The 72,089-nt window shown below is 43.6% G+C and overlaps 2 protein-coding genes and 2 pseudogenes across 2 annotated transcripts; all 4 read right to left on the minus strand.

Moving 5' to 3' along the window:
• Positions 1-31,558: 31,558 nt before the first annotated feature.
• ugt5g2 (UDP glucuronosyltransferase 5 family, polypeptide G2) lies at positions 31,559-33,357 on the minus strand. Its single transcript, XM_041850171.1, has one exon. It carries the CDS (start codon positions 33,340-33,342, stop codon positions 31,726-31,728), a length of 1,617 nt encoding a protein of 538 aa, XP_041706105.1. The 5' UTR covers positions 33,343-33,357; the 3' UTR covers positions 31,559-31,725.
• A 1,561-nt stretch (positions 33,358-34,918) lies between these two features.
• Positions 34,919-38,115, minus strand: LOC121542221 (annotated as a pseudogene).
• A 7,704-nt stretch (positions 38,116-45,819) lies between these two features.
• On the minus strand, positions 45,820-48,596 carry LOC121541199 (protein PLANT CADMIUM RESISTANCE 4). The gene is made up of 4 exons (XM_041850173.2): positions 48,472-48,596; positions 46,903-47,014; positions 46,577-46,764; positions 45,820-46,441 (listed from the first exon to the last, which is right to left on the minus strand). The coding sequence occupies exons 2-4, from the start codon at positions 46,997-46,999 to the stop codon at positions 45,995-45,997; spliced, it is 732 nt and encodes a 243-aa protein (XP_041706107.1). The 5' UTR covers positions 47,000-47,014; positions 48,472-48,596; the 3' UTR covers positions 45,820-45,994.
• A 20,860-nt stretch (positions 48,597-69,456) lies between these two features.
• LOC121542164 lies at positions 69,457-70,407 on the minus strand (annotated as a pseudogene).
• Positions 70,408-72,089: the final 1,682 nt, after the last annotated feature.

Here is a 72,089-nt window from a genome sequence, read left to right on the forward strand (position 1 = left end):
TCTCTCTCTCTCTCTCGCTCTGTGCTGCGGTTGGTGGAGTAGAGATGGACAGGCAGACAGACTAACAGGGGAATCATGTTTACAGGGCTGAGTGTGCATCACATTACCAGGCTGGACCCCCCCTTGTCCCCCTTCATAACCACGCTCCATTGAGCCCAGTTTAGCACGCCACGCTCTGTGGAGACGAGCTGCAATCGGAAGTGATCTCCGTGTCTTCCTCATGGCTGCTCGTGTGTCTGTAACCTTGCTTAACAAAGGGGTACATGGCTTTAGTTTCGCTGAACGGCCCGGTCGCCTGAGAGAGCTTAACACGTCACTCTGCAGACTGACGACACTGGTTGTGTCTCAGGTCGGGATTTGGATACTGAAGTTGGTCTTTAGTAATTTTCTGCTTCTTGTCATTGGGGATTTGTGCTCTTGGGTAGCGTTTGATAGTGGAGATTAGATGTATTTGTTTCATGTTTGAGTGTCTCTGAGCTCTAGAACACAGTAGAACATGGAGGAGAGACAGGAACAGTGTTATAGGGCTGTAACGCAGGGTATAGCACGACAGTGATAGAATGATGAGAAGCACCATATGAGAGGTACAGTGTTGACATGAAAATAAATCCTTAGATCATATGTTTCTAAGGAAAGGCTTTGCATGAAAATGCAGGATTCATTTTCATTATTTGTTTTCTAATTTCTAGATTTGGATCGAATAAAGAGTAGTGAGGTAGATTTAGGTAGAATGTAGTTCTAGATGACAGGTTAGTGAAGGACATGGTGCAGATCTCTGATGTTAAGTGCTGTGGAGTGCAGAACCGCTCACTTGATGGTTGAATGCGTGGCTTCTTACAACACTAATGAAAAACAAGGAAGAAGGGATGAGGGGTCGTGGGTTGGGGTGGGGGGATGAAAAGCAAAAGGGGGGAAGGGTCATACTGACAGAAATGGACCAATAATGTGTGTTACTTTGTGTATACTTGTGTGTGCATTAGTGTGTTTGTTTTATTGTGTGTGTGCGTGGATTTGTGTGTGCGTTTGTGTGTGTGTGTTTTGCTCACGCCCGCCCACGGGGCAAGGGATGTTTGTGTGTGTGGTGTCAGTGTCGGCAGCACTGTGTGCCTTGTCAACGGCACTCAATAAAAGCCGATTATCCTCTCTTGTCGCTGTGCTTCCCTTTGTCCTCCTAACGACTGGCTTTTGACCTTCTCACCCTGCCTGCTGCCTGCTGGTGGGGGGGAGCCAGGACCAGCTGCCACCAGCAGCGGCCTCCCTCTCCTTGGCAGCAGTGTTACTCCAGCCCCCTGCTTTCTCCTGGCCTGCTGGGCCCTCAGGGTGGAGCAAGCTGTTGAGCCACCAGCCTCCCCCTGCTGTCACACCTGCCCTGCCTGGGGGAAGCAGCCCACTGAGCCCAGAGCCCTTCCCTCTGCCTCTCCTGCCTCCATCCCCTCTCTGAGTGCCTTGCCTGCGGTGCCCAGCATCCCACCACCTCCCTCATCCATCCATCTCGCTCCTGTCTTTCTCTCTCGTCCTCCATCTACTCATTCCAACTCATAAATGCTCTCTTTATTCCACCCTTTTTTAGCGCTTTGTTTGTCTATAGCCCTCATCCATCTCTTTCTATCCCCTTTCCTCTCTCATTGCTCTCCATTTTTCATCTTAGCTTGAAATTTCCCTCAGAGGGATGGATAATACATCTGATAGAAGCAAGGTACTGTCAGTCCATCCAAACACTCTATATTGTGTGTGTGGGTGTCTGTGTGTGTGTGATCAGCCATGAACTCCACTGACAATGTATGTAAATGCAGGATATCAGCAGATATCACCTGCTTTTTGTGTTTGAAGGCAAATATACTGTCATACTTACACGCCACTATTTCAAGAACACAGACAGTTGCATATCAGGAATGGAGTGGACCCCCACCCCTCATCACACACACAAACACATACACCCAGACACACGCACGTACACATGCACACGCGCGCAACCGCACACACACACACGCGCACACACACACACAAACACACACTCACACATACACATACACACGCACACACTCACACACGAGCACGTGCACGCACACACACACTCACACTCACACTTACACTCACACACATGCATACGCACACACTCACACGCAACGCACACACACACACCCTCATACTCACACACACACACACGCACACACTCACATGCACACACACTTGTTTCAGTCCTGTCTCCCTCTCCTCTCCTCTCCTCTCCTCTCCTCTCCTCTCCTCTCCTCTCCTCTCCTCTCCTCTCCTCTCCTTCTCTCTCTCCTCTCCTCTCCTCTCCTCTCCTCTCCTCTCCTCTCCTCTCCTCTCCTCTCCTCTCCTCTCCTCTCCTCTCCTCCCTCTCTCACACAAGCATGATGGATGGGTCTCAAACACACACTTTATGAGCTCTGGATTCATCTGGAGTCAGAGCACTCTGGTAGAGGGAGGGAAGTGCAGGGAGAGGGATGTAGCGGTAAATGGAGGGGTAAGGACTTAGGGAATGGCCTGAGAGATTAGTGGATTTAATGCAGAATCACAATTATGTAAAGTAAAGTTCACGAAAATGCAGAAAAATAAAACAAATACATTTTCACTTTATGTTGAATTTTGGCCTCATACATCAACAAGCTCCCACAGTCTCAGTGCAGCATCCGACGTTTGTCCTAAACGTCACATTTCGAAGGTTAAGTTTAGGCATTCATTCCGAATGGTTAAGGTAAGGGTTAAGGTTTGGGATAGGGTAAAAAAACAATAACCCAAAAACTGGGATTGAACACGCGACCCTCAGAGCCACTTCACAACACCCTAGCAGACCCCTAGTGGCTGGTTTGGAAGTCATCTCCCAACGTCCTGCTTACCTGGACGAATGTCAAATTTCTCAGTGGATCATGAGCGACTTGGCTGCATACATAAAAATGCTATCCTGAAGAGGCACTTAATATACTGAGACTAGCCGTTTTCCTGGTGTGTCAAAGGATGTGTGTAACATGTCCTGTTTGACTCCCCTCATTCTCTGAGCCAATGAACTTTACCAGAACAAAGTTTAATCTAGTCTCCGCCACACTAGGTCTCAGAGACGCGAACAGGCAATGAAACCTCAGTTACTGTTGGTTACAAAGGACCTGGGAGACCTGGGTCTTATAGTCCGCTGCTGATTCAACGCACGTGTGTGTTTGGGGGAGGAGTCTCTCCCACTCCCACTCTCCTTCCCCTCTCTCTCCTTCTCTTTCCTCTCCTCCTTTATTTCTCCCTCTCTCCCTCTCTCCTTCTCATAGCGATTAACGCCTGGAGGAAAAGACAATAAATGTAGGAGGTGCTGAATGAACGCCATTCATCATATTCATTTTCCTGTCGATACAATTATGAAAAGCCTCTGGCCTTTCTCTCTTTCTCTGGAACTCAATTCTGCTTTGGGAAAACACAATTAGTGTGGGAGGAGTGGGAGAGGGCTATCTCAAAATCCCCCGTCCTCTCCTCCACAACGATGTCCTGTTCTCCCTGTTCTCTCTCTCTCACTCTCTCTCTCGCTCTCTCTCACTTTCTCAGAAATGTGAATTTAGAAATTCCACATTGGTTGTAAATACCTTGTGTGGATATTGTCAGTGTGTATCTCTCCCACATTGTCCCAGCAGTGTCAGCCCCTCATCCTGTGGGTATGTGGAGCAGGAAAGCAGAGCACTGACCCAGACAAACTGACACCCACTGGTCTTCTGCAGTATTGCAGTAAGTGCTAGGGTTTCCTCTCCAAGGCATGTCAATATTAATTGAGTGTTATGTGGAGTTCTGTCTGTGTATCTCTGTCAGCTACTGCATCCTAGCTTGTCAATTAGTGTGTTTGTCAATGGGTCAGTAAATCTCTGAGCATCTAAGTGAATATCACCCAGTAATGGCCTGAGTGATCAATACCATCTTAATCCAACGAGAGAGAGAGTGAGAGCGAAGGAGAGAGAGTGAGATAGAGAGAGAGAAAGAGAGAGAGACAGAGAGAGAGAGAGAGAGAGAGAGAGAGGGGGGTCCAGTGGGCCAAAGTCCTGAACTCTGACCACAGATTATACTGTACCACCTGTTCATGCAGCTGAATGCACTTTACCAATGTATGATACAAGCTGTGTTATAGTTACTGTGAGATGCATCACATAGGAACATACTGAATGAATGAGAACTGTAGATGTGGGATGAGTAGCAATGAAAGGAAGGGAAAGGAATAAGAGGGTGAAGTAGATCAATGATATGGGGAATACTGGAAGTCCCTTTGCATTCCCTTTGCAAGCTAAATTATTCATCCCTCAGTTTATGCAGCGAGAGAGAGAGAACGAGAGAGAGAGAGAGAGAGAGAGAGTGAGAGAGAGAGAGATGGACAAAGGTGAGAATAAGAGAGAAGAGGAAAGATAGATGGTGGAGTGAGAGAGTGAGAAATGGACAGAGAGATGGGAAGAGGAGGAGGGTGGGTGGGGGCAAGCAATAAAAGAGGTGACTCCAGGCCCTCTAGCTGTCCTATTTAACATTTATTGATACACACCTTTAACTGGTTTCAATTGTACTTTCAGCAGCAATAAAGACCAAACGTTCCTTAAGCCTTTTTATCTTTCTCTCTCACGTTCACCCCTCCGCTGTCCCCAAGTCTTCCTCTCATCTCAGGTATTTCATGAGGTCCACACTCTGACTCTATACTTCAATATCATCTCCCTCCTCTGTCATAATGTTTCGCTCTTTCATACCATTATTAATAAAGGCAGAGATGGAGGGAAGGATGAAATAGAGAGATTGTAAAGAGTTGAAAAGACAGATGAGAAAAAGTATATCAAAATAGAGGGAGGATAAGATACAATACTGATACAGATGAGAACAGGAGAACAGATGGAAGGGATCTGTGAGGAGAGGGAGAGTGTGTGTGAGAGAGAGAGAGAGCGAGAGAGAAGAGGATGGATCCGAGGAAAGCGAAGTGAGGTGCTGTGTGGAGGCTTTGGGGGTGCTGGAGTGAGACAGTGTCCAGAGACAGGGCCAGTCGTCCTCTGTGGGTTCTTGCACCCCCCTCTCACCCCCGGCTGGGCAGGACTGATTGGTGTGAGGACTTCTGGGGGCTGGGGGTGGGCTGGGGGAGAGACAGCTGTCCCTGAGCTGGGGTGGCAGGGGATAACTCCCTCACTGTGACATGGCCACACCAGCTTCCCCTATTGGCCTGGAGCAGAACTGCACCATCCCCAGTCCTGCCCCGACCTCAGACCTGCCCCAACTCAAAAACTGCCCCAACCCCAGACCTGCCCCAACCCCAGAACTGCCCCAACCCCAGAACTGCCCCAACCCCAGACCTGCCCTAAACCCAGAACTGCCCCAACCCCAGACCTGTCCCAACTCAAGAACTGTCCCAACCCCAGACCTGAATGGAAAAGATCTGGGAGTAGGTTATCTCTTTTTGAAATGCTATTATGGAGACAGTATGGATTGTAGGTAGACATTCAGGTACATCTCAAACAAGGTGTTTAAATCAGAAGGCAATAAAATGAAAAGTAGTTTTACTGGTTGAAATCAAAGTATAAACAGATCTGTTGATGCGATGGTGTGTACCAAGTGAATCAATGCATGTAGTCACAAGTGTGAAAGGAAACAGAGCAAAACAGAAAGAAAGCCAAGTGTGTGTGTGCTATTTGTCGTGAGATTGTGTGTGTGTGTGTTTGGTAATTGGCTGAATATTGAAGATGGTTTTGGTGCCGCCCTCACTTACATGGCAATAAAGCCCACTAAAGCAGCATTATTAAGAAACACCCAGCTGAAAGGCACAGAGGGGCTGGGAAATAAAAAAGGAAGCACTGAAAAATATTAGACTTTTTCTTTTCTCTTTTTTTGTCTTTAAAAGTCCAAATGACCACTCAAATTGGGTAGTGCATCATTTTCTGTCAAGCTGTTGAAAGGGTGGTGGACAGCCCTAATTCATCATTTGGTGATTTAATAGCTCAGAAATATATTAAAATAATAAAAAGAAGGCTGAAATGCCCTGGATTTGCGGTGATAAATAGCCCTCCCTGTACTGATCGGATTAGGGGCGCTAACAGATATATTGCGGTCAGGATTCACGCAGGCACGTGCGATTGTTTTCCAATAAAAGTTGCATATTAAATTCCGACACAGAAGAGGAGGGGAGAGATCCCTCTATCTCTAAACCATCAAGAAAAAGAGAGGGAAGAAGAAGAAAATAGATTTGAAAAAAGAAAGAGGGAATCAGTCTTAAAAGTATGAATTGGTTATGTGAGTGTTACATACTTTTTCTCCACATCTTGTGCTCAAACACATACACACACACATACACACACACAGACACACACACACACACACACACACACTTGTGCGTAACGTGCTGTGTGGAGTCTCACTCCAGGGATAAGAAGACTCTAATTGTACACAGACTCATCAGAATGTGCTTAATTGTAATTAATTAGCTCATTTGTTTATGCAAATGTAGCAATTAAGTTATCTAGTTTACTAAACAGACATTGTCTAAATCAGTGAGGAATGTTATGAAACTGAAAGCAAATGCTGTTCTGGTAATTAAGTCCATTAGTCAAAAAGTGTAATTAACAGTTCCTAATTAGGAGAATCTTAATTTCTGAGAAGATCTGATATGTATGGACTTCTCAGTTGGAGGCAGACAGACAGAGAGACAGTAAAAATAGTTACAAAGAAATAGGGGAAAATGCTAATGTTTTCTATGACAAAACAAGGCATATTTTGTCTTTCATATTATTGTTGTTAATGGGAGATTAGTAGTATCAAATCAAATCAAACTTCATTATAGAGCACATTTCTTACAATGGATGCATTAACAAATACAATTATAAAAGGTGAGAATACAATAAATGTTCTAAATGAGACAAATTAAAATAGTAAAGCAATAACAGTGGACCTGAGAGACTAATGCAGCAGCATTAGTAGTATTAGTAGTATTAGTAGTAGTAGTAGTAGTAGCAGCAGCAGCAGTAGCAGCAGTAGTAGTAATAGTAGTAGTAGTAGTATTAGTAGTAGTAGTAGCGGTAGTAGTAGTAGCAGCAGCAGCAGTAGTAGTAGTAGTAGTAGTAGTAGTAGTAGTAGTAGTAGTAGTAGTAGTAGTAGTAGTAGTAGTAGCAGCAGCAGCAGTATTTGTATTTAATTTATTAGGGACCCCCATTAGCTGCTGCCAAGGCAAATATAAAATAGTACATCATGACATTATTACACCACTACCTATCTACAATACAAAATGTTTAATACCACCATACAACAATATCACAATGTGTGCGTATGCATGTCTATACCCTTGTGTGTGTCTCTTCACAGTCCCCGTTGTTCCATAAGGTGTATTTTTACCTGTTTTTAAAAATCTGATTGTACTACTTGCATCAGTCACCTGATGTGGAATAGAGTTCCATATAGTCATGGCTCTATGTAGTACTGTGCGCCTCCCATAGTCTGTTCTGGACTTGGGGACTGTGAAGAGACCTCTGGTGGCATGTCTTGGGGGGTATGCCTGGGTGTCTGAGCTGTGTGCCAGTCTTTCGAAAAGACAGCTCGGTACATTCAGCTTGTCGACACCTCTTACAAAAACAAGCAGTGATGAAGTCAATCTCTCTTCCACTCTGAGCCAGGAGAGACTGACATGCATGTCATTAATGTTAGCTCTCCGTGTACTTTTAAGGGCAAGCCGTGCTGCCCTGTTCTGAGCCAACTGCAATTTTCCCAAGTCCCTCTTTGTGGCACCTGACCACACTACTGAACAGTAGTCTAGGTGCGACAAAACTAGGGCCTGTAGGACCTGCTTTGTTGATAGTGTTGTTAAGAAGGCAGAGCAGCACTTTATTATGGACATACTTCTCCCCATTTTAGCTACTGTTGTATCAACATGCTTTGACCATGACAGTCTACTATCCAGGGTTACTCCAAGCAGTTTAGTCTCCTCAACTTGCTCAATTTCCACATCATTCATTACGAGATGTAGTTGAGGTTTAGGGTTTAGTGAATGATTTGACCCAAATACAATGCTTTTAGTTTTGGAAATATTCAGGACTAACTTATTCCTTGCCACCCATTCCGAAACTAACTGCAACTCTTTGTTAAGTGTTGCAGTTATTTCAGTTGCTGTAGTAGCTGACGTGTATAATGTTGAGTCATCCGCATACATAGACACACTAGCTTTACTCAAAGCCAGTGGCATGTCGTTATTAAAGATGGAAAAAAGCAAGGGGCCTAGACAGCTGCCCTGGGGAATTCCAGATTCTACCTGGATTATGTTTGAGAGGCTTCCATTAAAGAACACCCTCTGTGTTCTGTTAGACAAGTAACTCTTTATCCACATTATAGCAGGGGGTATTCTTAGGTAGCGGAATGACTTTTGCTTCCCTCCAAGCCTGGGCTCACACACATTCTAGTAGGCTTAAATTGAAAATATGGCAAATAGGAGTGGCAATATCGTCCGCTATTATCCTCACCATCCAAGTTGTCAGACCCCGGTGGCTTGTCATTGTTAATAGACAACAATAATTTGTTCACCTCTTCCACACTCACTTAACGGAATTCAAAATTACAATGCTTGTCTTTTATAATTTGGTCAGATATACTTGGATGTGTAGTGTCAGCAACTGTTGCTGGCATGTCATGCCTAAGTTTGCTAATCTTGCCAATGAAAAAATTATTAAAGTAGTGGGCAATATCAGTTGGTTTTGTGATGAATGAGCCAACTGATTCAATGAATGATGGAGCTGAGTTTGCCTTTTTTCCCAAAATGTCATTTAAGGTGCTCCAAAGCTTTTCACTATAATTCTATATTTTACATACACTTAGGTTCGAGTCATTAAAACTTGTTTTTCAACCACCACAAATTTCATGTTAACAAACTATAGTTTTGGCAAGTCAGTTAGGACATCTACTTTGTGCATGAAACAAGTAATTTTTCCAACAATTGTATACAGACAGATTATTTCACTTATAATTCACTGTATCACAATTCCAGTGGGTCAGAAGTTTACATACACTAAGTTGACTGTGCCTTTAAACAGCTTGGAAAATTCCAGAAAATGATGTAATGGCTTTAGAAGCTTTTGATATGCTAATTGACGTAATTTGAGTGAATTGGAGGTGTACCTGTGGATGTATTTCAAGGCCTACCTTCAAACACAGTGCCTCTTTCCTTGACATCATGAGAAAATGAAAAGAAATCAGCCAAGACCTCCGAAAAATAATTGTAGACCTCCACAAGTCTGGTTCATCCTTGGGAGCAATTTCCAAACGCCTGAAGGTACCACGTTCATCTGTACAAACAATAGTACGCAAGTATAAACACCATGGGACCACGCAGCCGTCATACCGCTCAGGAAGGAGACGCGTTGAACGTACTTTGGTGCGAAAAGTGCAAATCAATCCCAGAACAACAGCAAAGGAACTTGTGAAGATGCTGGAGGAAACAGGTACAAAAGTATCTATATCCACAGTAAAACAAGTTCTATATCGACATAACCTGAAAGGCCGCTCAGCAAGGAAGAAGCCACTGCTCCAAAACCGCCCAAAAAAAGCCAGACTACGGTTTGCAACTGCACATGGGGACAAAGATCATACTTTTTGGAGAAATGTCCTCTGGTCTGATGAAACAAAAATTGAACTGTTTGGCCATAATGACCATCGTTATATTTAGAGGAAAAAGGGGGTGCTTGCAAGCCGAAGAACACCATCCCAACCATGAAGCACGGGGGTGGCAGCATCATGCTGTGGGGGTGCTTTGCTGCAGGAGGGACTGGTGCACTTCACAAAATAGATGGCATCATGAGGAAGGAAAATTATGTGGATATATTGAAGCAACATCTCAAGACATCAGTCAGGAAGTTAAAGCTTGGTCGCAAATTGGTCTTCCAAATGTACAATGACCCCAAGCATACGTCCAAAGTTGTGGCAAAATGGTATAAGGACAACAAAGTCAAGGTATTGGAGTGGCCATCACAAAGCCCTGACCTCAATCCTATAGAACATTTGTGGGCAGAACTGAAAAAGCGTGTGCGAGCAAGGAGGCCTACAAACCTGACTCAGTTACACCAGCTCTGTCAGGAGGAATGGGCCAAAATTCACCCAACTTATTGTGGGAAGCTTGTGGAAGGCTACACGAAACGTTTGACCCAAGTTAAACAATTTAAAGGCTTTGCTAGCAAATACTAATTGAGTGTATGTAAACTTCTGACCCACTGGGAATGTGATGAAAGAAATAAAAGCTGAAATAAATCATTCTCTCTACTATTATTCTGACATTTCACATTCTAAAAAAAAAGTGGTGATCCTAACTGACCTAAGACAGGGAATTTGTACTAGGATTAAATGTCAGGAATTGTGAAAAACTGAGTTTAAATGTATTTGGCTAAGTTGTATGTAAACTTCCGACTTCAACTGTATGTATATACTGCATTCTATTCTATAATATTCTACTGTATCTTAGTCCATGCCGCTCTGTCATTGCTTGTCCATATATGTATTCTTAAATCCCATTCCTTATTAGTTTTGTGTGGATTAGGTATGTGTTTGTGGAATTGATAGATACTACTTGTTAGATTTTACTGCACTGTCGGAGCTAGAAGCACAAGCATTTCGCTACACCCGCTATAACATATGCTACACACATGTATGTGACAAATACATTTTGATTTGATTTGAATACATGTTGATGATTTAATTCCTGTACTGTTTGTAACCACCCTGGTAGGTTGACTGATAACCGAACCAGGTTGCAGTAGTAGTAGTAGTAGTAGTAGTAGTAGTAGTAGTAGTAGTAGTAGTAGTAGTAGTAGTAGTAGTAGTAGTAGTAGTAGTAGTAGTAGCAGCAGCAGCAGTAGTAGTAGCAGCAGCAACAGCAGCAGTAGTAGTAGTAGTAGTAGTAGTAGTAGTAGTAGTAGTAGTAGTAGTAGTAGTACATTTAGTAGTAGTAGCAGCAGCAGCAGTGGTAGTAGTAGTAGCAGTAGTAGTAGTAGCAGTAGTAGCAGTAGTAGTAGTAGTAGTTGTCGTAGTAGTAGTATATTGTACTGTATTATTATTGGTAATCAAAGTAATTGTGTGTGTGTGTGTGTGTGTGTGTGTGCGTGTGCGTGTGTGACTCTGAGGTCAGAGGTGTTGGCCACATAGGGGTTAAATCATTTTCATTATTAGTTCTGAGATGGGCCTGAGGGGATGCAAGTATGAACGATTAGAGAAAGACGGAGAGAATGAGAGAGAGGAGGGAGGGAGAAAGAGAGTGAGAGAGAGACTGCAGGGTCTTATAAATCATAACAATCATAACCCCGGGACACACGATGACAAAGAGGGGGGAGAAAAGACACATTGCAGGAGGAAAGGAGGACCCAGAGAAAAGAAGGATGGATAACAGAGAGAACAGACAAAGACCGTGAGCCAGTGTTTTAGAAAGAGAAGGAAAAAGACTAGAGGGATAGAAAAGGCAGAGGGGTGGGGCTTGTGGTACTCCAAAGGATGCCAATTTGGGCGCAGACCATTCATCTGGTGAATGTTGGTAAATAATCAGTAATAGTATCTGAGTTGTTCAAGAAGATCAAGAGACACCATGGATTTTTGCCAGTGTGTGTATGTGTGTGTGTGTGTGAGAAAGAGATGCTCAGATATGAGCTACACTACCTGTCAAAGGTTTTAGAACACCTACTCATTCAAGGGTTTTTCTTTATTTGTACTATTTTCTACATTTTAGAATAATAGTGAAGACATCACAACTATGAAATAGCACATATGGAATCATGTAGTAACCAAAACAAGTGTTAAACAAATCAAAATATATTTTATATTGGAGATTCTTCAAATAGCCACCCTTTGCCTTGATGACAGCTTTGCACACTCTTGGCATTCTCTCAACCAGCTTCACCTGGAATGCTTTTCCAACAGTCTTGAATGAGTTCCCACTTGTTGGCTGCTTTTCCTTCACTCTGCAGTCCGATTCATCCCAAACCATCTCAATTTGGTTGAGGTCGGGGGATTGTGGAGGCCAGGTAATCTGATGCAGCACTCCATCACTATCCTTCTTGGTAAAATAGCCCTTACACAGACTGGAGGTGTGTTGGATCATTGTCCTGTTGAAAAACAAATGATAGTCCCACTAAGCCCAAACCAGATGGGATGGTGTATTGCTGCAGAATGCTGTGGTAGCCATGCTGGTTAAGTGTGCCTTGAATTCGAAATAAATCACAGACAGCGTCACCAGCAAAGCACCCCCACACCATAACACCTCCTACTAAATGCTTTACAGTGTAAAATACACATGCGGAGATCATCCGTTCACCCACACCGCGTCTCACAAAGACATGGCGGTTGGAACCAAAAGTCTCCAATTTGGACTCCAGACCAAAGGACACATTTCCACCTGTCTAATGTCCATTGCTCGTGTTTCTTGGCCCAAGCAAGTCTCTTCTTCTTATTGGTGTCCTTTAGTAGTGGTTTCCTTGCAGCAATTCGAGCATGAAGGCCTGATTCACACAGTCTCCTCTGAACAGTTGATGTTGAGATGTGTCTGTTACTTCAACTCTGAAGCATTTATTTGGGCTGTAATTTATGTGGCTGGTAACTCTAATGAACTTACCCTCTGCAGCAGAGGTAACTCTGGGTCTTCCATTCCTGTGGCGGTCCTCATGAGAGCCAGTTTCATCATAGCACTTAATGGTTTTTGCGACTGCACTTGAAGAAACTTTCAAAGTTCTTGACATTTTCCGGATTGACTGACCTTCATGTCTTAAAGTAATGATGGACTGTCATTTCTCTTTGCTTATTTGAGCTGTTCTTGCTGTAATATGGACTTGGTCTTTTACCAAATAGGGCTATCTTCTGTATACCAACCCTACCTTGTCACAACACAACTGATTGGCTCAAACGCATTAAGAAGGAAAGAAATTCCACAAATTAACTTTTAACAAGGCACACCTGTTAATTGAAATGCATTCCAGGTGACTACCTCATGAAGCTGGTTGAGGGAATGCCAAGAGTGTGCAAAGCTGTCATCAAGGCAAAGGGTGGCTATTTGAAGAATCTCCAATATAAAATATATTTTTCTCTGTTTAACACTTTTTTGGTTACTAAATGATTCCATATGTGCTATTTCATAGTTTTGATGTCTTCACTATTATTATATAATGTAGAAAATAGTAAAAACTAAGAAAAACCCTTGAATGAGTAGGTGTTCTAAAACCTTTGACTGGTAGTGTATTTCAAGCTTCAACTCAAACTAACATATCTTGATAATGTTGGAAAAATGTTGGAAAAGCACAAAGAGAATGGTGTTAGTTGGTTGTGATTTATAGTATGTGTGATGAAACACTGAACCGGGACAAAATAATGGACATAGAGAATGACATTTAACAGTGTGTGTGGATTAATGTTTGTAAATATCTGGGGTAATGAGAGCAAACACATTATTAAGACATTAAACATTCATTAACATTAATTAAATATTCATCTCTCTTCCTCATAATAACAAATTAAATCAGAACAATAGTATAGAGGCAAAGCCTAAGAATGTAGACTTAGAGTCAAGCCTTTTTACCACTCTCTTATAAGACTCCTTATCCCCAGACACCATCCATCCACATTAGTGAAGTGAAGAGGCCATTTTGATCCAAGCCAAGGACTTTGAGAAGAGAGGTATGTAAATGGGGGGAGATGGGGCTGTTGAAGAGGAGAGGAGAGAGGAGATTAGAGTAAGGATGACTTGTTTTGGGACAGAGAGCGACCCTGAAGGTATTTAGACAGGAGGATTTCATGTGAGAAACAAGTTAACTGTTATGGAAACAGTTGGGAGACATGTAATACTGAGAGAAGAAGAGGAACATAGAGGTGTGTGTGTGTGTGCGTGCATACGCGCGTGTGTGTGTGTGTGTGTGTGTGTGAAAGGGTTTGAGACGGACCAAAACAAAAACCTGTGGGGATATGAGTGGTCAGACGTGGAGGTAAGGGATTGATTATGGTGTCTTACTCTAATTGGTTTTTAGTTTTAATTTCTTTGTGGTTAATACAAATAGGGCAGTTCTATTAGCACTAAGTAGGCTGCTGTAATACGTTTCTGTGACCTGCAGGAATTCCTCATCGCTTGAGTACGAGCTAATGACTTCGCTCTCTAAAACTGTTATTAAGACCATCAGTCTCTCTCTCTGTCTCTCTCTCTCCGTCTCTCTCTCTCTCTCTTTCTCTCTCCTCTTGTTCGTTCATCATGCATGTAGTGTGTGTTTGTGTGTATGCCTAGCTGCTGACGTGTCCCTTCCCTCTCTCTCTCTCCCTCTCTTAAGACAAAGCTAATGAAAGCAGTCATTTGTGAGAGTAGTGTCTTAATTGCTATTCCCATCATCGCCAGCCAACCGGGGGGTAGGAGGGTTGGAGGAGGGTAGGAGGGGTGGAGGAGGGTAGGAGGGGTAGAGGAGGGTAGGAGGGGTAGAGGCGGGTAGGAGGGTTGGAGGAGGGTAGGAGGGGTGGAGGAGGGTAGGAGGGAGAGGAGGGAGGGGTAGAGGCGGGTAGGAGGGTTGGAGGAGGGTAGGAGGGGTGGAGGAGGGTAGGAGGGGGTGGAGGAGGGTAGGAGGGTTGGAGGAGGGTAGGAGGGGTGGAGGAGGGTAGGAGGGGAGGAGGGTAGGAGGGTGGGAGGAGGGTAGGAGGGGTGGAGGAGGGTAGGAGGGTTGGAGGAGGGTAGGAGGGTGGAGGAGGGTAGGAGGGGTGGAGGAGGGTAGGAGGGTAGAGGCGGGTAGGAGGGTTGGAGGAGGGTAGGAGGGTTGGAGGAGGGTAGGAGGGGTGGAGGAGGGTAGGAGGGTAGAGGCGGGTAGGAGGGTTGGAGGAGGGTAGGAGGGTTGGAGGAGGGTAGGAGGGGTGGAGGAGGGTAGGAGGGGTAGAGGCGGGTAGGAGGGTTGGAGGAGGGTAGGAGGGGTGGAGGAGGGTAGGAGGGGTGGAGGAGGGTAGGAGGGGTAGAGGCGGGTAGGAGGGGTGGAGGAGGGTAGGAGGGGTAGAGGGGTGGAGGAGGGGTGGAAGAGGAGGGGTGGAGGGATGTTGGAGGGGTGGAGGATGGTAGGAGAGACAGCTGATAATGACATAAGAGGAGTCATTAGAAACATACATTAGTGACTACAGTCCTGCTTACTGTCCAGTTTCAGCTTTCTCTTCATTCTATACTGAACAAAAATATAAACGCAACATGCAACAATTTCAACGATTTTACTGAGTTACAGTTCATATAAGGAAATCAGTCAGTTGAAATAAATGAATTAGGCCAAATTCTATGGATTTCACATGACTGGGCATTTTTTTTAAATTTTACTCATTTAGCAGACGCTGTTATCCAGAGCGACTTAAAGTTAGTGAGTGCATACATTTTTCATACTGGCCCCCCATGGGAATCGAACCCACAACCCTGGCGTTGCAAGCACCATGCTCTACCAACTGAGCTACAGGAGGCCTGGGAGGGTATAGGCCCACCCACTGGGGAGTCAGGCCCGGCCAATCAGAATGAGTTTTTCCACCCAAAAGGGCTTTACTAAAGACATAAATACTCCTCAGTTTCATCAGCTGTCCGGGTGGCTGCCCTCAGACGATCCCGCAGGTGAAGAAGTCAGATGTGGAGGTCCTGGGCTGGCGTGGTTACACGTGGTATGGGGTTGTGAGGCCGGTTGGACGTACTGCCAAATTTTCTAAAATGATGTTGGAGGTGGTTTATGGTAGAGAAATCAACATTAAATTAGCTGGCAACAGTTCTGGTGGACATTCCTGCAGTCAGCATGCCAATTGCACGCTCCCTCAAAACTTGTGACATCTGTGACATTGTGTTGTGTAATTATCACGCTGTTTAATCAGCTTCTTGATATGCCACACCTGTCAAGTGGATGGATTATCTTGGCAAAGGAGAAATGCTCACTAACAGGGATGTAAACAAATGTGTGCACAAAATTTGAGATAAATAAGCTTTTTGTGCGTATGGAAAATCTCATGAAACATGGGACCAACACTTTACACTTTATTTTTGTTCGGTATATATCCTTCAATCTCTTTATTTGTCTGTGTTTTTCTCCATCGTTCTTTTTCCTATGTGCTATATGAACACTTAATCCAGGCTAGCCATCTATTCTGAATGTTTGACTCCCAAAGATAAAAGCTCAGTGTAGGGCTCTCATCTGATGTGTTACACCCTTCTCTGTCCCCCTCTGCTGGTGATCTAAGGACATCACAAATATCCCTCGAAATCAGTCATATTTCTCTGATACAGTATCATGTTGAATACATTTTTTTAGTATACATAATTGTTTCATAGAATATTTAACATTCATTAAATGATTCATGTTTCTACTCTGCCATAAAATAGGGAACTTGAAAATGGGTGTAAAATATGTGGCTGACATTACATAAAAATTCTCACAGACCAGAGTGATCCCAAGCAGGGGAAAAAATAGGTATAATGTTATATATTACAAGTATATGAACGTATACTTAAATTAAAAAAAGAATCAAATAATATACTTCAAATACAATATGTAATTTTCTAGTATATCTTAAGTATACTATAAATATACTATCATTACACTTCAACACACTTATTAAAAGTGTACTTTATATTTGTTGTTTTTTCTGTATTTTAGTATACTATAAATATGCTATCATCACACTTCAATACACCTATTAAAAGTGTATTTTAAATTAATTGTTTTTCAGTCTTCTAATATACTATAAATATACTATCATCAACCTTCAATATACTTATTAAAAGTGTACTTTAAATTAATATTTAAGTATACTTTATGTTCTCTATCATGAAACTTAAACACACTCGTTAAAACTGTATTTGAATTTCAAACGCTTTAATTCTAATTTAGAATATTCATTCAAAATACACTTGGAGTTGTTTTTAAGTTGAAGTATTGATTTTTCTTAATGAAACTCTGCTTGTGAGTGATCAAGTACACTATGCAAGTACTCATACCCCTTGGATTTCTTCATATTTTATTGTGTTACAAAGTGGGTTTAAAATCAATTTAATTGTCATTAGGTTGTCGTCAATGAACTCAAAATACTATGTAATGTCAAAGTAAAAACAATACAAAGTTAGATTAATCAGAATTTGATAACTAAAATATAGCCCCCTTATTTTCAAGCATGATCATGACTGCATCATGGTATGGGTATGCTTGATATAGGCAAATACTGCAGAGTTTTTCAGGATAAAAAGTAACGGGATGGAGCTAAGCACAGGCAAAATCCTAGAGGAAAACCTGATTCAGTCTGCTTTCCAACAGACACTGGGAGAGGTATTCACCTTTCAGCAGGACAATAAGTATTTGATCCCCTGCTGATTTTGTACGTTTGTCCACAGACAAAGAAATGATCAGTCTATAATTTTTATGGTAGGATTATTTGAACAGTGAGAGACTGAATAACAACAAAAAAATCCAGAGAAACGCATGTCAAAAATGTTATACATTGATTTGCATTTTAATGAGGGAAATAAGTATTTGACCCCCTCTCAATCAGAAAGATTTCTGGCTCCCAGGTGTCTTTTATACAGGTAACGAGCTGAGATTAGGAGCACACTCTTAAAGGGAGTGCTCCTAATCTCAGCTTGTTACCTGTATAAAAGACACCTGTCCACAGAAGCAATCAATCAATCAGATTCCAAACTCTCCACCATGGCCAAGACCAAAGAGCTCTCCAAGGATGTCAGGGACAAGATTGTAGACCTACACAAGGCTGGAATGGGCTACAAGACCATTGCCAAGCAGCTTGGTGAGAAGGTGACAACAGTTGGTGCGATTATTCGCAAATAGAAGAAACACAAAATAACTGTCAATCTCCCTCGGCCTGGGGCTCCATGCAAGATCTCACCTCGTGGAGTTGCAATGATCATGAGAACGGTGAGGAATCAGCCCAGAACTACACGGGAGGATCTTGTCAATGATCTCAAGGCAGCTGGGACCATAGTCACCAAGAAAACAATTGGTAACACACTACGCCATGAAGGACAGAAATCCTGCAGCACCCACAAGGTCCCCCTGCTCAAGAAAGCACATATACAGGCCCGTCTGAAGTTTGCCAATGAACATCTGAATGATTCAGAGGAGAACTGGGTGAAAGTGTTGTGGTAAGATGAGACCAAAATCGAGCTCTTTGGCATCAACTCAACTCGCCGTGTTTGGAGGAGGAGGAATGCTGCTTATGACCCCAAGAACACCATCCCCACCGTCAAACATGGAGGTGGAAACATTATGCTTTGGGGGTGTTTTTCTGCTGAGGGGACAGGACAACTTCACCGCATCAAAGGGACGATGGACAGGGCCATGTACCGTCAAATCTTGGGTGAGAACCTCCCTCCCTCAGCCAGGGCATTGAAAATGGGTCGTGGATGGGTATTCCAGTAGGACAATGACCCAAAACACACGGCCAAGGCAACAAAGGATTGGCTCAAGAAGAAGCACATTAAGGTCCTGGAGTGGCCTAGCCAGTCTCCAGACCTTAATCCCATAGAACATTTGTGGAGGGAGCTGAAGGTTTGAGTTGCCAAACGTCAGGCTCGAAACCTTAATGACCTGGAGAAGATCTGCAAAGAGGAGTGGAAAAAAAATCCCTCCTGAGATGTGTGCAAACCTGGTGGCCAACTACAAGAAACGTCTGACCTCTGTGATTGCCAACAAGGGTTTTGCCACCAAGTACTAAGTCATGTTTTGCAGAGGGGTCAAATACTTATTTCCCTCATTAAAATGCAAATCAATTTATAAAATTTTTGATATGCGTTTTTCTGGATTTCTTTGTTGTTATTCTGTCTCTCACTGTTCAAATAAACCTACCATTAAAATGATAGACTGATCATGTCTTTGTCAGCGGGAAAACATACAAAATCAGCAGGGGATCAAATACTTTTTTCCCTCACTGTATAACACAAGGCCAACTATACACTGGAGTTGCTTACCAAGAAGACAGTGAATGTTCCTGAGTGGCCAAGTTACAGTTTTGACTTCAATCTGCTTGAAGATCTATGGCAAGACTTGAAAATTGTTGTCTAGCAATGATCCCCAACATCTTGACAAAGCTTGCAGAATTATGAAAAGAACAAGTGCTAATATTGTACAATCCAGGTGTGTACAGCTCTTAGAGACATATCAAAGAAGACTCACCTCTGTAATTGCTGCCAAAGGTGTTTCTAACAAATCATGCTGTAATTGTATTACATTTTAGCAATGATGAAAGCAACCTTAAGAGGCCATGCAGCATACCAGAGGGACAAGGAGAAAATGTAAAGGGTGATTAGAGAAGAAGAAAACTGAGGTAGAAGTCAGGTAGAAAGGGGGAACAGAAGGGGAAATGTAATGTTGGAGAGACTGGAAGTAATTGGACAATATTCAATTGAAGGAATAGATAAAAGGCCCAATTCACCCAAACGGAAAAAAGTAATAATTAAAAATACTTAAATTATACTTCATTAACATATTTTAAGTATATTTAAAATTATCTAAATTGGAACAATACATTGAAATACATTTAATGCGTTTAATGTCCATTTCATTAGCATTTAATTATATTAAATACATTTAAAAGTATCTAAATTGGGACACTTTTTTGGTACTTAAGTACATTCTTAGTATATTAGATAAAGAGCAAAACACATTTACATTTACATTTTCGTCATTTAGCAGACGCTCTTATCCAGAGCGACTTACAAATTGGTGCATTCACCTTATGATAGCCAGTGGGACAACCACTTTACAATATTATTATTTTTTGGGGGGGTAAGGGTGGGTAGAAGGATTACTTTATCCTATCCCAGGTATTCCTTAAAGAGGTGGGGTTTCAAGTGTCTCCGGAAGGTGGTGAGTGACTCCGCTGTCCTGGCGTCGTGAGGGAGCTTGTTCCACCATTGGGGTGCCAGAGCAGCGAACAGTTTTGACTGGGCTGAGCGGGAACTGTGCTTCCGCAGAGGTAGGGGGGCCAGCAGGCCAGAGGTGGATGAACGCAATGCCCTTGTTTGGGTGTAGGGACTGATCAGAGCCTGAAGGTACGGAGGTGCCAGCTCCGTAGGCAAGCACCATGGTCTTGTAGCAGATGCGAGCTTCAACTGGAAGCCAGTAAACACATTTACTTTCAATACATCTTATGTACATTGTATGTATATTTCTAATAAATTAGAAATATTCTAAAAAGGTATTTTAATTAAAATTCCTGTATTTCCTCCACAAAAGAAAGTGTAATAACATGTTCAATGTCTACTTTCACAAATGCACTTCTACTCACTAACCACATGAGCTATTGTAATTAGCCATGTAACGATGACCTTGATTGACCAAGGCTTCTTCTCAGACAATGTTAACATGCTATTTACAAAGCAGGTGTGACTGGAGCAGCAACATTCAAGTAACAATTTTGTTACCTGTGGGATTTCACACTTTAGTTGTTCACATTACGGTGATAAATTAAAATTTCAATAAAATGTGTAATGTGTAAGTAAAAGTAGAACATTATTCAGTTTAAAAATTAACATAAAAACATTTGAATAAGCTAAATATGAGGAACAATACCATATTATAAATCAAAATTTCAACTGCAGAAAAGGATGCTGGGGAATATGCAAATTATTGTGCCAATGCATTTTTGACAGAATACTTTAAATATGTTGTGTGGACATTTAAGTTAAATATACTTTTTTGAAAGTATACATAAGTATATTTTCTTGAGATAAGAAAAAGTATACTCTCAGGAAGCATGTTCCTTAGCTTTGCAACACACAATCGTTATCATTGTCAACTTTCTCTGCACTCTTCTGAACAGGAATTCAGAAAGTACTTCAAAACCCCTTACTGAAACTACAGTGCCTTGCAAAAGTATTCATACCCCTTGGATTTATTCACATTTTGTTGTTACAAAGTGCGATTAAAATTGATTTAATTGTAATTTTTTGTAAACAATCTACACAAAATACTCTGTCAATGTGGAAGATTTCTATTATTTTTTTTGAAAAGTAGTCGTTGTGTATTTATTCAGCTCCCTGAGTCAATACATGCTAGAAACACCGTTGGCAGCGATTACAGCAGTGAGTCTTCCTGGGTAAGTCTCTAAGAGCTTTACACACCTGGATTTTTGCAATATGAGCCCTTTATTCTTTTCATAATCTCTGTCAAGATGTTGGTGATCATGGCTACAAAGCAATTTTCAAGCAGATTTAAGTGAAAACTGTAACTTGGTCACTCAGGAACATTCACTGTCTTCTTGGTAAGCAACTCCAGTGGAGATTTGGCCTTGTGTTGTAGGTTAGTTTCAAGTTTTAATGTCACATGCACAAGTACAGTGAAATGCCTTTCTTGCAAACTCAAAAAAAAAAACACATGAGAAATAAGACCAAGAAATATGAAATACACAATAAAGTAAGTAAGTGAGTAAGTAAGTAAATAGGTAAGCATAATTAATTAAAATTATTTTAAAAGTAATTTCCAATACCATATTTACAATGTGCAGGGATACTCGAGTGATGGAGGTAGATATGTACAGGGGTAAGGGGACTAGGCAACAAGATATAAGATAAACAGAGTAGCAGCAACTTGTATGTGAGTGGGTGTGCGGGTGTGTAGAGGCAGTATAAATGTATGTGCATATTATGTGCGAGTGAGCAAATGATGGAGTGAGTGTTTGATGGAGTGAGTGTTTGTGTATGTGTTGGAGTGACCGTGTGTGTGATCGTGTAGGGCCCAGTGAGTGTGCATAGAGACAGTGCAAATAAAAGGTCAATACAGAACAAGGTTAACTCAGATATTCTGTGTAGCTATTTTGTTAGTCCCGTGTAGCTCAGTTTGTAGAGCATGGCGTTTGCAACGCCAGGGTTGTGGGTTCGTTTCCCACGGGGGACCAGTATGAAAGAAAAATGTATGCACTAACTGTAAGTCGCTCTGGATAAGAGCGTCCGCTAAATGATTAAAATGTAAGCTATTTATCAGTCGTATTGCTTGGGGATAGAAGCTGTTCAAGAGCCTATTGGTGTCAAACTTGATGCACCAGCACCAGCAGAGAAAATAGTCTATGGCTACGATCGAGGGTGGTGCTGTTGCCATACCAGCAAGTAATCCTTCTATAACTCCCCCACCCATTAAAAAAAAGAAAAAGTGGTTGTCACACTGGCTGTCATAAGTTGAATGCACCAATTTGTAAGTCGCTCTGGATAAGAGCGTCTGCTAAATGACGTAAATGTAAATACCAAGCAGTGATGCAGCCAGTCAACATGTGCTCAATGGTACAACTGTAGAACCATTTGAGGGCCCATGCCAAACTTTTTCAACCTCCTGATGGGGAAGAGGTACTGTCGTGCCTTCTTCACAACTGTGCATTTGTGTTTGGACCATTTTAAGTCTTCAGTGATTTGAACACCGAGGAACTTGAAGCTGTCTACCTGCTCCACTGCCGCCACGTCAATGTGGATGGGGGCATGCTCGCCACCCCCCGTTTCCTGTAGTACATGATCTGCTCCTTGGTCTTGCTGACGTTAGGGAAGAGGTTGTTGCTCCCGCACCACACTGCCAGGTCACTGACCTCCTCCCTGTAGGTGATCAGGCCCACCACCGTCATGTCGTCAGCAAACTTGATGATGGTGTTGGAGTCGTGCGTGGCCACGCAGTCGTGGGTGAACAGGGAGTACAGGAAGGGAATAAGCACAAACCCCTGTGGGGCCAGCGTGGCGGAGGTGATGTTGCCTACCCTCACCACCTGGGTCAGTCCGTCAGGAAGTCCAGGATCCAGTTGCAGAGGGATGTGTTCAGACCCAGAATCCTGAGCTTGATGACGAGCTTGGAGGGGACAATGGTGTTGTACGCTGAGCTGTAGTCAATGAACAGCATTCTCACATACAGTGGGGAAGAAAAGTATTTAGTCAGCCACCAATTGTGCAAGTTCTCCCACTTAAAAAGATGAGAGGCCTGTAATTTTCATCATAGGTACACGTCAACTATGACAGACAAAATGAGGGAAAAAAATCCAGAGAATCACATTGTAGGATTTTTAATGAATTTATTTGCAAATTATGGTGGAAAATAAGTATTTGGTCAATAACAAAAGTTTCTCAATACTTTGTTTAATACCCTTTGTTGGCAATGACACAGGTCAAACGTTTTCTGTAAGTCTTCACAAGGTTTTCACACACTGTTGCTGGTATTTTGGCCCATTCCTCCATGCAGATCTCCTCTAGAGCAGTGATGTTTTGGGGCTGTCGCTGGGCAACACAGACTTTCAACTCCCTCCAAATATTTTCTATGGGGTTGAGATCTGGAGACTGGCTAGGCCACTCCAGGACCTTGAAATGCTTCTTACGAAGCCACTCCTTCGTTGACCGGGCAGTGTGTTTGGGATCATTGTCATGCTGAAAGACCCAGCCACGTTTCATCTTCAATGCCCTTGCTGATGGAAGGAGGTTTTCACTCAAAATCTCACAATACATGGCCCCATTCATTCTTTCCTTTACACGGATCAGTCGTCCTGGTCCCTTTGCAGAAAAACAGCCCAAAGCATGATGTTTCCACCCCCATGCTTCACAGTAGGTATGGTGTTCTTTGGATGCAACTCAGCATTCTTTGTCCTCCAAACACGACGAGTTGAGTTTTTACCAAAAAGTTATATTTTGGTTTCATCTGACCATATGACATTCTCCCTATCCTCTTCTGGATCATCCAAATGCACTCTAGCAAACTTCAGACAGGCCTGGACATGTACTGGCTTAAGCAGGGGGACACGTCTGGCACTGCAGGATTTGAGTCCCTGGCGGCGTAGTGTGTTACTGATGGTAGGCTTTGTTACTTTGGTCCCAGCTCTCTGCAGGTCATTCACTAGGTCCCCCCGTGTGGTTCTGGGATTTTTGCTCACCGTTCTTGTGATCATTTTGACCCCACGGGGTGAGATCTTGTGTGGAGCCCCAGATCGAGGGAGATTATCAGTGGTCTTGTATGTCTTCCATTTCCTAATAATTGCTCCCACAGTTGATTTCTTCAAACCAAGCTGCTTACCTATTGCAGATTCAGTCTTCCCAGCCTGGTGCAGGTCTACAATTTTGTTTCTGGTGTCCTTTGACAGCTCTTTGGTCTTGGCCATAGTGGAGTTTGGAGTGTGACTGTTTGAGGTTGTGGACAGGTGTCTTTTATACTGATAACAAGTTCAAACAGGTGCCATTAATACAGGTAACGAGTGGAGGACAGAGGAGCCTCTTAAAGAAGAAGTTACAGGTCTGTGAGAGCCAGAAATCTTGCTTGTTTGTAGGTGACCAAATACTTATTTTCCACCATAATTTGCAAATAAATTCATAAAATATCCTACAATGTGATTTTCTGGATTTTTTCTCTCTCAATTTGTCTGTCATAGTTGACATGTACCTATGATGAAAATTACAGGCCTCTCTCATCTTTTTAAGTGGGAGAACTTGCACAATTGGTGGCTGACTGAATACTTCCCCCCCCCCCCCACTGTAGGTATTTCTCTTATCTAGGAGGGTGAGGGCAGTGTGGAATGCTATTGAAATTATGTCGTCTATGGATCTGTTGGGGCAGTATGCAAATTGGAGTGGGTCTAGGGTGGTGGAGTTAATGTGTGCCATAACCAGTCTCTCAAAGCACTTTATGATTACAGAAGTGAGTGCTACAGGGCGGTTGGGTCTTTCTTTGTAATCCGTATGGACTGTAGCCCCTACCACATGCGGCAGGCGTCGGAGCCTGCGTAATATGATTCCACCTTATTCCTATATTGTCCTTTTGCTCGTTTGATGACTCTGCGGAGGTCATAGTGGGACTTCTTGTACTTATTCCTGTCCTCGGCCGTAGCATCAGGGTTGTCTACGATAGCTCTGTGTGCAGTAGTCCTGTTATTTAGTCTAGCGCCAACCTCTGTGTTAATCCTGGGCTTTTGTTGGGGAAGCAACGAACCCTCACCGTTGGTACAACGTCACCGATGCATTTTCTAATGAAGCCGGTGACGGGGGTGGTTAGCTCATCAATGTTATCGGCGGAGTCGCTAAACATATTCCAATCAGCGCTAGCAAAGCAGTCCTGTATCATAACCTCTGATTATGGTGACAATTTCTCAACGTCGCGAATGGCGGGTACTTTATGTTTCAGTTTCTACTTGTAAACAGGAAGCAAGAGTACGGAGTCATGATCTGATTTGCCGAATGGCGGACGAGGGAGGGCCTTGTATGCTTGATTGTGGGTAGAATAGCAATGGTCTAGGACTTTATCGCCCCCTAGTGGCGTTGGAGACGTGTTGATGGAATTTGGGCATCACGTCTTAATTAATATAATCGCCGGCAACCAGAAAGGTGGCCTCTGGGTGTAGGTTTTTCCTGCTTGTTTAAAGCCTTGTACAGTTCGTAAAATAAAATAAATAAAAAATAAAATAAATATAAAATAAATAATAAAATAAAATACAAATTGGGTGGTTGTCCCACTGGCTGTCATAAATTGAATGCACCAATTTGTAAGTCTGCTAAATGACTTAAATGTTAAATGTTAAAAAGAGGGTGAACATTGGGTTGAAACTTCCACTGTGCTGGAAGTAGCACACCAGTTGGTGTTGATGAAGAGGCAACCCCCCCACCCCCTGAAAAGCAAAGAATACTGCAGTTCCGAGAGTCCCGTTGGTAGCAAACCCACGATCGGAGGTCATCCATCTTATTATCAAGATGGAGGGAAGAGGTGGCCGGGTTTTCCCTTCGCCTTAATCTCACCAGGATCCGCCCTCTCTTGCCTCTGTAATGCCGGCGCCGGCGTTTCATCTTGGGTAGCCAGAAAATTGGGTCGGAATTACAGAGAGAGCCCAGGCTTTGCATTTAGGCCAAAACATTTTTTTTTTGCAGGATTACTTTAGTGCCTTGTTGCATACAAGATGTATGCTCTGTATATTTGTATTATTATTTTCACTCTGTCATTTAAATCATTATTGTGGAGTCACTACAATGTTGTTGATCCATCCTCAGTTTTCTCACATCACAGCCATTGAACTCTGTAACTGTTTTACAATCACCAATGGCCTCATGGTAACATCCCTGAGCAGTTTCATTCCTTTCCTGCAGCTCAGTTCAGAAGGACGACTGTATCTTTGATGTGTCTAGGGGGTTTAATACATAATCCACAGCATAATTATTAACTTGACCATGCTTAAAGAGATATTCAATGTCTGATTTGATATTGTTGCCTATCTACCAATCACTGCCCTTTTATGAGGCTTTCGAAAGGCTCCCTGGTCTTTGTAGTTGGATATGGCAGGTAGCTTAGTGGTTAAGAGCGTTGTGCCAGTAACCGAAAGGTCGCTGGTTGTAATCCCCGAGCCGACTAGGTAAAAAATCTGTCGATGTGCCCTTGAGCAAGGCACTTAACCCTAATTGCTCCTGTAAGTCGCTCTGGATGGGAGCGTCTGCTAAATGCCAGAAAAAGTAAAAGAAAATGTGTGCTTGAAATTCAATACTTGACTGAGGGACCTTACATATGTTGTGTGTATGGGGGACAGAGGAAGGGTTATTAATTTAAAAAATTATGTCAACCTCTATTATTTCGCACAGTCCATAACAGTAACATTATGTGATTTGTTAAGCCAAATTTTACTCCTGAACTAATGTAGGCTTGCCTAAACAAATATGCTGAATACTTACATTTTTGGAAAACATTTCTTCCACTTTGACATTACAGAGTATTTTTTATTCATTGTTAACAACAAATGACAATTAAATCAATTTTAATCCCACTTTCTTACACAATAACATTTGAAGAAATACAAGGGGTATGAATACTTTTGCAAGGCACTGTATTTTTATGGTGTACTTGATTACTCACAAGCAGAGTTTAATAAAATAAAATCAAGGCTTCAACTTAAAAACAACTCCAAGTGTATTTTGAATTAATATACAAAATTACAATTAAAGCGTTTGAAATTGAAGTACCATATTAATGAGTGTGTTTAAGTTTAATGATAGTGACCACATAGTATACTTAAAGACTGAATAACATTTAATTTAAAGTACAATTTTAATAAGTGTATTGAAGGTTGATGATAGCATATTTATAGTATACTAAAAGACTGAACAAAAACGATTAATATAAAGTACACTTTTAATAAGTGTGTTGAAGTTTAATGATATTATATTTATAGTATACTTAAGATATACTAGAAAAATACATTTCATATTTTAAGTATATTATTTGAATTTGTAGTATATTTCGGTATACTTGTAATACATTAAAATATATTTATTTTCTTTGCTTGGGCAGACTTGAAATAAGTATATATAACATGGAATTTTTAAACTAAAGTCCATGTTAAGTCAACTTATCTCAAGTCTGAATTTTCACTGAGTGATAGACTAACGTTGCAGGTGTCATGGACCATCCCACCTGGACACATTAAAATTAAAATGCCATTTAGAAGACGCTTTTATCCAAAGCGACTTACAGTCATGCGTGCATACATTTTTTTTGTGTATGGGTGGTCCCGGGGATCGAACCCACTACCTTGGCGTTACAAGCGCCATGCTCTACCAGCTGGTGGGTCTGATTCCAGGGTACATTCCAGGGTCCAAGCTGAGATTAGGAGCACTCCCTTTAAGAGTTTGCTCCTAATCTCAGCTCGTTACCTGTATTAAAGATACCTGGGAGCCAGAAATCTTTCTGATTGAGAGGGGGTCAAATACTTATTTCCCTCATTAAAATGCAAATCAATTTATAACATCTTTGACATGCATTTTTCTGGATTTTTTGTTGTTGTTATTCTGTCTCTCACTGTTCAAATAAACCTACCATTAAAATTATAGACTGATCATTTCTTTGTCAGTGGGCAAATGTACAAAATCAGCAGGGGATCAAATACTTTTTTCCCTCACTGTAAGTTTTCCAACAGATGTTATTAGACAAAACTGGAGCATACACTTCCTGAAGCATCTTTGGTGGTGGTAAATAAAAATAAAAATAATGAATAGGAAAAAGTTGAAGAAAGATCCTGTGATAGGTTGGTTAGAGCTCATAGGTTATTTTAATTTTATTTTGTCATTGTGTAGTTTATTCTATTGATATTTGTAATTTACAGAGAATGATCATGTCTCTGTTGTGGTCTGATGTATGCATGTGACTGTACTGTCTCTGTGTCTACTGCTGGAAACAAACCCAATTTACCCTTCTGGGGATAAATCAATAAATATAATTCATTAATTCATTCATTCCTTTATTCCAGAGCAACATAGTAACACATACAATTCATCACCATTCTCTTGAATATTGCTCCAGCCAGCAACCCAGCAGCCTCCATCAAATACATCTCCCTGGTCAGCCAAGATGGGGAAGTGTCTTTGGAAGCCAACCTCTCTGTCCAGCTGGCTAAGGGCAATGTAATTTCCTTGTTTGAAAGAAACGTATTGGGGATGCTTGATGAGCTCGCCAACAGGGAGATCAGATAATCTAAGATGTCCCACCTCTCACAGCTAGCATCCAAGGTATACTTTTGAACAACAACTCAAGTTAGGAACAGAACTCTCCTTTTGCTTTTTCATCATTGCACTTTTTTTACATTTTGATATTTTGCTTTTAAGCACCCCAAACAATCCTTCCTTCCCATTTCTTACGGTTTATAACAGTGTGCCGCTGTAAGAACCCATCTTTGGTTCAGCAGTGTACCACCACAGTGGAGAGATCAATGTTTATTTCGTTTCACCAGAGCAACGATAGGGTCCCAGAACACTGCTTTAGCATCATGACCAGTGGCGACCCGTCATTCAGGGCAGGTGGGGCAGAGCCCCACCTGTTTTGAGCCCCACCTCTTAAGCAAAAATAAATAAATAATAATAATAATAATAATTGGTTGCCTGTTTTGCATGTTATTTTGGCATTAATACATGTCACATATCAATTTGTAAACAATGTAAAAAAAACTATTTCTAGAGCTCCGACCTGAAGATTACTGACGTCATGATTCAACCTTGTTTTTTTTCAGAGTTCCCAGTGGTCTTGAAAGCACCAAACATCCAGAGAATGCCAGACTTCGATGCCAAAGTTTGATGAAAGAATTTGCCCGCGAAGGACCGCCGTGCCACCTTCCCGTTTAAGTGAGCACAGCACAACAAGGTGAGTCCAAAAATGTATTGTATGCTGCTGCATAAATGATGTAATATGCCAGGGAGAAATGTATACTGTAGCGAAGAAAAAAATACCAAGTGTATGTTGTGTAGTAAGCTGTTAACTGTTGGTGGTGCACCTGTTTTAGAGAAATGGCATCATCGAATATTGTAAGAGCTTTCATTGTTTGCTTATATGGCCCCTTTATTTATCCTACAGTTCTGACATGGTGTACAGGGAGAATACTGTAAGAATGGCCCATGTTCTGAATTGTGTCGCTGTACATTTCAAAAGTGCTGAACAAATAGTTTTATTGACTATGTCCGTCTTAGTTCGCTCATTAATGTCTTAATCGAAATTACGGATTGCCTCTTATCCGCTCGTCGTCCCCTTATGCCATAGTTTGTACATCTCAATTGTCAGTAGAAACCACATTTGTTTAAGCAAGTCGTCCATATCAGCTATGTTTTTTTTAAAGGCAGTAAATGAGGCTGAATGAACTGTTTTGCTGCCAGACCAGGCTCCGCTGATAGCCAGGTGTAGCAGTGGTAAGGATTCCCTCTATGGTGTTGAAAAGAAAGCTCTGCTGTTGGGACAGCTTTATGTAGGCCCTAACAGTTTGTGGGTACCGTTTGTCACCGTTATAGTGCAATTAATGTATTGTTTAGTGTTGTGTTGTGTAGTGGCTTTGCTGGTATGCGTCAAACATTTTTGGGGGGAGTTTGCCTCACCAAAATGTACATGTTAAAATTGCCACTGATCATAACCACCCACAATCCCAGCATGGACGACAGGTGGACCAGATGCTGGACACAGGAAGGATAAACATACAAACAGACAGAACTTTGGTCACAGAAGCTAATCCAGTCAGATATCAGTTCTATTATATTTGGCTAGTTGGTCTATCAGACTGATTGATTGTCTAGCATCACAGTGAGGACCTATCCTTTATATAGGACATCGAGAGACATGGCTTGCAACACAGACCATGTGTGTTGCTCATGTTATCTAAAATAGTGTTGTAAAGACGCACTGTTGAACTGTTTTTTCTGTTTATTATTATCATACCACTGTCTGTCATGAAACACCATCAAACCAACATGTTGCAGACAGCACTGTCTTCCATTTAGAAATGTAGACTGTCCACATCAATGTTCTGTGGAATGTATCTTTAGATCACAACTTATAAATGTTTGTATGAAATGTGTAACCATTTCCACTGTGGACTAACTACAGATTCTATTCTATTGACATTGTTTCTGTACTCACTTATATTTCAACAAGACTCAAACCTAGTCCCCTGACCTTTTCCTGAATACTTATTTTGACTTAATCGGCCAAGGTTTACTACGTCAGTGGGAAAACCCTCCTGAAGTGTCCCAGTGTTCCTGTGTTTCTGATGGAACTGATAGACATAGTGTCTTGAGTCCATTCTCCTCAAGCGGGGCTGTTTCCTGGCTATTAAACTGCAGTGACTTGGGATGCTTTCTTAGATTGAAACATAATATTAACATGGGCGGCTGGTAGGGTTGCTGGTTCGAATCTCCGAGCCGACTAGATGAAAAATCTGTTGATGTGCCCTTGAGCAAGTCACTCAACCCTAATTACTCCTGTATGTTAAAAAAAGTAAGATAATAGTAAACATAAATATACAAGGTTACTACACATACTGTAGTAAATATTCAGCTTTGGAGATGCAGTAAGAGATGATCAGTACTGTTGAGTCAGCGGGACAACAGGTGATGGACATTAATGCCATTGTGGATGCTACAAAGAGTTCAACAGTCAAAACTGAGTTTCACAACATGAAACATGCTTTCTCGACAACCAACAATCATATTTTTTGGACTGGGCTTTTATTTAAAAAATGATCACATCGATATGTTAACTTTTTTTTTTTTTTTTCAGTTTGTGTGTGTGTGTGTGTGCGTGCGTTTGTGAGAAAAGATTGACCACATGCATGAAATAGTTTACCATTACCAGATATGACGATGATTAATGACAAAATAAGTGTAGATATCAAAGACCAAAGTGAATGCTGTGGTGGCTTAAATTTACAACACCAGTCTAGACATGCTGACACGATGACTGTGGTGGCTTAAATTTACAACACCAGTCTAGACATGCTGAGACGATGACTGTTTGTTTTGCCCTAAAATGTTACACCTAAATGAGAGGGAAAGACATTGTAAGTACATTTGTACAGTATCTATATAGTAAATAAATAGTAAATAATCACTTCAGACGTTTCTTTCTTTCTTTTTAATTATTAGATGCATTGTTAATCCATCACCAATTTACTTAAAACACGTAAATCCCGTTATTATTTTTTTATATTTCATGCACTCAAAAATCAAATGTATTAATAATTCAAATTTTGTTTTTAGATTTGTCTTAGAATATTGACAAAATAATACTAGACAATTTCATTTTCAGCATGTTTCATGCTGCTCCATACATTTTAGACAGGTATTTCATCACTAGTAAGCTTTCTTTGAGCAAACAAATATGTGACAGCAAACAAATGTATGGGACAATGCACTAAAAAACTTGTATTATGTACCAGTATTGTTTACCTTTTGCATATGATCCACACCGAATTGTGAGTAAGAAATACAGTACAACTTATTTTGTTTGGACCAGCAGGTCTCCCAGTTTACTTTCCTTTGCTCTTCACGGTCTGGGTTTTCTCTGTTTTCTTCCTATCTGCATGGGACATTTTCTCTGTTTTCTTTTTATCTTGTTGAGGTGTGTTTCCCGCTCTCTTTGAGTCTGGTTCATGTCTGTTCTCTATCTTTGTGTTCCCTGGATGGGGCATTGTCTTCTTGGACCTTCGTTTGAGTAGCACTCTGACAAAGGAGAACAGAGCCCCTACAGAGCCCAGTGGGATGGTTAGTAGTAAGGCCACCACATCCAGGCTGTAGTAGGAGTACCATGGCATGCTGTAGGCCTCAGTACGGAGGTGGGACGCTCCTTTGTTCCTGATCACATACTCAACCCAGAAGGCTGCACGATCCAGTGGATGTAAAGGCTGGTCTCTGTGTAGGCTGGAAAGTCTCTTCATGCTGCGCTGGTAAGAGGGGTTCTTTAGGATGTCCTGCAACGCCTCCAGGAACTCCCATTCCGTGAGTGTGGCTGCATCCAGCACCTGGGCCGCTCCCCTGGCTTGCAGACGCACCAGGTTGTCCTGCTGGTCAAACAGCAGAGGCAGGCCCAGCACAGGGACACCATGGTAGATGGCCTCATAGACACTGTTGGTGCCTCCGTGGACCACGAAGGCGCGGGTCTTTGGGTGGCCCAGGAGGTCGTTCTGGGGGAGCCAGTCCAGCAGCAGTGTGTTGTTCCCTAGAGAGGATGGTATTTTTCCCATTAACTTCCATACCACCTTCTGTGGCAGTTGGGCGAAGGCGGCAGCGACAGCCTCAGTCACCTCCTCAGGCAGAGCAGAGATCAGGGTGCCCAGGGACATCACCACCACTCCATGCTCCCCAGAGCTCTGCATGAAGGCCTCCAGCTTCCCAGGCAGTGGCTTAGCCGGTCGGCACTGGAACCCCCCTATGTAGGCGACATTAGGCATAGTGGGCCGCGGGAACTCAAATACAAAGTCCACCCTCATCAGCCACATGTCAGCTGACTGCTGCATGGCCAGCAGGTCAGTCCCTGGGGGGAAATGCTGATCCAGTATGTCACTGTAAATGGGTAGCACCAACAGGCGCTCCTGGAGGAGGTTGATTATGTAATGTATGAGGTTCTGTGTCCTCTGGAGGAAACCCATGTTGTCAGTGAGCCCAGACCCTGGTACAGGCACATAAGAGATAGGAGAGGGGGCTATGGAGAAATGGCCCTCTCCAAAGCTCATCCAGCGCACATTGTAGACCATGGGCAGGTTGAGGAAATGCGCTAAGATGATACCAGCAGGAATGCCGGGGTCCGTGAGCATGAGATCAAAGCTTGAGTCCTTGAGCTCTGCCATCAGGGCCCAGTCCTCCAGCATAATGGAGAGCATGGTGCGGGTGGCGCTGTGGGCAGCTCTCAGAATGGACACCAGCTCTCTGATCTGGACCAGGTTGCCCACCACCCAACCTTTCCTGCGGCCCTCCAGGACATTACGCATCGCCTGCTCAAAAAAGTTCAGGTCGAACGCTGTAACCCCCAGTTTCACTGTGACTGAGGTGTAGTGTGGAGAACGCTCCCTGATGAACCAGCTGTCAGCCTGTCGTATCACAGTCATCTGGTGGCCACGCCCATGGAGTTCCTTCACCAGAACCTCCATGTTGACCCAGTGGCTGCCGTCTATAGGGAACACCAGGATCCTGCTGCCATGGCAACCAGGGGGCAGTGTGAGGAGGAGGAGCAACAACGGCAGGAGGAGCCACACAAAGGTGGGCAGAACCAGAGCTCTCAGCACACGCTCAGACATTTCTCTCACCTTCACAGAAACAAGAGCATTGTCATGGGAAACGGAAATGGCAAACAACTACACAAAATGGTATCCATTTTTATAATAGCAACAAAAAACAAATTAATATAAGAAATACATGCAATGCAGAGTTTAGATTAATGTACAGTACAATTACAGTAAGCTTTTAATGAGTCGTAACATTTGATATCTTTCCCACAAATGAGAGCTTACTGTATTTTTTATTTGAATTTTGTGATGATTAGAGTTTTATATGTGCTGTGTGATATTGTCTGATTGAGGCTGGTGAGGAATAAATATTAGCCACTACGAGCTCAGAGGAGACAAAATAATTGTATTTTTAATCCAACATAATCTCAATGATATGTCTGACATTCATTTTACTCTGCGTATCATGCCCACTTTAAAATGAGAAAGAGTATTAAATCAGACAGAGGGCAAAGTAGAGGCTAGATAATATAAGACTATGCAATTTGTATAGTCTATCAAAATGTATATTATCGGACTCCATAAAGATTAATAGCAATGTGCCGGTGAGTATTAGGCTATGATTTGACTAGCAAGAAGAGTGTTGTTAAGAGTGATTTTGGGGGCTGGGCCGGCCTACAAACTGAAGAGCTGAGCCATCCAGAATACACTGAATGTTATCTTTCATTAACAGAGTATAAAATCTGTGATTTCGTACCTTGATGAAGGGTGATGTAAGGTATATATGGTCGTGCAACCTCCCTCTCTCTCCCGATATCTCCTCTTGTAGTCAAGGTCCTCTGGTCAAAATGCCCCTTCAGTCCAAACTGCAGCTAGAGCGAGAAAGAAGTAGTGTCCATATAAACACAAACTCACATTTTGGAGACCAGGAGGGAACACCCTAACATTGCTAAAAAATCATCCTAGTGTGTTCCACAGCTCTGGTGGGAGAGGAAATGGAGGAGAGGGAGTTTGAGTTAACACAACTATTGTTCTCCATTTAGAACTACAGTCTAATCCCTCATTGGGTAATAGACCCTATAAACTGGCGAAACCCTAGATCCCTCTCTGAATGTGAGCCCTTACTCCCCAGCATATTAGATGAAAATACGAACACTTTCACCAACGTGAGGTTTTGCATAGTGCTTAACAATTACTGCCTAAAATTTTATGTAAACATGTTTCTCATTGACAACTTTTTCATGTAAATTGATCCTGTAGACAGTCTTTTCTATTAGAATAAGATGTTTAATTATACATGAAGTAACATTCCAATAGAAGAGAAACTCAATATAAATGACTTTATTACATCTCAAGACAATGAGCAGTGGACATTACCATCAAATAGACCTCAGACTATAAACCATATAAAAACACATTTTCATCAATCTAATTAATTCATTGACTGTGACCATTACAGCAAGGTCAGCTATCAGAAAGTGATTAAATGAAACAGCAAACCTCAGTGTTTGGATGGTTGGGTGGAGACAGTGGTGGTCACCATATGGTTAGACATGTCAGGGGTATCATGACAGCAGGGTTACAGGCATTAGGAGCAGAATCCATCATTTGTGGAGGGCCTGCCATGGCATGTTGGTCAGATGCCATCTTCATATGAGCCCTCCGGCCATGTCAGGGGGCCCTGCCATCATACCAGGTTGCATCTCAGCCATGCTGGAGGACTGTGGGCTGGTCATGACGTAGCTCTGTTGGTTGGGGGACTGTGGGCCGGTCATGACGTAGCTCTGTTGGTTGGGGGACTGTGGGCCGGTCATGACGTAGCTCTGTTGGTTGGGGGACTGTGGGCCGGTCATGACGTAGCTCTGTTGGTTGGGGGACTGTGGGCCGGTCATGACATAGCTCTGTTGGTTGGGGGACTGTGGGCCGGTCATGTTGTAGCTCTGTTGGTTGGGGGACTGTGGGCCGGTCATGACGTTGGTAGTGTAGGAAAAGTTTGAGGTGGTCATGGTTGGAGGCTGCAGTTGGAAGGCCACAGGCTGGGTGGTTATGAAAGTGCAGCCATTCTTGTGCTCTTTGATCTCCCTGGCCATCTGACACCATGAGCACCAGACACAAAAGCAGGACATCAAGATGTCCTCAGAGGCTCCTCTGTGGACCCACACAGACAGATTTGTTTAACACTATCACACACACAAGTAAACAGAACACACATACTACCCCAATCACAACATACAGTATGTATCTGCAACAATAACATTTATGTAATGTCTATATGTAATGGGAATCATCCCAACTGAATGCCATATTTGTGGCGTGCAGCAACCTACATGGACAGATTTGCGGGTGGCACAATGATGGGCACCCCAAAGGCAACCATGCAAGTAGGGTGTCACGCCCTGGCTCTGGGACTCTGTTATGTTGAGCCAGGGTGTGTAGTTTCTATGTGTCTGTGTTCTAGGTTGTTTATCTAGCTGATGTGTTTTCTATGTTGGCCGGTGTGGTTCTCAATCAGAGGCAACGTGAATCAGCTGTTGATTGTTGTCTCTGATTGGGAACCATACTTAGGCAGTCTGTTTTCCACAGTGTGTTGTGGGATCTTGTTCCGTGTATGGTTAGTGTCTGTTACCTAGGACTTCACGTATCGTTTTTGTTGTTTTGTTTCGTGTAGTGCATCAAATAAAAGTATGTTCACTTATCACGCTGCGCATTGGTCCACTTCTATCGACGATCGTGACAGAAGATCCCACCATAACTGGACCAAGCAGCGTGTCCAGGAGCCAACGCCAGAGAGAACTCTAGCGGATTTCCACCTCGACTGGGTCAAGCAGCGTGTCCAGGAGCCAACGCCAGAGAGAACTCTAGCGGATATCCACCTTGACTGGGTCAAGCCGCGTGAGGAGGAGAGAGGTTGGACTTGGGAGCAGAGGATGGAGAGTCTGGCGAGAGTCATGGAGGCCATATCCACGGGGGAGAGACAAATCCCAAAAAAATTTAGGGGGGGGGGCTCACACCATGGACGACGGGGCTGCTGGAGGCAGATAAGGGGTGAGTTAGTGGACGAGGAGAGAAGGCCACCGGGTTACGGGAGCCATTGGCGAGTAGAGGGAAGGGAAATGTAGAGGCACGGCGAGAGGTACTGAGGTGTGTTGCCAGTCCGGTCCGGCCCGTTCCTGATCCCGGGTAAGGCCAGTGGTGTGTGTTCCCAGTCCGGTCCGGCCTGTTCCTGTCCCTCGCACCAAGCCTATGGTGCGCGTCGCCAGCCCGGCCCGGCCTGTTCCTGCTCCCCGCACCAAGCCAATGGTGCGCGTCACCAGCCCGGCCCGGCCTGTTCCTGCTCCCCACACCAAGCCAATGGTGCGCGTCGCCAGCCCGGCCCGGCCTGTTCCTGCTCCCTGCACCAAGCCATTGGTGCGCATCGCCAGCCCGGCCCGGCCTGTTCCTGCTCCCCGCACCAAGCCAATGGTGCGCGTCGCCAGCCCGGCCCGGCCTGTTCCTGCTCCCCGCACCAAGCCAATGGTGCGCGTCGCCAGCCCGACCCGGTCTGTTCCTGCTCCCTGCACCAAGCCTGTGGTGCGCATCGTCAGCCCGGTCCGGCCCGTTCCTGCTCCCCGCACCAAGCCAGGGGTGCGCGTCGTCAGCCTGGTCCGGCCCGTCCCTGCTCCCCGCACCAAGCCTGTGGTGCGCGTCGTCAGCCCGGTCCGGCTCGTTCCTGCTCCCCGCACCAAGCCTGTGGTGCACGTCGTCAGTCCGGTCCGGCTCGTTCCTTCTCCCCGCACCAAGCCTGTGGTGCGCGTCGTCAGTCCGGCACAGCCCGTGCCGGGGTCACCGGTGCCTGGTCAGGTACCGGTCAGCTGCTCCACATCGGAGCCTAAGCAATCCGCTCCACCGATGTCCAGCTCCAGCCAGCGGGGCCAGACCGGACCAGGGGCGCTACGGGGGAATTGTTGGAGGGTGGTGGTCAAGCCCGGAGCCGGAACCGCCTCCGAGGAGGAATGCCCACCCGGCCCTCCCCTGTTCGGTTTATGTTTGGCGCGGTCGCAGTCCGCGCCTTTGGGGGTACTGTCACGCCCTGGCTCTGGGACTCTGTTATGTTGAGCCAGGGTGTGTAGTTTCTATGTGTCTGTGTTCTAGGTTGTTTATCTAACTGATGTGTTTTCTATGTTGGCCGGTGTGGTTCTCAATCAGAGGCAACGTGAATCAGCTGTTGATTGTTGTCTCTGATTGGGAACCATACTTAGGCAGCCTGTTTTCCACAGTGTGCTGTGGGATCTTGTTCCATGTATGGTTAGTGTCTGTTACCTAGGACTTCACGTATCGTTTTTGTTGTTTTGTTTCGTGTAGTGCATCAAATAAAAGTATGTTCACTTATCACGCTGCGCATTGGTCCACTTCTATCGACGATCGTGACATAGGGCCAATTATGTCCATTAAGGGCAGATAGGTACTCTCTCCAAACACTCCCGTGGTGGAGCTGGCATAGCAAGGACAGCACCAGAATACATACCAACCTGCACGCACACAAACAGACACACCTCATCAACAGAGACAGCAACAACAATACAACTCTTATAGGTGGTGCCGATATTTTAAGACAGAATACCTAGAGCTTAGGGGCTGATGGGATATGATGTCCCATGGATACTCACAGGAATTAATGTCCTGAATGGAGTCTAAGAGGCCAGTCTTCCAGCCCTTCATAGAAGATTCTTTCTAGTTTCAGTCATGATCCAATTATTAGACCAGATAGTGGGTTCTCAGGGCTGCCAACTTTTGAAGAAAGCTTGGAATGAGATTTGCTATGTGAATATCATTGCCCCCTGGTACAACCCCTAGACGGGAGACTGGGGCTCCTCCCCCAGGAAATATTACTTGTTTAATGCTCATTTCCTGCAATTCTACATATTTTGAAAAGCCTTAGGCTTATGACCAGGGTGGATTTTTAATTTTTTCTAAACCACAGGTCAGGTGTATTTAGCATGCTTTGAACATTAAACGAACACTCAAAATTCTACGACTTTGATACTTTTAGATTTTCCTGGAATGAAATTTAAAGAATGCAAAAAATAATGGTTTGACGCTTTATTCAGACAACAATGAAATAGGGACACAGGCAAATGCTAGAAAAAGTGGGAAGCAGGGATTGATCCCTGTTCTCATGTGGAAAGTTATATGCAACACGTGCCGGGGAGTGTTACCACAACACCAAGGCTCTGCACAGAGGAAGGCCCTCAAAATTGTCAAAGACTCCAGCCACCCTAGTCATAGACTGTTCTCTCTGCTACCGCACGGCAAGCGGTACCGGAGTGCCAAGTCTAGGTCCAAAAGACTTCTCAACAGCTTCTACCCCCAAGCCATAAGACTCCTGAACAGCTAATCATGGCTACCCGGACTATTTGCACTGCCCCCCACCCCATCCTTTTACGCTGCTGCTACTCTGTTAAGTATTTATGCATAGTCACTTTAACTCTACCCACATGTACATATTACCTCAACTACCTCAACTAGCCGGTGCCCCCGCACATTGACTCTGCAACGGTACCCCCCTGTATATATAGCCTCCCTACTGTCACTTTATTTTACTGTATATATAGCCTCCCTACTGTCACTTTATTTTACTTCTGCTCTTTTTTTCTCAACACTTTTTTTGTTGTTGTTTTATTCTTACTTTTTTTTGTTTAAAATAAATGCACTGTTGGTTAAGGGCTGTAAGTAAGCATTTCACTGTAATGTCTGCACCTGTTGTATTCGGCGCATGTGACCAATAAAATTTGATTTGATTTGATTTGATTTGAAATGGTTGATTGCAGTGGGTAACCAAATCATAGATTGCAGTCTACTTGTCCGCTTTGCACACAATTGGCATTCTCTCAACCAGCTTCATGAGGTAGTCACCTGGAATGCATTTCAATTAACAGGTGTGTCTTGTTAAAAGTCAATTTGTGATATTTCTTTCCTTCTTAATGCGTTCAATCAGTTCAGTTGTGTTGTGACAAGTTAGGGGTGGTATACAGAAGATAGCCCTATTTGGTAAAAGACCAAGTCCATATTATGGCAAGAACAGCTCAAATAAGCGAAGAGAAACGACAGTCCATCATTACTTTAAGACATGAAGGTCAGTCAAGAACTTTGAACGTTTCTTCAAGTGCAGTCGCAAAAACCATCAAGCGCTATGATGAAACTGGCTCTCATGAGGACCGCCACAGGAAAGGAACACCCAGAGTTACCTCTGCTGCAGGGGATAAGTTCATTACAGTTAACTGCACCTCAGATTGTAGCCCAAGTAAATGCTTCACAGAGTTCAAGTAACAGACACATCTCAACATCAACTTTTCAGAGGAGACTGTGTGAATCAGGCCTTCATGGTGTAATTGCTGCAAAGAAACCACTACTAAAGGACACCAATAAGAAGAAGAGACTTGCTTGTGCCAAGAAACACAAGCAATGGACATTAGACCGGTGGAAATCGGTCCTTTGGTCTGATGAGTCCACATTTGAGATTATTGGTTCCAACCGCCGTGTCTTTGTAAGATGCAGAGTAGGTGAATGGATGATCTCGGCATGTATGGTTCCCACCGTGAAGCATGGAGGAGGAGGTGGGATGGTGTGGGGGTGCGTTGCTGGTGACACTGTCTGTGATTTATTTAGAATTCAAGGCACACTTAACCAGCATGGCTACCACAGCATTCTGCAGCGATACGCCATCCCATCTGGTTTGCGCTTAGTGGGACTATAATTTGTTTTTCAACAGGACAATGACCCAACACACCTCCAGTCTGTGTAAGGGCTATTTGACCAAGAAGGAGAGTGATGGAGTGCTGCATCAGATGACCTGGCCTCCACAATTATCCGACATCAACCCAATTGAGATGGTTTGGGATGAGTTGGACCGCAGAGTGAAGGAAAAGCAGCCAACAAGTACTCAGCATATGTGGGAGCTCCTTCAAGACTGTTGGAAAAGCATTCTAGGTGAAGCTGGTTGAGAGAAGGCCAAGTGTGTGCAAAGGTGTCATCAAGGCAAAGGGTGACTACTGTGACAATCCTCTTCAAGGTTAGGAGAGTTTGTACACAAATTCAGTGGGAGACCGTCACCAAAATCATCACAGTGATAGTTATTTCGAACAGGACAGTACCTGTATGTTGGTTTCTCCGTCTTGGTCCACCCAGGCCACAGGCGTGGTCGAGGATAGCAGTGTTCGATACACAAATCGGGTTCTCGGTAGGTCCAGGTCCAACAGCCAACAGGTAAGTCCAAACAGTCCAGGTCATACACGGTAAATCCAGCCGATATATATTGTCACTTTTCTCTTTTTCTGTGGTTCACAAATCCAAAGCCACTTCCTCTCTCTCCCCCTTCCTGGTTTGTCTTGACCCCTTATATGTGGGTCGGCCCCACCTTGTTGTTTTTGGCGGTCGGCCATTTTGTGATCTGTAGTTCTTGTCGGGCTGGCCATTTCAGTGAGAGGGCAGAGCCCGTATATTAGTTCTGCCCTCACATATCTGCCATGTAACACTCTGCCCCCTTCTTTGCCACACTACTTTGAAGATTCTAAAATATAACATATATTTTGATTTGTTTAACACTTTTTTGGTTACTTCATGATTCCATATGTGTTATTTCATAGTTTTGATTTCTTCACTATTATTCTGCAATGTAGAAAATAGTAAAAATAAAGAAAAACCCTTGAATGAGTAGCTGTGTCCAAACTTTTGACTGGTATTGTACTTAGCAACTACTTATCATGTGAGCTAACACTTCCCCTAACACTAATCCTAAACTTCACAGTTTTAGCCAAACCTTCCACTAAACTTAACCCTTTAACCTAACTCCTAACCTTAACCTCTAACCCTAACCTCTAGAGCTAGCTAACGTTAGTGTTAGCCACCTAGCCTCCTAGCAAATGTTAGCCACAACATAGTTACATCTTCGACATCAGCTAAGTAAAAACCATGAAACTGCTATACAGTTGGTTATTTTGGGTTAGGGCAGAACTCATTGAATCTAGCCCTTAAACTCATCCAAATGCTGCCAGGAAAGTACAGCGTAACACAATAGTGGCCTACTGTTGGTTCCTCATTCACATTCCTTAATCATGAAGCACAATAAATATGTCTGGGTTTGATGCCATTCCATTGGCTCCGTTCCAGACATTATTATGAGCCGTCAACCCCTCAACAGCCTCCACTGGCAGGTATGCAGGCTACTTAATAGAAAACACACACCTGCAAAACCTGATTGCACAATGCTTGAGGGATTTTTTCCAGGAACGAGAAAGTGTTACAAGTGGCATTAGCTTAGTGATTTGAGCATAAGATAAGAGCGTCTGCTAAATGACTAAAATGTAAATGTAAAAGTGCTTTACTAATCAAGTTCATCTTTCAGATCAGTTTCCACTGATACAAACTCAAATGTATATAGTTTTATTGAGAGGGCATTGTGGTGTAATATTACATTTGGACACACTTTATTTAATGTTCTGTCATAAGGTTGTCATAAACATAAGCTGTTTGTGCCAATTTATGTCACATCTCTCCCATAAATATGTTACGATGCATGATGTTTTATCATCATTCAAATGATCCAACAGGAAACACAGAAACAAGGCCTAACAAGGAACCAAGGCCAAGACAACATCTTCAATTTCTATTAAATTTGTTCCTGGCATGAACATAGTATGCAAATGAGAGGGTTGAGTAACAGTGACTAACATATGATATTGCCATTCAAAATTAATGGTAACTCCATGGCAATGGAGAGAAACATTAATTTAAGAAACATTGGGAAACAATTTCCTTCTAAGCTCCTAAGGTGTTATGCAATCATGGTCAGAGAATGGACCCTATGCTGACCATTGATGACCAATGTTCCCTCTAAGCTGCGTGCGAGCGTGGGTGCGCAGCTCCCCAGGACTGCTGCACAGAAGAAATATCAGTCTGCACAAAGAAGAAGAGCTTGAATTTCACACAACTTTCAAGAGTTTTCCCTGTTAATTAACACTATCAATGGTTCCCTTTACTGTGGGAATTGAGATCGAATCAACGCAATATTAGCCACTTTCAAGGCAACATACCAAAACAAAATGAACTATGCAAGGCTTAGTATGCAAAACTAACTATGCAAGAGATTTAGTTGTAGGCAGAAGGATTCTATTGCATTGACAGACAGGACTCAGGCCTGTACTCTACCCAGACCGGTGTGCCATAACCAATCAGAGCTGCAGTAGGCCTATATTCAAATAGACTATTGCCATATATGGATCTGCGCAATTACATTTTAGTCATTTAGCAGACGCTCTTATCCAGAGCGACTTACAGTTAGTGAGTGCATATATTATTTAATTTTTTCATACTGGCCCCCCGTGGGAATCGAACCCACAACCCTGGCGTTGCAAGCGCCATGCTCTACCAACTGAGCTACAGTTTGAACTGGACTGTTTTTACAGCATAAGCAGTCTGAGTAGATGTGCTTGTTTTAAGATCAAAGTGAGAGCTACATGTAGCAACGTGTGCACATTTGTACATTTGTTCATATCCTTTGGTAGTTAGTGAATTATTAGCATAGTCATAGATAATTTAAAGTCAACAATGGGGGCGTGATTGCTTCCTACAAGAGCACAAAACGTGTGCATTTCTAGACATCTTTGAAAAGCGAGTCAGATAAGAGCTTTTTTTGTCTTAAAGCGGGGGTGTTGTGTTTTGAGACAGGTTTGAATAAGCTAAGTAGCCAATAGGCAGAGGGTAGCATAATTTGTCTGATTCTCTGTAATAATGATATGGGAATAATTCTGCATTTTATTTTGTAAAGTGGTTTCTTGCATCAAACAACACAACAATGTTTTCAGTCACCTCCAACACAACAACATTTCAGTCACCTCCTTGTCTGAAGGACAAATGGATAAACAGGTTTATGTCAAGCCCTGCATCAAAAGTCTCATGGAATGTAGGCCTACATTGAACACCACACATTGGCTGCTACTGTAGGCTGAACGATAGAACAGCTATTTTCATGTTAAAATGTTATGGGATGCATTTTCTCCATTGTTTATGATGGTAGGCCATTCTGGTAGGCCTAGATTATGTTCAAATAGCCACAGTAGCCAACTTGGCCACTGTTAAAACTAACTTAAAGTGGGTACAGCCTCAGTGTTCACAGTAAACGTGCGCTGGAAGTTGCACAGAATTGTCACAACGTTCAAGTTTGTGCTCAGAAGATCTGAAATGGGCACTGATGAGCAGCTGGTGGCGTCTCCTGATCTCCTGTGCCATCTGGCACCAGGAACAGATGTTAAAGAAGGTGACAAAGAGACAGTCAGAAATGAGGTCTCCCTGTAGATACAGACAGAGGTTGATGTATCAGGTTCTGTTTTCTCTGGAATCAGTGATTTCGTACCTTGGTGAAGGGTGATGTAAAGTATACAGTGGGGAGAACAAGTATTTGATACACTGCCGATTTTGCAGGTTTTCCTACTTACAAAGCATGTAGAGGTCTGTAATTTTTATCATAGGTACACTTAAGAACTTAATATTTGGTACAGAAACCTTTGTTTGCAATTACAGAGATAATAAGTTTCCTGTAGGTCTTAACCAGGTTTGCACACACTGCAGCAGGGATTTTGGCCCACTCCTCCATACAGACCTTCTCCAGATCCTTCAGGTTTCGGGGCTGTCGCTGGGCTATACGGACTTTCAGCTCCCTCCAAAGATTTTCTATTGGGTTCAGGTCTGGAGACTGGCTAGGCCACTCCAGGACCTTGAGATGCTTCTTACGGAGCCACTCCTTAGTTGCCCTGGCTGTGTGTTTCGGGTCATTGTCATGCTGGAAGACCCAGCCATGACCCATCTTCAATGCTCTTACTGAGGGAAGGAGGTTGTTGGCCAAGATCTCGCGATACATGGCCCCATCCATCCTCCCCTCAATACGGTGAAGTCGACCTGTCCCCTTTGCAGAAAAGCATCCCCAAAGAATGATGTTTCCACCTCCATGCTTCACGGTTGGGATGGTGTTCTTGGGGTTGTACTCATCCTTCTTCTTCCTCCAAACACGGCGAGTGGAGTTTAGACCAAAAAGCTCTATTTTTGTCTCATCAGACCACATGACCTTCTCCCATTCCTCCTCTGGATCATCCAGATGGTCATTGGCAAACTTCAGACGGGCCTGGACATGCGCTGGCTTGAGCAGGGGGACCTTGCGTGCGCTGCAGGATTTTAATCCATGACGGCATAGTGTGTTACTAATGGTTTTCTTTGAGACTGTGGTCCCAGCTCTCTTCAGGTCATTGACCAGGTCCTGCCGTGTAGTTCTGGGCTGATCCTCACCTTCCTCATGATCATTGATGCCCCACGAGGTGAGATCTTGCATGGAGCCCCAGACCGAGGGTGATTGACCGTCATCTTGAACTTCTTCCATTTTCTAATAATTGTGCCAACAGTTGTTGCCTTCTTACCAAGCTGCTTGCCTATTGTCCTGTAGCCCATCCCAGCCTTGTGCAGGTCTACAATTTTATCCCTGATGTCCTTACACAGCTCTCTGGTCTTGGCCATTGTGGAGAGGTTGGAGTCTGTTTGATTGAGTGTGTGGACAGGTGTCTTTTATACAGGTAACGAGTTCAAACAGGTGCAGTTAATACAGGTAATGAGTGGAGAACAGGAGGGCTTCTTAAAGAAAAACTAACAGGTCTGTGAGAGCCGGAATTCTTACTGGTTGGTAGGTGATCAAATACTTATGTCATGCAATAAAATGCAAATTAATTACTTAAAAATCATACAGTGTGATTTTCTGGATTTTTGTTTTAGATTCCGTCTCTCACAGTTGAAGTGTACCTATGATAAAAATGACAGACCTCTACATGCTTTGTAAGTTGGAAAACCTGCAAAATCGGCAGTGTATCAAATACTTGTCCTCCCCACTGTATATGCATGCTCCCCCTCTCTCTTTCTCTCTAGAGTGAGAAAGTAGTGGTATCCACATAAACACAAACTCACATTTAGTAGATCAGGAGGAAATACCCTAACATGTCAGAAAATCATCCTAATGTGTTCCACAGCTCTGGTGGGAGAGGAAATGGAGGAGAGGGAGTTTGAGTTAACACAGCTATTGTTCTCCATTTAGAACTACAGTCTAATCCCTCATTGGGCAATAGCCCCTATAAACTGGCGAAACCCTAGATCCCTCTCTGAGTGTGTGAGCCATTTCTTGCCAGCTAATTAGATGAAAATAGGAACAGTTTCACCAACGTGAGGATTTGCAAAGTACTTAACAATTCCTGCCTCTAAATGTTTATGTAAACACGTTTCTCATTGTTTGTCATTGACAACTTTTTCATCTAATTGATCTTGTACACAGTCTATTCTATTAGACCCAGATATTTTATTATAAATGAAGTAACATTCCAATAGAAGAGAAACTCAAAATAAATGACTTTATTACATGTCAAGACAATGAGCAGTGGTCATTACCATCAAATAGACCTCAGTCTATAAATCATATAAAAACACATTTTCATTCATCTAATTCATTCATTGACTGTGAACATTACAGCAAGGCCAGCTATCAGAAAGTGATTAGATGAAGCAGTAGAGCTCAGCATTTGTAAGGTTGGGTGGAGACAGTGGTGTTAACCAAATGGTTAGACATATCATCAGGCATCATGACAGCAGGGTTACAGGCATAATGAGCAGAAGCCACGGCATGTTGGTCAGATGCCATATTCATATGAGCCCCTCCGGCAATGCCAGGGGGCCCTGCCATCATACCAGGTTGCATCTCAGCCATACTGGAGGACTGTGGGCTGGTCATGACGTAGCTCTGTTGGTTGGGGGACTGTGGGCCAGTCATGACATAGCTCTGTTGGTTGGTCGCGTACGTCACCTTTGAGGTGGTCATGGTTGGAGGCTGCATTTGGATGGCCACAGGCTGGGTGGGTATGAAAGGGCAGCTCTTCTTGTGCTCTTTGATCTCCCTGGCCATCTGACACCACGAGCACCAGACACAGAAGCAGGATGCCATGATGTCCTCACAGAGGCTACTCTGTGGACCCACACAGACACACTTGTTTAACACTAGAATACACATAATACCACAGTTTAACAGAATACACATAATACCCCAATCACAACATTTGTATCTGCAACAATAACATTAATGTAATGGGAAACAATACACCTGAATGCCATATTTGTGGCGTACAGCAACCCGCATGGACAGACTTGCTGGTGGCACAATGATGGGCACCCCAAAGGCAACCATGCAAGCAGGGCCAATGATGTCCAGTAATGGCAGACAAGTACTCTCTCCAAACTCTCCCGTGGTGGAGCAGGCTAAGCAAGGACAGCACCAGAAACCATAGCAACCTGCACACACACAGGCAGACACACCTTATCAACAGAGAGAGCAACAACAATACAAATCTTAAAGGTGGTGGCGATATTTTAAGACAGAATAGCCTGATTTTAGGGGCGGATGGGATAAGATGTCCCATGGATACTCACAGGAATTCATGTCCTGACAGCAGTCAAAAAGGCCAGTGTTCCAGCCCTTCATAGCAGGTGCTGCCACCTGTTGATTGACTATGATGTTTGCTGCCATGGTGATCAGACCTGCCTGCAGACACAATGAAAAGGAAGACATAGCACTCACATTAATAGTTTATTCGTGGGGGGAAATGCCTCACCAGTGTGCTTCTAAGATCTAGCTGAATAATAAAACTGGCATCAAGCTTATGCCTATACTTGTTGGCTACACCGTAAAAACATAAAAACTAGTTCCACACCTCTTTTGACTTCACCCAACGTTTTGGGCAAAGTGTTGCATGTAATTCCCATTTTGAGTTGACCAAAAACTGAGTCAATGAGACAAGTTGGGAAATATCAAGTGATATTGACAGATGGCGTTTGTTAAATTAGTGTAAATTAGTGTTGTTCTTAGGGTTGTACGTTGACTTTTTGTAGTTTCTGTCATGATCCAATGACTGGACCAGATAGTGGGTTCTTTCAAATCTATATTGACTAACCAAAGACCAGATAAAAAGGTACAACAATCTTACTAATTATGAAAACAAATCCACATGTTTTGCTGTATCTGGTGAAATGGATGATATTTTAACCTCTGAAAAATATGTTTTAATTGTATACATGTCCTTGACAAGTACTTGCTGAAAGGCACACTGGGAAATATGTTAATGAGAACAAATGTATCTTAAGCCAACACAGTACTTTATGTTGTGGGTCTCAAGAAAACTAAACTTGTTGTGTGATCAACTCAACCATTTGTGTTGCAAAGACACAAATTGCAAAGTTCACAGAAAACAAAAAGGCTGCGGTTCTAGTTACTAAAACCTTTTGAGTTGGGCCATCTCTGATTTATTTTAATTTTTACAGAGTTCAGACCTAGACCTAGATTCAATCAGTTCCAGCGCTAACCAATGATAACCGACAACTGCATAACAGTTTCATTGTTTTTGTTCAGGCGATGTTGAAGTTGTAATGGCATTGGAGCTGCCAAATCGGTGAGCTGCCGCACCCGTCCTTAAATCCCACCGACGTTAGAAGATCAGAACGAGAAAGTTTAGGCTATATAGACATAATGACACTAATACTGAAAATCTTTAATTGAAATAATAAGGATTCATATCACCCTAATCGAGGTATAGATTACAACACATATTCTAGTGTTCGAACTTGTAACAAGGCTTCTTGCTGATTTGACAGCTCCAACATAGTTACACCTCCGACATCGGCTAAATAAAAATAATGAAACTGCTCTGCAGTTGTTGGTTATCGCGTGTTAAGACAGAAAGATTAAAATCTAGCCTGTAACTCATCAAAATGAATGTACAGCGTGACACAATAGTGGCTTACTGATGGTTCCTCATTCACATTCCACCTGTAACCCTGTAAAGATATGACCGACTGTTCTGTAAAATAACTACGCCCTTTTCACCAATTTCACACCATTATCCATTGTTATCAGCATTTATTATCTATTATTTATAGTTTTTATTAGAGAGAAAGACATTTTCATAAAAAACATAAGGTTTGGATGTATATAGCCTTTCTTACCTTTCCAACCTTTTCGAATGCTGAGATTTATTTGTAGATTATTTTTATAGTTTTTTATTATAGAGAAATAATATTTTCTTTAAAAAAACAGGCTATGTAGATCCACAAATTCTTACATGTGCACCCTTTTCGAATGCTGAGAGAGAATGACAGAAGGTGACGTGTACTTAATCATGAAGCACAATACATGTGACTGGAATGTCGGCAGGTATGCATGCTAGTTAAAATGGAACTGACAGTGTTTTAACAACATTCGATCTTTTAAAATCTGTTCATATACACCCCAAGGAAGAATATGACATTAAAAAAAACATTTTCTGACAAGCGAGCACTTAGATATGGTAATTTTCAGGATTTCATAAATTCATAGAATGTTTTGGAATTACGAATTAGTGTATTAGTGAAGGAATGAGTGAAAATTCTATAGCAATATAGAGTGGGAAAGTGGCAGTGTATTTAGACAATTAATAGACACTGCAGTAAATTAAACCTAATAAAAACATCTGCCTTGTCCAGGAACAGAGTCTACATAGACTAGTGCGCCATAGCCAATCAGAGCAACAGTAGGCCTTTAGGGGTAGAGGGCAGGTATACAAGATGGCGTATTGAATACACAGTGGTACAGATGATTTATGCTTTTCACCACAGGGACTGGTAAGTGTGGAAAGCGACCTGTTGAAGTTGATAAATGACAAACTGGACATTCTAGAGTTGGTCAGTAATTATGTAAAAGAGTTGAAGGCGAGTCTTGAAATGAGTGACGGAAAAGCTGCGATAATGGAGAGCGATACAAAAAAACTAAAAGGGGCAGTCACTAGGATGGAAACTGACGTTAAGGAACTTAAAAAAGGAGAACAGCTTTCTGAGAGAAGCCTTACTAGACATACAAACTAGATCGATGAGAGAAAATCTAGTACTTACGGGTATCCAGGAAAAAGAGGGAGAGATTACAGAAAAAATTGTGAAGGACTTCTTTCTTACAGCGCTTCAAATTCCACTCGAGGCTGTCGACAAAATCCAACTCGAACGTGTACACCGTTTCGGACAAAGAGGACAGAGATATGAGCGTCCAATCGTTGCCAAATATGCTTTTTTTAAAGGATAAAGTCATGGTTAAAAGCCTAGTAAAATACTTGCTGGCACGAAAATAGGCATGAATGATCAGTTCCCGAAGGAGATTGCAGAACGGCGCAAAATTCTGTACCCAATCTTCAAGGAAAATAGATTAAAAGGGAAGCGTGTTGCTCTTGTTGTCGATAAACTGTATATTGACAACCAAATGTTCCGCGACACAAAGACTACTCCATGGCTATTCTACAAGTTCTAATAGAGTAGTCGAATAATAGAACACCCAATACTAGCCATGGTAGGGATTGTAATAATAAAACATATTTATAATATTTCATAAAGGGATAAGACGGTATTACAAGAAAAGATAACAAACAAAATAATAAATCTTCAAATCAATCAATTTTATTTTATATAGCCCTTCTTACATCAGCTAATATCTCGAAGTGCTGTACAGAAACCCAGCCTAAAACCCCAAACAGCTAGTAATGCAGGTGTAGAAGCACGGTGGCTAGGAAAAACTCCCTAGAAAGGCAAAACCTAGGAAGAAACCTAGAGAGGAACCAGGCTATGAGGGGTGGCCAGTCCTCTTCTGGCTGTGCCGGGTGGAGATTATAACAGAACCATGCCAAGATGTTCAAAAATGTTCATAAGTGACAAGCATGGTCAAATAATAATCAGGAATAAATCTCAGTTGGCTTTTTCATAGCCGATCATTAGAGTTTAAAACAGCAGGTCTGGGACAGGTAGGGGTTCCATAACCGCAGGCAGAACAGTTTAAACTGGAATAGCAGCAAGGCCAGGCGGACTGGGGACAGCAAGGAGTCACCACGGCCGGTAGTCCCGACGTATGGTCCTAGGGCTCAGGTCTCTCAGTTGGCTTTTCATAGCCGATCATTTAGAGTTGAAAACAGCAGGTCTGGGACAGGTAGGGGTTTCGTAGCCGCAGGCAGAACAGTTGAAACTGGAATAGCAGCAAGGCCAGGCGGACTGGGGACAGCAAGGTGTCATCATGCCCGGTAGTCCTGACGTATGGTCCTAGGGCTCAGGTTCTCAGAGAGAAAGAGAGAACGAGAGAATTAGAGAGAGCATACTTAAATTCACACAGGACACTGGATAAGACAGGAGAAGTACTCCAGGTATAACCAACTAACCCCAGCCCCCGACACATAAACTACTGCAGCATAAATACTGGAGGCTGAGACAGGAGCGGTCCGGAGACACTGTGGCCCCATCCGAAGAAACCCCCGGACAGGGCCAAACAGGAAGGATATAACCCCACCCACTCCGCCAAAGCACAGCCCCCGCACCACTAGAGGGATATCCCCAACCACCAACTTACAATCCTGAGACAAGGCCGAGTATAGCCCACAGAGGTCTCCACCACAGCACAAACCAAGGGGGGCGCCAACCCAGACAGGAAGATCACGTCAGTAACTCAACCCCACTCAAGTGACGCACCCCTCCCAGGGACGGCATGAAAGAGCACCAGCAAGCCAGTGACTCAGCCCCTGCAACAGGGTTAGAGGCAGAGAACCCCAGTGGAGAGGGGAACCGGCCCGGCAGAGACAGCAAGGGCTGTTCGTTGCTCCAGCCTTTCCGTTCACCTTCACACTCCTGGGCCAGACTACACTCAATCATATGACCTACTGAAGAGATAAGTCTTCAGTAAAGACTTAAAGGTTGAGACCCGAGTCTGCGTCTCTCACATGGGTAGGCAGACTGTTCCATAAAAATGGAGATCTATAGGAGAAAGCCCTGCCTCCGCTGTTTGCTTAGAAATTCTAGGGACAATTAGGAGGCCTGCGTCTTGTGACCGTAGCGTACGTATTGGTATGTACGGCAGGACCAACTCGGAAAGATAGGTAGGAGCAAGCCCATGTAACGCTTTATAGGTTAACAGTAAAACCTTGAAATCAGCCCTTGCCTTAACAGGAAGCCAGTGTAGGGAAGCTAGCACTGGAGTAATATGATCAAATTTCTTGGTTCTAGTCAGGATTCTAGCAGCCGTATTTAGCACTAACTGAAGTTTATTTAGTGCTTTATCCGGGTAGCCGGAAAATAGAGCATTGCAGTAGTCTAATCTAGAAGTAACAAATGCATGGATTAATTTTTCTGCATCATTTTTGGACAGAAAATTTCTGATTTTTGCAATGTTACGTAGATGGAAAAAAGCTGTCCTTGAAACAGTCTTGATATGTTCGTCAAAAGAGAGATCAGGGTCAAGTGCAACTAAATTAGAACACAAGTACTCAATCAACATAGTGGAGATAAAAACATAGCAAACAGAAGACATAGAAGGCACAGTATGTGGGTATGTGTGGATGAATTGTGATGGAAGGTGTGGTGTGCGTTTTTGTGTTTGAATAAGTGTGGCGTTAAGTGAGTGAGAAAGGAAATGGTTGCATATCCCAAAACCAACGTGTGTCTGTGAGCAGGGGTTGTGAGAGAGAGCTTTCAATTTTGTGCAGATGAGGGATATACATTTAAAAATATAGTTTACATCAACAAAAAAAAAATGTGTCCTATCATGATGGAACGATCCCCAACCCTATATCCTAGACACCCACCTGAGTGACCCATACACCAAAGAGAAGTCCCCATCTATTTTATGGACCTGCTGTGAGTTGCCTATAGGCAGCCAAAACAGAAAAATAAATGCGGTCAGAGACCTACTTGAGCAGCACCGCCCCCTCAAGATTCTGAGCCTGCCTGGCAGGGTTAGTCCTACAAAGCCAGAGCCCCCTGGTGGGAGAGCATAATATCCAAGGAAATTCTCAAAGCTGCTAATGAGAACCTTGACGACCTTGTACCTAGCCGGTGGGGATTGCGTTGTGGTACCCCCACCCAGGGAGTGGCAGTGCTGACAACACTGGCTGCAGTAACCCATGGGGAGGGGGTCACACTCGGACAATCAGAGAGGGGGCTTATTATTGTGGCCCAGGTGGCACAAAATAATCAAAGGTCTGACTGCACTGAGATGCTTGGGGAAAATGGTTACAATGGGGGACCAGAGTGTTTGTGTCTCAGGTGAAGAGGGTGGATCTGATCTCCATCACCTAGGACTTGACATAGATTAAATAGATTAATCAAATCTCACATTGTTGTCAATTTTTGCTCAATCTTCCATGCTTTCTCAAACAGCTGTAACTGTATATGCATTCGTATATGCATTCGTAAATCAGGTCCTTTCTTGAGTTGGGTTCTGGGATGTAACATCCGTTGAGCATCTGATTTTATGGTTGATTGTGGAGGAAAGGGGTTGAGTGTGTTGGAGTATGTGCGTGTGTGTTTATCCCACATCTGTTGCAAGTGGGTAAGGATGTTAAGGAGAATATAGGATGAACCACAAGAATTGTTTGCTAAAATAATAATTGCTTGTCAAAAATGTAATACAATGGCAATCCGGGTTATAGGTTAAAATCCTATGCATGAACTGTCAACATTTGCAAGCATATTAATTGATAATGATGGAAAATAAGATATGCAAGATATTTGAATATATATATATATATATATTTTTAATTAGCGGGGGAATTAGTGGCGAACAATTGGAGGGTTACTTAGTAGCAATGGAAATATCATGGTACAGTCATATGGACACGCAATCACTATGGTATTTTTTATTGGTAAATTTACAAACATATATAATGATAAATAGATTTGAAACTTGTATGTCATTATGGTATATGGTGAAATAAGTATAGCCACTTATAATTGTAATGGCTTAGCAGATAATAACAAAAGAATAACAATATTTACATGGCTCAAAGAGAAGGAATATAATATCTATTGTTTACAGGTGTCACGTTCGTTGTGTAAAGGATCAGACCAAGGTGCAGCGTGGTATGCGTACATAGTCGTTTATTTTAATAAACACCTACAAAATAACAAAATCCAACAGAACGTGACGTTCAAGAGGCTAAACATCAAACGAGCCAAACAGAAACAAGATCCCACAACTAAGGTAGGCAACATGGCTGCCTAAGTATGATCCCCAATCAGAGACAACGACCGACAGCTGCCTCTGATTGGGAACCACACTCGGCCAACATTGAAATATATAAATTAGATTTCACGTGACAACAGGAAACTCATTCAACAATTCTAGATAAAGTTGCGTGGAAAGACAAATATACTTCTCCCATGGGCAAAGAAACTCAAAAGGGGTGATGATATTAATTAACAGTAATCTTGATCCGAATGTGCAAATTGTCCAAACAGATACGCAAGGTAGATAGATTATTTTAAATATGATATTGGACCATAAACAGATATGGTTCATTAACCTTTACTGACCAAACAATGATGATCCACAGTTCTTTGACAATATATATAATAAATTATCAACCCTGCAAGCAATTCAAGACTCTATTATTATGGTGGGAGATTATAATACCGATTTAAATAGCTCAATGGACCATAAAGGAAATCACACTACAAACAATCACACTCATGCTCTTAAGGAAATCGTGAATGTCATGGATACATTAGAACTAGTAGATATATGGAAGCTTAAATATCCTGATCTAATGAGATATACATGGCGGAGAATCAATCAAGCTAGTCGTCTTGACTTCTTTCTTATGTCATTCTCGTTGGCACCAAAAGTTTAACAAGTGTTGATAGGGGACAGAATGTGGTTGGACCATCATATAATTGGCATATACATTACTCTTACTGAATTTCCACGTGGGCGAGGATATTCGAAATTCAATCAAAGCCTGTTGGATGATAACTTATTTTTAACTAGGACAGAGGAATTTATAACTGTTTTTTTCCGACATAACATAGGTACAGGAAATCCCCTTATTGTATGGGACACCTTTAAATGTGCCTTTAGAGGCCATGCAATTCAGTACTCATCTCGAAAACAAAAGCAATTTAGGTAAAAAGAGTCCATACTAACATAGGAAATAGAAGGTCTAACAGAACAGATAGATAGCAATAAACTTTGAGGCTCAGAATAAATTAGAGGAACAACTAAAATAAATGGAGAAACTTATTCAAGAAAGATCAAGTGTAATATATTATCAAAATAAAGCAAACTGGATGGAATATGGGGAAAAATGCACCAAATTCTTGTTTAATCTTCAACATAGGAATGCTACCAAAAAGAATTTACTGAAACTGGTTACAAATTATGGAGTCACCCATGATTCACCAAATTATATTTTGAAGTAGGAAACAAAGTACTTTAAGCATATGTTTTTGTTTCAGTCGCCTCCATCTCCTCTAACTGAAGCTAATTGTAGAGATTTTTTTCTATTGATAATGTAAAATTAACAGCCATACAGAAAGACTAATGTGAAGGTTGAAATTACAGAGGAGGAACTTCTGGACGCAATTAAAGACTTTAAGTCCGGGAAACCTCCAGGGTTGGATGGCATACCAGTCGATGTATACCAAACCTTTTTTGATATACTCAGAGGACCATTATTAGCATGTTTTAACCACTCCTATGTAAATGGTAGATTATCAGACACTCAAGAAGAAGGTCTGATTTCATAATTACTGAAACAGGATACAAGTGGAAAATATAAAGATCCAGTCCATTAAAAAAATTGGAGGCCCCTTACACTTCAGTGTTGTGATGCAAAAATTCTAGCAAAATGTATAGTGCATAGAATTAAAAAGGTGTTGTCGGACATTATTCATTCAAATCAGACAGTTTTTTTTACATGGAAGATACATTGGAGATAATATAAGGCAAATGCCTGGAGCATTTCAATTTTGGAGAATCTCATATAAAATGGGTTAAAATCATGTATAGTAACCCTAGGTGTAAAATAGTAAACAATGGCTATTTCTCAGAAAGTTTTAAACTGTCAAGAGGAGTGAAACAAGGTTGTCCATCCTCATAGAGGATCTAGATACATTTTCTAACCTCTCTGGATTTCAACCAAATTATGATAAATGTACTATATTACGTATTGGATCACTAAAAAATAAAAATGTTACATTACCATGTAGTTTACCAATAACATGGTCTGATGGTGATGTGGATATACAGTGGGGAGAACAAGTATTTGATACACTGCCGATTTTGCAGGTTTTCCTACTTACAAAGCATGTAGAGGTCTGTAATTTTTATCATAGGTACACTTCAACTGTGAGAGACGGAATCTAAAACAAAAATCCAGATAATCACATTGTATGATTTTTAAGTAATTAATTTGTATTTTATTGCATGACATACAGTGGGGAAAAAAAGTATTTAGTCAAGTTCTCCCACTTAAAAAGATGAGAGAGGCCTGTCATTTTCTTCATAGGTACACGTCAACTATGACAGACAAATGGAGAAAAAAGTAGGATTTTTAATGAATTTATTTGCAAATTATGGTGGAAAATAAGTATTTGGTCACCTACAAACAAGCAAGATTTCTGGCTCTCACAGACCTGTAACTTCTTCTTTAAGAGTCTCCTCTGTCCTCCACTCGTTACCTGTATTAATGGCACCTGTTTGAACTTGTTATCAGTATAAAAGACACCTGTCCACAACCTCAAACAGTCACACTCCAAATTCCACTATGGCCAAGACCAAAAAGCTGTCAAAGGACACCAGAAACAAAATTGTAGACATGCACCAGGCTGGGAAGACTGAATCTGCAATAGGTAAGCAGCTTGGTTTGAAGAAATCAACTGTGGGAGCAATTATTAGGAAATGGAAGACATACAAGACCCCTGATAATCTCCCTCGATCTGGGGCTCCACGCAAGATCTCACCCTGTGGGGTCAAAATGATCACTAGAACGGTGAGCAAAAATCCCAGAACCACACGGGGGGACCTAGTGAATGACCTGCAGAGAGCTGGGACCAAAGTAACAAAGCCTACCATCAGTAACACACTACGCCGCCAGGGACTCAAATCCTGCAGTGCCAGACGTGTCCCCCTGCTTAAGCCAGTACATGTCCAGGCCCGTCTGAAGTTTGCATTTGGATGATCCAGAAGAGGATTGGGAAAATGTCATATGGTCAGATGAAACCAAAATAGAACTTTTTGGTAAAAACTCAGCTCGTCGTGTTTGGAGGACAAAGAATGCTGAGTTGCATCCAAAGAACACCATACCTACTGTGAAGCATGGGGGTGGAAACATCCTGCTTTGGGGCTGTTTTTCTGCAAAGGGACCAGGACGACTGATCTGTGTAAAGGAAAGAATGAATGGGGCCATGTATCGTGAGATTTTGAGTGAAAACCTCCTTCCATCAGCAAGGGCATTGAAGATGAAACGTGGCTGGGTCTTTCAGCATGACAATGATCCCAAACACACCGCCCGGGCAACGAAGGAGTGGCTTCGTAAGAAGCATTTCAAGGTCCTGGAGTGGCCTAGCCAGTCTCCAGATCTCAACCCCATAGAAAATCTTTGGAGTGAGTTGAAAGTCTGTGTTGCCCAGCGACAGCCCCAAAACATCACTGCTCTAGAGGAGATCTGCATGGAGGAATGGGCCAAAATACCAGCAACAGTGTGTGAAAACCTTGTGAAGACTTACAGAAAACGTTTGACCTGTGTCATTGCCAACAAAGGGTATATAACAAAGTATTGAGAAACTTTTGTTATTGACCAAATACTTATTTTCCACCATAATTTGCAAATACAGTCATTAAAAATCATACAATGTGATTTTCTGGATATTTTTTTCTCATTTTGTCTGTCATAGTTGACGTGTACCTATGATGAAAATTACAGGCCTCTCTCATCTTTTTAAGTGGGAGAACTTGCACAATTGGTGGCTGACTAAATACTTTTTTCCCCCACTGTAAGTATTTGATACATCAGAAAAGCAGAACTTAATATTTGGTACAGAAACCTTTGTTTGCAATTACAGAGATCATACGTTTCCTGTAGGTCTTGACCAGGTTTGCACAGACTGCAGCAGGGATTTTGGCCCACTCCTCCATACAGACCTTCTCCAGATCCTTCAGGTTTCGGGGCTGTCACTGGGCAATATGGACCTGCAGCTTCCTCCAAAGATTTTCTATTGGGTTCAGGTCTGGAGACTGGCTAGGCCACTCCAGGACCTTGAGATGCTTCTTACGGAGCCACTCCTTAGTTGCCCTGGCTGTGTGTTTCGGGTCATTGTCATGCTGGAAGACCCAGCCACGACCCATCTTCAATGCTCTTACTGAGGGAAGGAGGTTGTTGGCCAAGATCTCGCGATACATGGCCCCATCCATTCTCCCCTCAATACGGTGCAGTCGTCCTGTCCCCTTTGCAGAAAAGCATCCCCAAAGAATGATGTTTCCACCTCCATGCTTCACGGTTGGGATGGTGTTCTTGGGGTTGTACTCATCCTTCTTCTTCCTCCAAACATGGCGAGTGGAGTTTAGACCAAAAAGCTCTATTTTTGTCTCATCAGACCACATGACCTTCTCCCATTCCTCCTCTGGATCATCCAGATGGTCATTGGCAAACTTCAGATGGGCCTGGACATGCACTGGCTTGAGCAGGGGGACCTTGCGTGCGCTGCAGGATTTTAATCCATGACAGCGTAGTGTGTTACTAATGGTTTTCTTTGAGACTGTGGTCCCAGCTCTCTTCAGGTCATTGACCAGGTCCTGCCGTGTAGTTCTGGGCTGATCCCTCACCTTCCTCATGATCATTGATGCCCCACGAGGTGAGATCTTGCATGGAGCCCCAGACCGAGGGTGATTGATCTTGAACTTCTTCCATTGTGCATCAGGCTGTAATTTCATATACTGTAGTAGATGACTCAACTGTTGACTCATGTGTACTAGCTTTTGTGTCCTATTCGGCCCGCGGGCCTTGTGTTTGACACATGTGCGCTAGCCTATTAGCCACATTTTGACTGACTTGTGATCATTGCCCTTACTAGTGTGATTGTTTTGAAATTCCCAGCCTTAGTTACAGTAGTTCATTGTTGTTCAAAATATTGAGTAATTGAAACTGAAACAATTCATCCCGAATAGGTGGAGCCAGCAAACGATGTACCAGACCAGCTGTTAATTTACAACCTGATAGCAATATTTTTTGGACTACCAAGAAATATATTGATTAATTATATTAATAATGCATTGAACAGCATCCATCTATTCTGCCAACAATGTCTTACTGTCACGATCGTTTAAGGATTGGTTGAACCAAGGCGCAGCGTGATAAGCGTACATTTTATTAAAGTACTGAACACACGACAAAACAACAAACAAACCTATACAGAACAAGATCCCACACAGACTGGTGCCAAACGGCTGCCTAAGTATGGTCCCCAATCAGAGACAACGAGCTACAGCTGCCTCTGATTGGGAACCACCCTGGCCAACATAGATCTACACGATCTAGACACTAAACATAGAAAACGTAACATAACACAGAATATGCACACCCTGATTCAACAAATAAACGTACCCTGAGTCAGGGCGTGACAGTACTCCCCCCCAAAGGTGCGGACTCCGACCGCGCCACATAAACATAACAGGGTAGGGGCCGGGTGGGCATTCCTCCTCGGAGGCGGATCCGGCTCCGGGCGTGACCACCACTTTCTCTCCACCTCCCTGTTGCGCCCCTGGTCTGGTCTGGACCTCGGCGCGCTGCTTCCCCTCTCCTTCCTCCCACGAAGTACCAATCCCTGTCTGGACCCTGGTGTGGGAGACCCCGAACCTGGAGAGGGGCTGACGTCTGGGTCTGGACTGGCACCGCTGACTGGAGCTGGACCCGACGACGGTGGATCGGATTGCTCTGGCTCGGAGTGGATCCGCTGACAGGAGTTGGACCGGACCCCGGTGGAGCGGGATTGCTCTGGCTCCGAGTGGAGCAGCTGACCGGAGCTGGACTGGACCCCGGTGGAGCGGATTGCTCTGGCTCCGGAGTGGATCCGCTGACTGGAGTTGGACCGGACCCCGATGGAGCGGATTGCTCTGGCTCCGGAGTGGAGCAGCTGAGCGGTGCCGGACCAGGCACCGGTGGAACAGGCACGGGCCGTGCCGGACTGGACACACGCACCACTGTCTTGGTGCGGGGAGCAGGAACGGGCCGGACCGGGCTGACGACGCGCACCACTGGCTTGGTGTGGGGATTAGGAACGGGCCGGACCGGGCTGACGACGCGCACCACTGGCTTGGTGCGGGGAGCAGGAACGGGCCGTACCGGACTGTCGACGCGCACCACTGGCTTGGTGCGAGGGGCAGGAACAGGCCGGACCGGGCTGGCGACGCACACCACTGGCTTGGTGCGAGGGACAGGAACAGGCCGGACCGGGCTGGCGACACGCACCACTGGCTTGGCGCGAGGGACAGGAACAGGCCGGACCGGGCTGGCGACGCGCACCACTGTCTTGGTGCGAGGGACAGGAACAGGCCGGACCGGGCTGGCGACGCGCACCACTGGCTTGGCGCGAGGGACAGGAACAGGCCGGACCGGGCTGTGAACACGCACCACTGGCTTGGTGCGGGGAGCAGGAACGGGCCGGGCGGGACTGGAAACACGCACCACTGGCTTAGTGCGAGGAGCAGGAACGGGCCGTTACGGACCTGTGGAGGCGGACTGGAGGTCTGGAGCGGAGAGCTGACACAACCCGTCCTGGCTGAATGCCTACCTCCACACAATATGTGTGAGGCATTAGCACAGGACGTACGGGGCTGTGCACGCGTACTGGCAATACAGCACGTAGCACCGGCCCACGATATATGGGACAGAGGAGGCGTACTGGAGACCACGAGCGTTGAGCCGGCACACCCCGTCCTGGCTGAATGCCCATCTTCGCACGACATGTGCGTGGTGCTAGCACAGGACGTACAGGACTGTGCCGGAACACTCGCGGCACAGTACGTGGCTCCGCATAACACGGAGCCTGCCCAGTCACACGCTTCTTTGCATGAGTACGGGGAGTTGGCTCTGCTCTAACACTAGGCTCTGCCAACCACCCTTTTAGCCCCCCCAAAACATTTTCTTGGGGCTGTCTCTCGTGCTTCCTCCTCGGCCGGCACCCTCTGCGTTGCCGCTGCTCCTCTCTATAGCGCGCCTCCACAGTCTCCTCCCAAGGACAGCGATCCATTCAGGCCTGAATCTCCTCCCAAGTCCAGGATCCCTTCCCGTCCAGGATCTCCTCCCAGGTCCAGGCTGTCTGTTCCTGGACACGCTGCTTGGTTCTTAGTTGGTGGGATCTTCTGTCACGATCGTATAAGGATTGGTTGAACCAAGGCGCAGCATGATAAGCGTACATTTTATTAAAGTACTGAACACACGACAAAACAACAAACAAACGAAACGTGAAGTCTTAAGGTTACACCAAACAAACCTATACAGAACAAGATCCCACACAGACTGGTGCCAAACGGCTGCCTAAGTATGGACCCCAATCAGAGACAACGAGCTACAGCTGCCTCTGATTGGGAACCACCCTGGCCAACATAGATCTACACGATCTAGACACTAAACATAGAAAACTTAACATAACACGGAATATGCACACCCTGACTCAACAAATAAACGTCCCCTGAGTCAGGGCGAGACACTTACCTAACATCATAATTTTTGGGGGGTCAAATAGAACCTATTTTTAAAAACCTCCTATTAAGTTGGTTTTGAAGCATAAACTTTGAATTTGATATTTTTCACTGATATTAGAAATGTCTCTTTGTTTCATATCTGAAAAGTCAGTTCCACTTTCATAGACACACACAAAACCTGCAAAACCTGAATGCACATTGGTTGAGGGATTTTTTCAAGGAAAGAGAAAGTGTTACAAGTGGCGTTAGGTTGGTGATTTGAGCTTGATGTATGAAAGCGCTTTACAAACCAAGTTATTATGAATTCATCTTTCAGATCAGGTTCCACTGGGATAAACTAAAACGTTGGTTGATTGAGAGGGCATTGTGGTGGTGGAGATTGACAACAGTCTTTTTAAAATTTAAAATTTAATTTAAATGTAATTCAATTTTTTGGGGGTAGATCAGCTTTAATATTGCAGATAGATTGTAACTTCCATCAATGTAATTGGCTGTATACACATACACATACACATACATACATACATACATACATACATACATACATACATACATACACATACATACATACACGCACACACACACACACACACACACACACACACACACACATACATACATACATACATACATACATACATACATACATACATACATACATACATACATCAAATCAAATCAAATCAAATTTTATTGGTCACATGCGCCGAATACAACAGGTGCAGACATTACAGTGAAATGCTTACTTACAGCCCTTAACCACAAGTGCATTTATTTTAAACAAAAAAAGTAAGAATAAAACAACAACAAAAAAAGTGTTGAGAAAAAAACAGCAGAAGTAAAATAAAGTGACAGTAGGGAGGCTATATATACAGTAAAATAAAGTGACAGTAGGGAGGCTATATATACAGGGGGGTACCGTTGCAGAGTCAATGTGCGGGGGCACCGGCTAGTTGAGGTAGTTGAGGTAATATGTACATGTGGGTAGAGTTAAAGTGACTATTCATAAATACTTACTTAACAGAGTAGCAGCAGCGTAAAAAGGATGGGGTGGGGGGGCAGTGCAAATAGTCCGGGTAGCCATGATTAGCTGTTCAGGAGTCTTATGGCTTGGGGGTAGAAGCTGTTGAGAAGTCTTTTGGACCTAGACTTGGCACTCCGGTACCGCTTGCCGTGCGGTAGCAGAGAGAACAGTCTATGACTAGGGGTGGCTGGAGTCTTTGACAATTTTGAGGGCCTTCCTCTGACACCGCCTGGTATAGAGGTCCTGGATGGCAGGGAGCTTTGCCCCAGTGATGTACTGGGCCGTACGCACTACCCTCTGTAGTGCCTTGCGGTCAGAGGCCAAGCAGTTGCCATACCAGGCGGTGATGCAACCAGTCAGGATGCTCTCGATGGTGCAGCTGTAGAATTTTTGAGGATCTGAGGACCCATGCCAAATCTTTTTAGTCTCCTGAGGGGGAATAGGCTTTGTCGTGCCCTCTTCACGACTGTCTTGGTGTGTTTGGACCATGATAGTTCGTTGGTGATGTGGACACCAAGGAACTTGAAGCTCTCAACCTGTTCCACTACAGCCCCGTCGATGAGAATGGGGGCGTGCTCAGTCCTCTTTTTTTTTCCCTGTAGTCCACAATCATCTCCTTTGTCTTGGTCACGTTGAGGGAGAGGTTGTTGTCCTGGCACCACACGGCCAGATCTCTGACCTCCCTCCCTATAGGCTGTCTCATCGTTGTCGGTGATCAGGCCTACCACTGTTGTGTCGTCGGCAAACTTAATGATGGTGTTGGAGTCGTGCCTGGCCATGCAGTCATGGGTGAACAGAGAGTACAGGAGGGGACTGAGCACGCACCCCTGAGGGGCCCCCGTGTTGAGGATGAGTGTGGCAGATGTGTTGTTACCTACCCTTACCACCTGGGGGCGGCCCGTCAGGAAGTCCAGGATCCAGTTGCAGAGGGAGGTGTTTAGTCCCAGGATCCTTAGCTTAGTGATGAGCTTAGAGGGCACTATGGTGTTGAATGCTGAGCTGTAGTCAATGAATAGCATTCTCACGTAGGTGTTCCTCTTGTCCAGGTGGGAAAGGGCAGTGTGGAGTGCGATAGAGATTGCATCATCTGTGGATCTGTTGGGGCGGTATGCAAATTGGAGTGGGTCTAGGGTTTCTGGGATTATGCTGTTGATGTGAGCCATGACCAGTCTTTCAAAGCACTTCATGGCTACAGACGTCAGTGCTACGGGTCGGTAGTCATTTAGGCAGGTTATCTTAGAGTTCTTGGGCACGGGGACTATGGTGGTCTGCTTGAAACATGTTGGTATTACAGACTCAGTCAGGGACATGTTGAAAATGTCAGTGAAGACACTTGCCAGTTGGTCAGCACATGCTCGGAGTACACGTCCTGGTAATCCGTCTGGCCCTGCGGCCTTGTGAATGTTGACCTGCTTAAAAGTCTTACTCACATCGGCTACGGAGAGCGTGATCACATAGTCGTCCGGAACAGCTGGTGCTCTCATGCATGCTTCAGTGTTGCTTGCCTCGAAGCGAGCATAGAAGTGGTTTAGCTCGTCTGGTAGGCTTGTGTCACTGGGCAGCTCGCGGCTGTGCTTCCCTTTGTAGTCTGTAATAGTTTTCAAGCCCTGCCACATCCGACGAGCGTCAGAGCCAGTGTAGTATGATTCAATCTTAGACCTGTATTGACTCTTTGCCTGTTTGATGGTTCGTCGGAGGTCATAGCGGGATTTCTTATAAGCGTCCGGGTTAGAGTCCCGTTCCTTGAAAGCGGCAGCTCTACCCTTTAGCTCAGTGCGGATGTTTCCTGTAATCCATGGCTTCTGGTTGGGGTATGTACGTATGGTCACTGTGGGGACGACATCATCGATGCACTTATTGATGAAGCCAGTGACTGATGTGGTGTACTCCTCAATGCTGTCTGAAGAATCCCGGAACATGTTCCAGTCTGTGCTAGCAAAACAGTCCTGTAGCTTAGCATCTGCGTCATCTGACCACTTTTTTATTAACCGAATCACTGGTGCTTCCTGCTTCAGTTTTTGCTTATAAGCAGGAATCAGGAGGATAGAGTTATGGTCAGATTTGCCAAATGGAGGGCGAGGGAGAGCTTTGTATGCGTCTCTGTGTGTGGAGTAAAGGTGGTCTAGAGTTTTTTTCCCTCTGGTTGCACATTTAACATGCTGGTAGAAATTAGGTAGAACGGATTTAAGTTTCCCTGCATTAAAGTCCCCGGCTACTAGGAGCGCTGCATCTGGATGAGCAGTTAGAAAGATACATACATATATACATATATACATACATATCCTTTAAACAATTTTTTTCCCTTTATTACTTTCCAACCCCACCACCCCTTCCCTAATTGGAGTAAACTAGTGAACAACAATGCTTAGGCCTCTACTTCCAGCTTATGCATACTATATACATTTTATGGACACAGTCAATTGTACAATAATTCTATTTTGTTTGTTTTTACTCCTGAACTTCCTCTACCCTCAACCTCTCCGATCATTTTCATGATGTCCATCCGGTTTGCTTCTATATGCCATATCTTTCTAACTGTGCTCTTTCACAAAAGCTCTCAACCTATAACCTATATACTTATTATGGACACAGTATGCTTACATTATTAGTTATCTTGTTGTTATTAGTTGTTGTTAGTTGTTATTAGTCCCATCCTTCAACTCCATTCAACACCACCCATCTATCTCTTAACACCATCCATATTGGATTTCTATTTGCCATATATTTTTCACCTGTACTGTGATGTTTTACAAAAGTTCTGAACCTTTCTATTCTCAATGTTTCTACAGATTGTAAATAGAAAATAAACATTTTTGCTAAAAGTATTATTTTATTATTTTTTTAAACATTTTTTTTATTATCGATCGATTGACTATGACTTTTCAGATCACCCAGTAATGCTATCTGCAGGGTTAGCTCCAGGTAAATATTGCAATCCTTTAGCCATTCCTGGACCTGTGTCCAAAAACAAGCTATAAATGGACAGTACCAAAACAAATGATATAATGATTCTGTCTCTTCGCAGCAAAATCTGCAGAGCTGGGAAGATTATATCCCCCATATAAATAACATTATATTGGTAGCAAGAATGTTCTATAATAATTTAAATTGAAACATTCTTGTTTGAATCCGGCGTCATTTTGCGTATCAGTTCATAAACACTATGCCATGGGATCGGTATGTCAAAAATCTCTTCCCAAATATTTTTCAATTTACAGTTGAAGTCGTACGTTTATATACACCTTAGCCAAATACATTTCAACTCAGTTTTTCACAATTCCTGACATTAAATCCTAGTAAAATGTCCCGTATTAGGTCAGTTAGGATCACCACTTTATTTTATGTCAGAATAATAGTAGAGAGAATGATTTATTTAAGCTTTTATTTCTTTCATCTCATTCCCAGTGGTTCAGAAGTTTACATACACTCAATTAGTATTTGGTAGCATTGCCTTTAAATTGTTTAACTTGGGTCAAACGTTTCGGTAGCCTTCCACAAGCTTCCCACAATAAGTTGGGTGAATTTTGGCCCATTCCTCCTGACAGAGCTGGTGTAACTGAGTCAGGTTTGTAGGCCTCCTTGCTCGCACACGCTTTTTCAGTTCTGCACACAAATGTTCTATAGGATTGAGGTCAGGGTTTTGTGATGGCCACTCCAATATTTTGACTTTGTTGTCCTTAAGCCATTTTGTCACAACTTTGGAAGTATGCTTGGGGTCATTGTCCATTTGGAAGACCCATTTGCGACCAAGCATTAACTTCCTGACTGATGTTTTGAGATGTTGCTTCAATATATCAACATAATTTTCCTTCCTCATGATGCCATCTATTTTGTGAAGTGCACCAGTCCCTCCTGCAGCAAAGCAAGATGCTGCCACCCCCGTGCTTCACGGTTGGGATGGTGTTCTTCGGCTTGCAAGCATTCCCCTTTTTCCTCCAAACATAACAATGGTCATTATGGCCAAACAGTTCTATTTTTGTTTCATCAGACCAGAGGACATTTCTCCAAAATGTAAGATTTTTGTCCCCATGTGCAGTTGCAAACCGTAGTCTGGCTTTTTTATGGAGGTTTTGGAGCAGTGGCTTCTGCCTTGCTGAGAGGCCTTTCAGGTTATGTCGATATAGGACTCGTTTTACTGTGGATATAGATACTTTTGTACCTGTTTCCTCCAGCATCTTCACAAGGTCCTTTGCTGTTGTTCTGGGATTGATTTGCACTTTTTGCACCAAAGTACGTTCATCTCTAGGAGACAGAACACGTCTCCTTCCTGAGCGGTATGACGGCTGCGTGGTCCCATGGTGTTCATACTTGCGTACTATTGTTTGTACAGATGAACGTGGTACCTTCAGGCATTTGGAAATTGCGCCCAAGCTTGACACCCTGATAAAATCATTTCCTGACGATGGCTCACGGCTCTTCGTATTTGGTGAATTCAACCTCCCGACATCTGCTTTCGATTAATTTCTTAACAACTTTCTCTTTCCCCTCCTTGACTCTTTTGACCTCACCCTTTCCCAATACCCTCCAACTCACAAGGGAGGCAATGCGCTTGAACTCATCTTTACTGGAGGCTGTTTGCCTACTAATCTCACTGCAAACCCCCTTCAGGTCTCTGATCACTACTTTGTTTCCTTTTCTGTCTCCCTTTCCTCCTACTCTAGCCACTCAGCCCCTACGTAGATGGTCATGCGCACTCGCAATCTTCTCTCTCTCTTTCTCTCTCTCTCTCTCTCTCTCTCTCTCGCTCTCCCACTACTCTCTCCTCTTCTATCCTATAATCTCTCCCTTCTGCGAAATCCTTCTCCCTCCTGTCTCCTGATTCTGCCTCTTCGACCCTAATCTTCTCCCTTTCCGCATCCTATTACTGGCACTGTCCCCTTTCCTCCCGGCCGGCTTAGCCCTACCGTCCTGCTCCTTGGCTGAGTGACTCATTGCGAGGTTACAGAACAGGGTTGCGGGTAGCTGAGCTATAATGGAGGAAAGTTAAACTTTCAAATGACCTATCATCCTTTCACTCCCTCCTCTCTACCTTCTCTTCCTCTAAATCTTTGTATCACTCTACTCTATCACTCTACATTTCAAACTTCTGCCTCTAAACCTGGGAAACTTTCCACCTTCTCCCCCCTCCTTAATCCTCCAACCGTTCCCTCCTCCCTCTCTGCGGACCACTTTGTCAAGCACTTTCAAAAAAAGGTTGATGGCATCCACTCCTCGTTCACTCAGCCTATTGAGTCCACTGGTCCCACTTACACAGAACTACCCTATGCCTTGACCTCTTTCTTCCCTCTCTCTCCAGACAAAATCCTACGACTAGTGAGGTCTGGCTGCCCAACAACCTGCCCGCTCGACCCCATCCCCTACTCTCTTCTCCAGACCATCTCTGGAGACCTTCTCCCATTCTTCACTTCCCTCATCAACTCATCCCTGACGACTAGCTGCGTCCCCTCTGACTTCAAAATTGCCAGAGTTGCTCCCCTCCTCAACAAACCAACATTCTACTCATCTGACATAAAACTATAGACCTGTATACCTTTGTTTTCTTTCCAAAACACTTGAGCGTGTTGTCTCTGTTCAACTTTCTCGTTCTCTCTCTCAGAACAATCTTCTTGACCCTAACTAGTCAGGCTTAAAGATGGGTCACTCAACCGAGACTGCTCTTCTCTGTGTCACAGAGGCTCTCCACACTGCCAAAGCTGACTCTCTCTCCTCTGTTCTCATCCTGCTTTATCTATCCACTGCCTTCGACACCGTGAATCATGAAATCCTCCTCTCCACTCTTTCAGGGCTGTGTTTCTCAGACTCTGCAGGCCGCTCCTACCAGGTGACGTGGAGAGGATATGTCTGCGCCACATACTCTCACTACTGGTGTCCCCCAGGGCTCGGTTCTTGGCCCTCTCCTCCTCTCTATAGACAAAGTAACTCGGCTCCGTCATAACCTCACATGGTTTCCTATCATTGCTATTTGGAAGACACTCAACTACTTTTCTCCTTCCCCCCCTTCTGACACCCAGGTGGCGACAGGCATCTCTGCGCGCCTGGCAGATATCTCAGCTTGGATGTCGGCCCACCACCTCAAGGTCAAGCTCAACAAGACGGAGCTGCTCTTCCTCCCAGGGAATGCCTGCCCGCTCAAAAACATCTCCATCATGGTTGACAATTCCACAGTGTGCAAAGAACCTTGGCGTGACACTGGACAACACCCTGTCGTTCTCTGCAAACATCAAAGCAGTGTCTCGCTCCTGCAGGTTCATGCTCTACAACATCCGTAGAGTAAGACCCTAACTCGCACAGGAAGCGACGCAGGTCCTAATACAGGCTCTTATCATCTCCCGTCTGGACTACTGCTACTCGCCATTGGCTGGGCTCCCCGCTTGTGACATCAAACCCCTGCAACTTACGCTGCAGCCTGCCTGGTTTTCAACCTTCCCACGTTTTCTCATGTCACCCCACTCCTCTGCACTCTCCACTGGCTTCCAGTTGAAGCTCACATCCAGTACAAGACCATGGTGGTTGCCTACGGAGCAGCAAGAGTATCTGCCCCTCCCTACCTTCAGACTATGCTCAAACCCGAGCACTCCGTTCTGCTACCTCTGGTCTCTTGGCCCTCCGACCTCTGCGGGAAGGCAGCTCCCGCTCAGCCCTGTCCAAGCTCTTCTCTGTCCTGGCACCCCAATGGTGGAACCAGCTTCCCCCTAAAGCTAGGATAGCAGAGTCCCTGCCCATCTTCCGAAAGCACCTGAAACCTTACTCTTTGAAGATGTATCTTATACCCCTCCTCACCTCGACCAAACTCCGCCCCACCTCCCACCCCCCTTTCTACCTTTAACTTTGCTGATAAGTATTTTATGTAGGAAATGCCTGTGATAAGTGGTTGTCCCACCTAGCTATGTTAAGATGAATGTTCTAACTATAAGTCGCTCTGGATAAGAGCGTCTGCTAAATGACTAAAATGTTCTCCATTTAGAACTACAGTCTAATCCCTCATTGGGCAATAGCTCCTATAAGCTGGCAAAACCCTAGAACCCTCTCTGAATGTGTGAGCCCTTTCTCCCCATCTAATGTGATGAAAATAGGAACGCTTTCACCAATGTGAGGTTTTGTAAAGTGCTTAACAATTCCTGCCTCATGTTTATGTAAACATGTTTGTCATTCTTTCTCAATGACACATTTTTCATTTAAATTGATCCTGTAGACAGTGTTCTATAAAACCAAAATGTTTGATTATAAATGAAGTAACATTCCAATAGAAGAGAAACCCAATATAAATAACTATTACATGTCAAGACAATGAGCAGTGGTCATTACCATCAAATAGACCTCAGACTATAAACAATATAAAAACACATTTTCATTAATCTAATTAATTCATTGTCTGTGAACATTACAGCAAGGTCAGCTAACAGAAAGTGATTAGATGAAGCAGCATACCTCAGCATTTGGATGGTTGGGTGGAGACAGTGGTGTTCACCATATGGTTAGACATGTCAGGGAGCATCATGACAGCAGGATTATAGGCATTAGGAGCAGAAGCCATCATTTGTGCCTGCCATGGCATGTTGCTCAGATGCCATCTTCATATGACCCCTTCACCCATGTCAGGGGGCCCTGCCATCATACCTGGGGGCATCTCAGCCATGCTGGAGGACTGTGGGCCGGTCATGACGTAGCTCTGTTGGTTGGTCATGTAGGACACGTTTGAGGTAGTCATGGTTGGAGGCTGCACTTAGATGGCCATTGGCTGGGTGGTTATGAAAGTGCAGCCCTTCTTGTGCTCTTTGATCTCCCTGGCCATCTGACACCACGAGAACCAGACACAGAAGCAGGATGCCATGATGTCCTCACAGAGGCTTCCATGTGGACCCACACAGACACATTTGTTTAACACTATCACACACAAGTAAACAGAACACACATACTACCCCAATCACAACATTTGTATCTGCAACAACAACCTTTATGTAATGGGAAACATTACACCTGAATGCCATATTTGTGGAGTACAGCAACCCGCATGGACAGACTTGCGGGTGCCACAATGATGGGCACCCCAAAGGCAACCATGCAAGCATGGCCCATGATGGCCATTAAGGGCAGATAGGTACTCAACTCTCTCGTGGTGGAGCAGGCAAAGCAAGGACCGCACCAGAATTCATAGCAACCTACAGACACACCTCATCAACAGAGACAGCAACAACAATTCAACTCTTAAAGGTGGTGCCGATATTTTCAAACAGTATACCTTGAGCTTAGGAGCAGATGGGATATGATGTCCCATGGATACTCACAGGAATTAATGTCCTGAAAGGAGTCAGAAGCCAGTGTTCTAGCCCTTCATAGCAGGTGCTGCCACCTGCTGATGGACTATGATGTTTGCTGCCATGGTGATCAGACCTGTCTGCAGACACAATGAAAAGGAAGACATAGCACTCACAATAGTCCTTTATTTGTGGGGGGAAATGCCTCAGCAGTATGCTTCTAAGATCTAGCTGAACAACATACCTGGCATCAAGCTTATACCTATAATTGTTGGCTACAATGTAAAACCATTCAAGGTGGCCTAACAAAAAAAGATTTAGAAAATAGTTCTACAACTCTTTTGACTTCACCCAACTTTTCGGTCAAAATTCACATTTTGAGTTGACCCAAAACGTTTTCTGAGTCAGACAAGTTGACATTGATATTGACAATAACTGTTGGTAAAATAGTGTAAATTAGGGTTGTATTTAGATTCCACGTTTACTCTTTCTAGTTTCAGTCCTGATCCAATTACTGGACCAGATATTTGGTTCTTTCAAATCTATCTTGACTAACCAAGGACCAGATAAACAGGTACAACAATCTCACTAATATTGAAAACAAATCCACGTTTTGCTGTATCTGGTTAATTGCATCATATTACAACCTCTGAAATATATGTTTTAATTGTAAACAAGTCCTTGAAAAGTAAATGTAGTAAAATGAAGTACTTACTGAAAGGCACACTGGGAAATATGTTATTGATGGCTGTGTGAAGTTGCTGGATATTGTCGGGAAGTGGACCACGCTGTTTTACACGTCGATCCAGAGCATCTAAAACATGCTCAATGGGTGACATGTCTGGTGAGTATGCAGGCCATGGAAGAACTGTTACATTTTCAGCTTCCAGGAATTGTGTAGAGTTCCTTGTTACATGATGCCGTGCATTATTCACCTGAAACATGAGGTGATGGCGGCAGATGAATGGCACTACAATGGTCTTCAGGATCTAGTCACGGTATCTCTGTGCATTCAAATTGCCTTAGATAAAATGTAATTGTGTTCATTGTCCATAGCTTATGCCTGCCCATACCATAACCCCACCGCCACCATGGGGCACTCTGTTCACAACGTTGGCATCAGTAAACTGCGTGCCCACACGTCTGCCATCTGCCCGGTACAGTTGAAACCGGGATTCATCCGTGAAGAGCACACTTCTCCAGCATGCCAGTGGCCATCGAAGGTTAGCATTTGCCCACTGAAGTCGGTTACGACGCCGAACTGCAGTCAGGTCAAGACCCTGGTGAGGAAGACGAGCACGCAAATGAGCTTCCCTGAGATGCTTTCTGACAGTTTGTGCAGAAATTCTTCAGTTGTGCAAATCCACAGTTTCATCAGCTATCCGGGTGGCTGGTCTCAGACAATCCCGCAGGTGAAAAAGACAGATGTGGAGGTCCTGGGCTGGCGTGGTTAGATGCGGTCTGAGGTTGGTTGGACGTACTGCTAAATACTCTAAACCAGTGGTTCCCAAACTTTTTATGGTCCCGTACCCTTCAAACATTCAACCTCCAGCTGCGTACACCCTCTAGCACCAGGGTCAGCGCATTCTCAAATGTTTTTTGCCATCATTGTAAGCCTGCCACACACACACTATACGATACATTTATTGAACATAAGAATGAGTGTGAGTTCTTGTCACAACCCGGCTAGTGGGAAATGACAAAGAGCTCTTATAGGACCAGGGCACAAATAATAATGTGATGCGTGATTTGAAGGAGTCAGGCGCAGGAGGGTAAATCACAGTATACAGAGTTTATTCCATAATCC

Source organism: Coregonus clupeaformis, chromosome 27, assembly GCF_020615455.1.
Source record: "Coregonus clupeaformis isolate EN_2021a chromosome 27, ASM2061545v1, whole genome shotgun sequence".
NCBI classification, from domain to species: domain Eukaryota; kingdom Metazoa; phylum Chordata; class Actinopteri; order Salmoniformes; family Salmonidae; genus Coregonus; species Coregonus clupeaformis.

What these genes read in the sequence shown, in the direction of transcription:
- ugt5g2 (XM_041850171.1), bottom strand. Translation starts at nt 33,342, where the DNA reads ATGGAGGTTCTGGTGAAGGAACTCCATGGGCGTGGCCACCAGATGACT.
- LOC121541199 (XM_041850173.2), bottom strand. Translation starts at nt 46,999, where the DNA reads ATGGCAGCAAACATCATAGTCAATCAACAGGTGGCAGCACCTGCTATG. An exon ending in CTGTCAGGACATGAATTCCT is followed by an intron (nt 46,765 to 46,902) that starts GTGAGTATCCAT and finishes GTGTGTGTGCAG; the next exon opens with GTTGCTATGGTTTCTGGTGC. An exon ending in GCCACAAATATGGCATTCAG is followed by an intron (nt 46,442 to 46,576) that starts GTGTATTGTTTC and finishes GTGGGTCCACAG; the next exon opens with AGTAGCCTCTGTGAGGACAT.